Source organism: Scardinius erythrophthalmus (genome assembly GCF_964197995.2).
Source record: "Scardinius erythrophthalmus genome assembly, chromosome: 13".
Classification (NCBI taxonomy): Eukaryota; Metazoa; Chordata; class Actinopteri; order Cypriniformes; family Leuciscidae; genus Scardinius; species Scardinius erythrophthalmus.
Window position 1 is genome coordinate 37,581,734 of NC_138233.1, and position 72,089 is coordinate 37,653,822.

The following is a 72,089-nucleotide window of genomic DNA, read 5'->3' on the forward strand; positions in this document are numbered from 1 at the left end:
TCCTCTTCCTCTACCTAGGCCTCTTCCTCTATCTCCTTCTCCTCTTGCTCTATCTCCTTCTTCTCCTCTTCCTCTACCTAGGCCTCTTCCTCTACCTCCTTCTTCTCCTCTTCCTCTACCTCCTTCTTCTCCTCTTCCTCTATCTCCTTCTTCTCCTCTTCCTCTACCTAGGCCTCTTCCTCTATCTCCTTCTTCTCCTCTTCCTCTACCTCCTTCTTCTCCTCTTCCTCTATCTCCTTCTTCTCCTCTTCCTCTACCTAGGCCTCTTCCTCTATCTCCTTCTTCTCCTCTTCCTCTATCTCCTTCTTCTCCTCTTCCTCTACCTAGGCCTCTTCCTCTACCTCCTTCTTCTCCTCTTCCTCTACCTAGGCCTCTTCCTCTATCTCCTTCTTCTCCTCTTCCTCTACCTTCTTCTTCTCCTCTTCCTCTACCTAGGCCTCTTCCTCTATCTCCTTCTTCTCCTCTTCCTCTATCTCCTTCTTCTCCTCTTCCTCTACCTAGGCCTCTTCCTCTACCTCCTTCTTCTCCTCTTCCTCTACCTAGGCCTCTTCCTCTATCTCCTTCTTCTCCTCTTCCTCTACCTTCTTCTCCTCTTTCCTCTACGTAGGCCTCTTCCTCTATCTCCTTCTCCTCTTCCTCTATCTCCTTCTCCTCTTCCTCTATCTCCTTCTTCTCCTCTTCCTCTACCTAGGCCTCTTCCTCTACCTCCTTCTTCTCCTCTTCCTCTACCTCCTTCTTCTCCTCTTCCTCTATCTCCTTCTTCTCCTCTTCCTCTACCTAGGCCTCTTCCTCTATCTCCTTCTTCTCCTCTTCCTCTATCTCCTTCTTCTCCTCTTCCTCTACCTAGGCCTCTTCCTCTATCTCCTTCTCCTCTTCCTCTATCTCCTTCTTCTCCTCTTCCTCTACCTGGGCCTCTTCCTCTATCTCCTTCTTCTCCTCTTCCTCTATCTCCTTCTTCTCCTCTTCCTCTATCTCCTTCTTCTCCTCTTCCTCTACCTCCTTCTTCTCCTCTTCCTCTATCTCCTTCTTCTCCTCTTCCTCTATCTCCTTCTTCTCCTCTTCCTCTACCTAGGCCTCTTCCTCTACCTCCTTCTTCTCCTCTTCCTCTATCTCCTTCTTCTCCTCTTCCTCTACCTAGGCCTCTTCCTCTATCTCCTTCTCCTCTTCCTCTATCTCCTTCTTCTCCTCTTCCTCTACCTTGGCCTCTTCCTCTATCTCCTTCTTCTCCTCTTCCTCTATCTCCTTCTTCTCCTCTTCCTCTATCTCCTTCTTCTCTTCTTCCTCTATCTCCTTCTTGACCTCTTCCTCTACCTGGGCCTCTTCCTCTACCTCCTTCTCCTCTTCCTCTACCTAGGCCTCTTCCTCTATATCCTTCTTCTCCTCTTCCTCTATCTCCTTCTTCTCCTCTTCCTCTACCTGGGCCTCTTCCTCTACCTCCTTCTCCTCTTCCTCTACCTCCTTCATCTCCTCTTCCTCTATCTCCTTCTTGACCTCTTCCTCTACCTAGGCCTCTTTCTCTATCTCCTTCTTCTCCTCTTCCTCTATCTCCTTCTTCTCCTCTTCCTCTACCTGGGCCTCTTCCTCTACCTCCTTCTCCTCTTCCTCTACCTAGGCCTCTTCCTCTATATCCTTCTTCTCCTCTTCCTCTATCTCCTTCTTCTCCTCTTCCTCTACCTGGGCCTCTTCCTCTACCTCCTTCTCCTCTTCCTCTACCTCCTTCATCTCCTCTTTGAGCTCCCCCTCTCATTCTCACTCTTCTTCTTTTTCTTCTAGCTCCTTCCATCTTTGTTGAAGACAGGTGAACTCACCTGCTGCCTTTTATAGCACACCTGAGTGCTGCGTTTTCAAATTAGCACATGTGTGCTTCCACACCTGGTGGTTGTGTTTATCCAATTCGTTCATTAGTGTGGTCATTGGCAATCCGGGGCTTTGTAATGACAAGGAAGTAACCTCACAATCCTTAACTGTGTCTAATTTGTGAAAATGTGTGTAGAGTTTTACAAATCACTGTGTGTAATGTTTTGCAAAAAGGGTGAAGCAGACATTGTGTGTAATGTTGTGCAAAAAGGGTGAAGCAGACATTGTGTGTAATGTTGTGCAAATCTGTGGAGGTGTTTTGCTCCTTGGAGTAGAATTTTGCAAATTCTGTGTGTAAACAATCGTAAAAAAACTGTAAATGCACGATTGGATCGATCACAGTTATTCGCCGTAAAGAGTGCAGAAACTTTTTGTTAACGTTCTGGCTTTTTGTAACCATGTTTGTTCATGTGTTTTATGAAATTGCACTATCCCCTCTAAACCAATAAAACAAAACAAACCAATTAACAGTTTTTCACCATAGCATTTTTACAGTCTTTTACCGTTAAAATCACGATAATTTTTTACAGTTTATAGTTCACTAGTCGGTCATTAATACAGAGTCTGTTTTATAAATCAAGTTTTACATGCTTAGATAACGGTGGAATTAACTTGAGACGGGGTAATTAATTGTGTCCGTGGGTGTGGTGTAAGCCATGACTGCTCTGGGAAAAGGTGAATTTAACAGGTGTGTGTACAGCAATAATCCCCTCATTACGTTTAATGAAATCCCACATGGAGTCGGAATATGTGTCCGCACATGAATAATCAGATAATCATAATCATGACCGTGACGCATGCGGATCAATCGCATCTGCGCTGTTGCAACACACACATCAGTGTGAAAACTGCAGTCCTGTCAAAATATCTCACTGGCCTAAACCCTAACGCTCAAGATAATTCATTGGTTTGAGTTGGACAAACTTAAATTAAACGAATTAGTTCAGTCAAATGAACTTTTATGAGTATTTAGCACTTTCTTTGTCTTTCAAGTCCACAGAACTGATATATTCTGAGTAAACTGAACTGTTTCATTGTTTTGAGTTTTATTACATTGATTATTTTAATTTAGACGAACTTAAGTTTACCTGAAACGCCTGGGATTTCTATTTCCCAGCATGCTTTGCCCATGACACTCAAAAGGGAGAGGAAATGCTAAAATTAAGTGTCTTTTTTTTTTGTGTGTGTGTGTGCAAGATTAATGTTAAGCGGGAGATTTAGTAGTGATTCATGTTTTGTTATGCCAATTTAGAAGAATTTCTGTTGGTTTTAGGAGAGTTGCCATCATGGTGACAAGTGGTGAGCTTGGTTTGAGAGCAAGTTTGTCAAAAGCTTTATAATCATACTCTCACAAAAAGTGCTATACCACTCTACCGTTAACATGTTAGCAAATTAACAATTTAGCATTTATTGAACTAGCTTGTTATTGCGAGGCTAAGTTTATAGAAATGGTCACATTAAGGTTACATGAAAATTTTAAGTTAAATGTATGAATTAGTGTACTCAAACATTTCAAGTTAAGAACAAGTAAAATGCCTACTTAAACTTTGATTTTTCTTAACTTAAAGATAATTTTTTTTGAGTTTTGCCAACTTATTCGGGTTTACAGTGTATACTGAAATGCTACCGCATTCATTTATATTTTTTTGCTTCCCTATCTGAGAGAAACAAGAACACACTTGCTGTGGCTATACTCTGATCGGGATCTCACAAGGCGTCAGAGCACTGCTTTATCATGTGGGAAATGCGGGATACAATGCCCTCACAATGCAGAGGAGAATAGCAACTCTCTCTTTATCAGCTTCCAGCTCCCGGGCTTCTGGCCAAGAACGGCTCTTTCAAACACCAGCGCATGAAAAAAGCCCATAAACCAACTTTGCTAGACTCACTTCTCACGTCTCTGCCTATATTTACATCTCCAGTGATGGTTTTATGAGCTGTTTCTCGTGAGTGTTGTGTCTCTTCCTCGGTGCATTTCACCTGTTTAACTGTAAGGCCGTTTGCGCTGGTTCTTTGTCTAGTGTTTGCATGAATGCTGACACCTGGGTTTCATTAAAACTCTGTGATCAAACGCAGGTGTGTCTCTGGTCTTCAAACACTTCTGAGAAAACACACTATATGCTCTCGCTATATTACAAACAGCTTCCCCAAGGAATCAGAGCTGTACCGGGTATTGGCTTTTGTTGTAAACTTTCCATAGCTCTTGCCCATTTGCAGTTAGCGTTTCACGAGGTCTGTACTCTTATGTCAGCGACTTAAACATCAGTAACAGACAATAGCTTACATTCTTAGTGTGTGTTTTGTGTTTTGCTGTTGGGCTGTTTGGCAAAGAGGCACAGAATGAAATGGGATCCTGTTTTCATGTCACGACACAGAGGACTGGTTTGTACAGTATAGCGTCAGACATCTCGCAGTCTGATTGGAAAGATGCCGTTCGCTTTTCTTGCTAAGATACGGAATATCTGCGGATCTCATTTCATTTGTTTCTGTATTTTTCTATATAAAAATGTTGATGCAATATAAAGTGTTTGCTCTGGCTCTTGTTGTAAAGTCCCCCTGTAGTCAATAATTGTATCCCTTAAGACATCTCCAACTTCATCACCAAAATGATATATTTAAAAGTTTTTTCGTTGAAAAAAATGTCTTCATGCCTTAGAATATCTTGAATGTAACTCGACACCCTTGCCTCATTTAGTATGTGCGGTACTATGAATATGCAAATGAGCCCCGCCTCCACTCCCTCAGCCCAGAGATCCACTGGTTGACGATCACACGTTGATCTGATTGGTCACAAGGTAGTTTATCAGGGTTATTGTTTGCGGCTGACCTTATTGCATATGCATTTATAGGAGTTTCCCTTTCAGACGTAATATTTATGGGAGGAGAGAATTTAAATGAATCACGCAAGATGATTTACTAAGGTTAGTTCGTCAAATTACTGGTATTTTGCACCATTATTTACCGCCCAAAAAAGCATGTCCTTAAGCATGTCCCATTCGTTGACAAGCATATACACAGTGGATATTCAGCTTAATCATGATTCTGGAATTTTGGTCAAGAACAGGATATTTTCACTGTGTATAAACCATACAATATGCTTATGTGTAAATATGCGCTACTTTCAAGACATAAAAAGATAATAAAATAAAGAACAGCAGTAACAGCAATCATTCTCCCAACTCAGAAACGATCAAAATGAACTCTTGAGTTTCCCAGCCGTAAATAGCCTACATCTTGAGAGGCATCACGTAATTACCATAGTTTTCTATTTTAAATAAAGAAATTTGAAGATTCGTGAAAAAGATTCCACAGAAATATGAAGCATTAGAACTGTTTTCAACACTGATAATAATGATAAATGTTTCTTGAGCATCAAATCATCATATTAGAGTGATTTCTGAAGGATCATGTGACACTGAAGACTGGAGTAATGATGCTTTGATCACAGAAATAAATTACACTTTACTGTATATATTCACATAGCTGCAAGAATATTTCACAATATTGTTTTTACTGTATTCTCAGTCACATAAATTCAGCCTTGGTGAACATACGAGATCAAACTGACTCCAAACTTTGAACAGTGAATGTCCATTTAGTTGTTAGTATTTATAAGCTATTTTTGATCAGATGTAAATTCTGGCCAATCACAGAGCAGCACATTATTTCAGTGGGCCGTGATCTTGTTGCATGCGAGCGCATCTATTATTGTGTCTTGTAAAAACCTAACTGTGTTTGGTCACTTTACACAGATCTTTCCCACTTTGCTGATAGTTAAACATCTCACTCAGTAGTAAATGAATAATCTGTCTTTTATCTCTCTCTTATCATCTCTTTGAAAGCTATGGGTGTCAGTGAACTAATATTTATGTAACCATCCCAGTACATCAAGCAAGATTAACATGTCAGATTAAGCCTTTTAGACACATTCTTAGTGCAAATCCATTACCCAAACATCCTTCTGCCAATATCTGTGTTCGTTACTCCACATTTTCTACAGGAAAACATCATATTTTTAGTGGAAGCAGTGCATGTACACAGTAAAAAACAATTTTTTTAACCCAACTGTTGTGTTACACATATTGGGTCAATATGTTGGGTTATTTTTCCAAAAATGTTGGGTAATTTCTAGTAATAACCCAGCTGTTGGATTAAATACACATGTTTTATGTAAACTTGTGTATGTTGAATTTACGTACACACCTATGTATATTCACATTAAATGATAGGCTCGCCAAGTTATATATAGTTGTATATTTGTTGAGACATATTTATTGACAGATAAACAATCTGTGTTTGAAAACAAAGTGTATTTTATTTATTAAAAGAAATACATGAATATAAATAATGAATTAATAGTTCACTTAACTGTTGGGTTACTTTAAACCCAACTTGCTTTTAACCCAATACAAGTGAGTAGGAATTCTTTGTATTGCATCTGAGCTGTACATTAATGCGCTGGTATGTTTAGCATTTCTGAATTGTGGATAAAAACAGAGCAACATTTGCAGACACAGACCCTCCTCTGGCACAGCGGTTCGGGGTGTATGAGCTCAGGAGCGCTGCTGTGATGAGCTGGGTAGATGTGAGGTGACGGGACTCAACACTCGCTCTGTCACCTGATAGCCTCTCGTTTCCATGTTTCTCCTGGTTTGGGGGATTGTGTGTTTCTCAGGTGCAGTTTCCCATGAGCAGTTCTCCGCTCACTTCATCTTGAGTTCTCATCACCAGAGCTGATCAAAGCACAGGAGATTACAGCCGCCGGATCCACAGGAGATCACAGGCGCTGCTCGTATCAGTGTTTCAGTGTATGAGAACTGATGCGCCGGCTGCTCTGCCCACTGTGTCTCAGAGGAGGGAGCTTTTAACCAAGCATGAAGCTGACCTGAGATCAGCTCTGTTACACTGAAAAATGACGGCTTTTGTTTCTCTCATAATGGTTTCTATGTGAACATCTATCTATCTATCTATCTATCTATCTATCTATCTATCTATCTATCTATCTATCTATCTATCTATCTATCTATCTATCTATCTATCCATCCATCCATCCATCCATCCATCCATCCATCCATCCATCCATCCATCCATCCATCCATCCATCAGCTTATTTGAACCCACTGCATTGAGTTACAGTTTTTCTCAGTCGCTTTGGTGCATTTCTCATAACACTATTTACATTTGCACAACAGTTAATGCAGTTCTCAAAACAATTAGTACAAACTGCAAAACCTAGTTGATAACCTGCGAAAGCGTGTCACTTGCTCAAAATGGATAGCTCATTCCTCAAAAGCAAGTATTCATGTCAATGAAAGTGTCAGTGTCATCAAGATGAAAAGTCCTGACACCATCGTTTATGAACAAGATAGTCAAATGGCTTAGTCATGTTTTCATTATGACAGTTTACTCTGTGAATGTTTTCCAATGATAAAAGTCAGATCTTGGTGACACTACCTGAAAATGCTCAATACAGCACTAAATACTATTTGCACAGCCATTTGAAAAAATACAGTAAAATTACACATTACTGTATGTATGAGGTAACTGAGTACAAGACACTGAATATGTATGTTTCACATTTTTACTGCATATGCTCTTTGCAATTCTAATTTGTTCACAGCATTGTGCAAAAGAAAAAATACACCATTATTTTCAACAAACATAAACCCCCTTTGGGTAGAGCTGTGCACAACTGTACACAATATTGCAGTTGGCCTATATACTGTATTGGAACTGAACATACAACATACATAGGACTGTAATCATTCATGCACATCCAGACGTTCCTCTCTGTCTGGTCACATAATTTCATCTACATCCCAGCGAATATCATCTCTTGCTCAATTGCAAATTGTTCAATTTAGGAGACTTTTTCAGGATTTTTTTTTTATTTTTATTTTTTTAAATGACAGATTTTGACAACTAGTTCAACATTTTTGTATGTAATGACTCAAGCAATGAAATGAGGACTATTAGTTTTATATGGAATGACTATTCAGCATTCACAAGTATAGTTAATTTTGACTGACATGACATAAGCAAATGATAATGTTATAAAACAGCAGAGAGTTGTATGAAAGCATTTGATGCATGTCCAAAAGCATTTGCAATTTGTTGGAAGGAATGAGAAACTGCTACTATGATGTGCACAAATGACTAAATGTTGTGGAGGTTGAACTAACTGTTGTGCAAATGTAAATAGTGATGTGAGAAATGCACCAAAGCGACTGAGAAAAACTGTAAAAGCCAGTTGGGTTAAAAGTTACCCAACAGTTAAGTTAACTATTTATTTTTGCTTATGACATTATTTTAATAAATACAATACACTTTGTTTTCAAATACAGATTGTTTATTTGTATAAACAACAAATATGTCTCAATAAATATATTTTTAAATTACAAACTAAATTTCGGGGAGTGTAGAAAGAAATGTAAATATACATAATTGTGTACATGTATTCAAAATACACAAGTGTACATACAACATGCATATGTAACGCAACAGCCGGGTTATTGCTAGAAATTACCCAGAAAATACAAGAAATAAAAAAAAAAACTAATTTTTTTACTGTCTATCTGTCCATCTGTCTGTCTGTCTGTCTTAATTTAAAGATTCTAATTTCAAGACTGTAGATTTTAATTTAGAAATTATATAACTTATATAACTATCTTGTTGCCTATATATCACAGCAGATTCTTTTTTGGTAGCGAAATTAGAATCCTACTACGGAGAAGGCTGAGCTAATGAATATTAATTAAGTCACGTTGACATTTCTTAACAGTCCTGGAGCGTCTAGCAATGTCATTTAATCAATTTTTGTAACAATGTAATTGTAGAAATATCCACTACTGCACTTCAGCTAGGCGAGATGCGCGTTGCCTACTTAATATTCATGAGCTAATCCTTGCCCGTAGTAGGATTGGTGGAATCCAGCGGGGGGAACCAATGAGCGCATCGGGTGTTTCTGCGCATGCGCGTGCTAGAGAGCGCACCGAGAGTTTGAGTTTTTCCTCCAGTCTACTGAGTTTGTTAATGGGACTCCCGGCGTTTATTAGTGTTGGGAACTGTTTTATGTTCATAGACACTCGCGAGAATTCCTCACATTGGACTGGAAATAATTTTATTGCTATTTTATGTTGTCCTAAATTGGATTACATCCGTAATGATACGAAGTAAACCGTAAGTGGTGTTTTATTTGTGTTTCTGTCTTTCTTTGACCTCTTCGAACTGAACTCAAGTCTTGAGTTTATTCTGTTTAATTTCATTATCCGAACAGTATTTCTCATAGTAGCAGTGTCCTTTGTCATTTTAATTTGCAGAGCGATTTAATTTAAAGTAGACTGACACTAAGTGAACGTTTTCTTCCCATGTTTGAGAAAGATGTGTGTGTTGTGCTTATATCTGCTGGTGTTTGAAGAATACGATATTCCCAGGGTTTTATAACATGAGAAGAGTTCAAACAATGTTCGTAGGCTACGGTGAAGACTTTGATGAACTGCAGAAACAACTTTCCAAGCCTTTCATAAATGAACTCAACAGGCTTTAATCTTCGTGAACTGGTGTAGATGTGCTGCATTATGTGGACTTGCCGTTTAAATCATTTGCTGGTTTTCCTCCAAGTGTTTTGAGTAACAGAGCTGACAGTGGAGCGGCTCAGGTGGTGTTTTCTGGCCAGGAAAATACTGTTTAATTACAGTTCTAGTCCATTTCTATTTCGGTTTCACTCACAATATCAAGTTACTGATGTATGTATACCGATTTATATGAGTCTTTAGTGGGGCTTTTGGAGGTGATCGATGATGATGATGATGATGATGATGACTGTCGCTTGTGAAAGTTCTTAAAGGTATAGATCACCCAAAAATGAAATTTCGTCATTAATAATTACTCGCCCTCATGTCCTTCCTACGCACTCGCGTCGCTTCATAAAGCTGAGGTTAAACCAAGCCAAGGATTACTTTAATGAAGTCTTTACTGCTTTACTGTGGTTTGAAAGTGGTAGTTGCGTAGACTGTCAATGGAGGGACAGAAAGCTCTCAGATTTCATTAAAAATGTCTTAATTTGTTTTCTGAAGATGACAGAAGAATTACTGGTTTGGAATGACACGAGAATGAATAAATAATGACAGAATTTTCATTTTGTGTGAACTAACCCTCTAAATATACATCTACTGATTGCCTTGTCAGTTGATAAACAAAACATTTAATCAGTTAGCAGAAGCTTTTATCCAAAGCTACTTACAAATAAGGAGAGCAATAGCAGCAGTTAAACTAACAATAGGTTAGGACATCAGTATGTAAGCGGTGTGACCCTTCCCAGTTCAGTGTAACGCAGTACATGTAATATTTTTATGAACAGAAAAGAAAAGAAAGTGTAAGTATTAATGAATCAAGTGTTGCTGAAAGTCTTCAGCCGTTTCTTGAAAATGTCAGCAGCTCGGATACATATCCAGCATAATTTAGGCTAACTACTTAAATACTATTTAAAGCATCCTAGGATTTACCCCATGACCATGAAGTTGGTTGAGGGAATGAACAGTGTCTGATTTTGGGTCATGCTTTAGGAATGTACATTCTGTCATCATTTTGATTTGTATTAGTGTGGAAAATGGTGCAGATCTAGTACATGGATTACAGCATTCTCATGTTTTTGGCAGCACAGCCGCTTATTTGCCCTGCTAGGAGTCCTGAATCTGTGTCAGCTTCACTTTTTTTTTCAAATCTGTTATTGTCCTGTGGCCTCATTGGCATTAATGAACTGGACCGCAGGAAGGAACAGCACGTAGGGTGTGTGTAGACACATGTGGCAGGAGTTTCTCTGAAAACACGAAACGCTCGAGCGCTCTCTCCTTGAGCTGGGACCTCAACACCTCGGGCCCGTTTAAAAGAGTAACCTCAGGTTAAACACGTCCCTGGCAGCAGCACAAGTCCTGCGGAGAAGCACACACTCATTACACACACCCTCGTGTTAATTGGGGGACAAGAGCTGCCAGGTGCCCGACCCCATAGGCTCACTTCGGGTCATGGCTGTAAACAACCTCATTGTGCGTTGATGACCGGAGCTGGTGTGCTTAAAGCACGCAAGTGAGGACGAACTGCATGATGTCATCTTATTACCGCGGTGCTGTTTGATGATAGCACTGGATCTTGAAGCCTTTGTAATAAAATCATCACTGCCCGGCCAAAAAAAAACAAGTGTCTGTTTTGATTTAGAGGGGACATATCATGAAAATCTGACTTTTTCTGTGTTAAAGTGCTGTAATCGGGTCCCCTGTGCTTCTACCAACACTGAAAACATGAAAAGTGAAACCCAGTAACTTTGTTTTGTTGAGCCTTTCTCTGCGAGCGTGTCAAAAAATAAGCCGATCAGATTTCGCTCCCCTTCTGACGTAGAGGATCTTATTATAATTAGGGCTGTCAAAAGATTAATCGCGATTAATCGCATCCAAAATAAAAGTTTGTGTTTACATAATATATGTGTGTGTACTGTGTATAATTAAATTTGTATATATAAATACACACACATGCTTGTATATATTTAAGAAAAATTTGTGTGTGTATTTATATATACAAAATAATTATACACAGTACACACACATATATTATGTAAACACAAACTTTTATTTTGGATGCGATTAATCTTTTGACAGCCCTAATTATAATATTACCGTCAGTAATCTGCATTCACACCGGCCGACATTTGGTTCCGCAAGCGACGACAGAGACCAGTTCTAGCGCATTATAAACACCTCAGGAACTGTGGACACTTGTGTACAAGTTAAACGCGACGCTACATGCAAGTCGACGAGATGAATCAACGTAACTCCACAACAACTACATAAATGATGTATCCACTAACCATTCAGAAACGTCCAGGTGCGTCTAAAAGTTGAACTCTTCCTGAGTCTCTCCGTAAGCCTGCACTCGCTACTGGTTATTTCTGGGATTTTGGATGAGTATCTAAAGGCTCCGCCCACTTCTGAACAGGGGCGGAGCAGCAGCTCATTTGCATTTAAAGGGACACACACAAAAACTGTGTTTTTGCAAAATGGGTCAAATTTGACGAGCTATAATAAATGATCTGGGGGATATTTTGAGCTGAAATTTCACAGACACATTCTTGGGACACCAGAGATTTATATTTCATCTTGTGAAAAGGGACATCTTATGTCACCTTTAAATAGGCTAATACTTAAGAGTCTATGATTGGATCATTATTGCAGTGATTATTATGTTTCTAGCATGTTATATGTTTGGCAACATTTCTTCTAACCGTAATTTATGGGTGGGTAGCTTTTCATTTCTTAAACAACCATTTAGGAAGACACATCATGGCCATATTCCAGGATGACAATGTCAAGATTCATCAGGCTCAGATTGTGAAAGAATGGTTGGGAGGAACATGAATCATTTCCACACATGAATCCTGAGCTTAGATTCATTGAGAGTCTTTGGGATGTGCTGGAGGAGACTTTATAGAGTGCTGGACTCTTGCACTGACAATACTAGATCTTGACCAAAGTTGATGCATCTCTTAAAGAATTTGTGATGTTGATTTCCATCAAGAGGTGCATCAGTTTTTGGTTCCTGGAATATGAACATGATGTGTCTTCCTACATGGGCTACACACCCCATCAATTAGGGTTAGAAGGACTGTTGCCAAACATATAACATGCAAGAAACATAATAATCACTGCGATATTGATCCAATTAAAAGCCGCGTTTTCATTATTGAAAGTGCGCAAATTTAAATTGTGAATTATAAATACGCCCGATGGAAGTAATTTAGCAAAAACTCCCATTTATCGCAAAAACGTTTTTACATATATATTTTACGTATACAAAATATTGTAAAAGTTTTATAGAAATAATGTAATAGAAATGCGGCTATAGGCTCTAGCTAGCGACTTTTTTTTTTTTAAGTAAATGAACTTTCTACTCATTCATCAAAGAATCCTTAAATGCATCACATAAAAAATCTGAAGCAGCAAAACTGCTTCCAACATTGATAGTGAAATGTTTCTTGAGCATCAAATCATCATATTAGAATGATTTCTGAAGGATCTGACTGGAGTTATGATGCTGAAAAGTCAGCATCATTTCGTTTTGATATTTTTAGCACTAATCTGTGTGCCGTGCTTTAGCTGTTAGAGAGTTTGCAGTGTGAAAGAAGTTGTTGTTTCAGTCTGTGGATCTTCTGTCCCCCTGCAGATACACTCGAGCGAGCGGATGTCATCTCTCTCCTGCTGTGCTATTTTGATTCTCTGAAGATTAAAGTCTTTAACTTTTCACGGCACATACTTTGATGACACCCAGGAGCCGGAAGTGAGACTCATGGCCACCGTCCCGATCCCCCCTCCTCCTCCTCCTCCTCCTCTTCCTCCTCTTCCTCCTCCTCTTCCTCCTCTGACCCGCACAGACTCTGGCCGCAAACACCGGCTTCGCAATCTCAACTGGGAGCGGATCCCTAAGGAGCGCGTGGAGGGCCGTGAGAGTGTGTGGAGCGGCTCCCTGGACGAGGACGCTGACCTCTCCATCGACCTCAGCTCTCTGGACGAGCTCTTCGGGCAGAAAGAGGGCGTAAAGTCGGACCGGGCCGCTGGCTTTCGGCGCAGTCTGCTGAGGAGCAGGTCTCCACTAGAGATGAGTGCGGACAAAGTAAGAGCACGTTTTTTTCATTATCCGCCATGCATGCTTCTTGCAAAACTATACTTTTAAACTCACTTAATAATGTTGGGTTAAAAATAACCCAAAGGGTAACCCAGCTATGGGGTGGTGTAGCACCTTCCAAACTGTGGGTTATTTTAACCCAACGCATTGAGTTAAAAGTAACCCAACAGTTAAGTTAACTTTTTTTTATGGCATTATGTTATAAATAAATAAACTACACTGTTTTCACATACAGATTGTTTATTTGTATAAAAGAATATGTCTCAACAAATATATTTTTAAATTACAAACTAAATATTGGGGAGTGTAGAATTGAATGTCAATATACAGAATTGTGCACAAAAATGTAAAATACAATAGTGTACATACAACATAGGTAACCCAACAGTTAACCCAACAGCCGGAAATGACCCAACGATTTTAGAAATGACCCAACGATTTTAGAAATGACCCAACATTTTTTAAAAATAACCCAACATAGTGACCCAATATGTGTAACCCAACGGTTGGGTTAAAAAAATAATTTTACAATATACAATATTTATAATTTAAAAAATAATAATAACCCAGCATTTTTTACTGTGTAGGGTCATGACCAGGGTTTGACATTAACACATCAGTGGTGTGTAACGCAGTCACTCTTACTAGCTACTTTAGCTGGTTGAATTTTATATAGGCCTAATTTTTCAGTTGTAGTCTTGTAAAAACACATCTGAAATAATAAACTAAGTGTAATGTAGTGCTGTCAAAAATATAAATTTTTCGCTACATATCGATACTGGAATATCTGAAACGCTAATTTTCCACAGAATATATATACAGGATACCAGCATCTCTTTCTCTCTCATGATCTCTCTGACACACAAACCCGCCTCTCCTCACTCACTCCAGTCATTTGCTCCGGATGAATATTGTTGCTGTTACAGGGCTTGAATTTCAGCGTGAGATTGTGTGTATTGAGCATAATTTTACTCATTCCCTCAGATTTTGTGCTCAAACCCAAAGTTCACACACATAAAGCCGCCTCTCAGGACCAAATTGAGCTATTTTTCACTGTTTATTGCCCTTAAACTGTCAAATACACTCAAATAATGTCAAAATGCCGGTCTTGGCGAGTATTCACGTTAACACAGTCAGTTTTAAGTGTTTTAAGTGAATGTAAACAGTTGAGAAAGAAAACACATGTGTAACAGTATAATGGATCCGTGCGTCAGGTCTTAAAGTGACAGCAGCCTAATATTCCTGCCGCCAAATTATGAGATAATATTACAAATATCTATATGGGAGTTTTGCTCCATGGTATCAATGCCAAAATTGTGGCCAGTGGAAATGCTGAGTGGTTCATAACTTTAGAAAACCACTATCCACAGTGACTGATGAGCAAAAAAGTGAATGTCAAGCCCTGGTCATGTCTCATGACCGTCAGGAAACATTCAGAAACCGCTTTTAAAGGATGTTTAAAACTATCGTAACCAGTATTTGATTGCACACAGCACTTGCTCTGCAGTAAATTACTGAGTTTTTCTGATGGTACTTGTGTATCCTTTTGTGGTATGCCTGCGGTAATTATGAGTGAAACTTCATGTCATCATTGTGAATCAGAAATTCTTGAGGAATAAAGGTAAATTGCACTTTTAAAGTCATTAAAAGATTCAATTGATGCACAGAAAAGAAAAGAAAAATTGCACTATTACATACCTCGGGTCGCTAGCAACCCTAGACACTTTTTCCCAAAAAATAATTAAAATACAGGCTTTCTTTGATAATTTTTTTTCTTGTTTGTTTATAATGAATAAATTTAGGAGTACTAGGAAGGTTGATGTCTAACTTTAAAAAATGAATGAGTGCGAGGGTAGTGAACGACGTCAAGGGTCATAAAATACCTGTGGTGTGTGTTTAAGTATTAACTTCACTGATCTTAACTTGACAGAAATGCAATGTTTATGGCTCAAGATGCTGAAAAACAGGGAGATTCATCGGCCAAAGACCCCCTTATGCATGTCTTCATAGAATTACACATGTGCAGTAATTGACTTAATTTATTGTTGAGGGCAATGGACTCTTACTTTTTTGATGAGTTTTTGAGCTGATTACCTGTGTTTGTATTTGCAGGTTACACTGCTTGACTCGAAACGCAGCATGAATGTTGGGATATTTCTGCGGCAGTTGAAAATGTAAGTTTTGGTTTAATTTTATATATTACTCTGGCTTATTAAGGCAAGAAGGTGAATAATAGGGTAAAAAATAACTAATAGATATCCCCATACTTCACCAGTTCATTGATTTCATTAATAATTGCACAAAAAAAAAATTGTATTACAAGTTTTCTGAAATGTCATGTTTAAATATGCAAATGAGGACTTAAATATGCACTAATTTGCATTAATTTCTAGAACAAAAATCTGAACATTGGATAAAGACGTTCAAAATTCTTGATTTTTTTATATATATATATATATATTAGAGTCAAAGGTTTTTACTGAGGGGATTTTGTATATCTCTTTTTATCACTCCATAAATCAGAAGATACTGTCAACAGCCATAAATAAATACATTTCCACCCTTTTTTTTAAGAAATAAAATGTTGTACAAAATCAGGAAAATTATATACAGGTATGAACAAACCCCTCTATGAAAAGCTTTAGACTATAGATCAATATAAAACTGTAAAGTCTGGTGTATGTAAGTGTTACTGAAGTGGAGATGTCTGGCTCGATGTAGGATGAAAAACTCATTTTGAGAAAACGGCCTTTAAAGACACATGCTGTAATTGAATCTACAGACGGAAACAGATAAAGTGCTCTAAAAGATACAGTTAAAAGTGTATTTTGGATGTGTTCTTTCAACTAGTCTGATAAAAACACTCTATGAAAAGCCAAAAAGCCTGAAATCTCAAAATTGACAGATGCGTGAAAAAACACTGTAGTGTCTCGCCTTAAGTCTTCATTTCTACAGATTATTTAGTGTTCATATGCATTGGTATTAAATTGGCCGCCCTGCCCTCTAGATATTTGTACTGGCCGTTTTTGTTACAGTCCCATTTGTTAGGAACAGGAAGTGAAGGTGTCCTGGAGGAAGTGCTTTAACACTCTAGACGGGCAGGATCTGCAGCGGTGTTTATTCAGAGTCAATGATTGCCCTCAGACGGGGGATAGATGTGTGAATGAAAAGGGGGGCAGATTACAAGTGTCCAATCAGAACAGCTGGTTTTGATGGTCAGTGAAGGAGGTCAAAGGTCACACCTGCTTTGTGCCCGGATGAGCCGTGATGAGGAATGAAAGCTGATCTCTGCAGCAACTTCTCAAAATATGCTCTGAGATTAAATATATTTCAATTCAGGTGTTTCCAAAGAAATGTGATCCATTGTAGTGATGCAGAGTGAAAGCAGTTCATAATCATTATTCATCCTTTTCAATGCCAGTGTTTAATGAGAAAAGGTTGGCGTTTTCATGTCAGCACTCGCTCTCTGAGTAAATACATGGGAGTTCCCGGCCATCTGAGTTTGAAAACCTCTTCCACGGGACTGATCTCTGTCAGAACATGTGGGGGAATTACGGAGAAGTGCTCACGCAGACAAACACATTTCCCTGTGTGTGTGTAACCTCACATAAGTGCACACTTTTAAAGTGTATGAGTATGAATTATACTCCGCTGTGGCCAAAGCTGGTCTTTGTTCTGCAATACCTTTTCATTATTTCATTTTGAACGCCACGAAGAAACCACGAGAGCCTTCAATACTCTCTGACATTAACAATTACATGTCATAAAAAAACAAAACATAAACTAGTCGGGTCTTGTAAACCTTTTTTGAGACGAGCAAAAGAACCAGCTGTGGGTTTGACACACATCCACATGTCCAAGAGAAACTGGATTGACGAGTAAATATAACCTCATTTAGGTCAACAGGACCAGACGTTGCACTGGCGAAATCTTAAAATGCATTGATTTAAGATTGCATAAAATCCAGAGCCCTTGACCTTTAGTCCTGATGCCACTAAAACCCTATTCCGACGGTAATTGTTTCTTATGTGGATGTCCGTAATACTACGTTTGCATGGCACCTCAGTGATGACGCGCTGCTCATGTGGTCAGTCGCATGAATGCCCGCTGTAAAGGAAATGTCAAATGCTTGGAATAATATGAATAAATTCAATAATAGCAAAATAATGTTCTATTTATTATTTATTTAAATCTCATTTTTAAAAATGGGAAGGACACGCCTATATGTGTATTTGAAATGGTTCTTATATTCTTGCATTTTATCTCAAAAGGATGTCATTTAAAAAATAAAATAAAAGTTAATGCAGACTCTTATTTACATACGGTAATAATTAAGCATTGTTTGTATTTTTAATGTTGTGTATAATAGCCTACATACAGTAGGTTAAATTGAGTCATATATTGCTGCTGCCGGCCCATTTCAAATGTTTATGCGTCTTTTTCTCTTTCTCCTTTCTGTTCGCTGCAGTGGAGCGGTGATGAATGTTGTTCTTGTAAATATTTTCCAGCATTACGGTAATAAAAGTGTACATCTTTAAAATGCATGCAAATTACAGTGAAGCGCAACAGTTATCGTACGTACGCTGCTCAGCGGTGATCAAAAAGGGGTTAAACAGTGAATTTTGAAGTTGATCTCTTCTTGTAAACTCAGATGTGGATTCGGACGGCAATTAAATCCCCTTTGTAAATCCACCTTGGTGTTCGTCAGAAAACCGTAGGTAATTTGGACGGGGTTTTTTCCGCGGGTGGTGGTAGAAAAACACTGGCATTCTGGATTCGGACGGCAATAAAATCACAGACTAACTCCTGAAAATGATGAAAATACCTTACAACCCCATAAGAAACAGTTACCGCCCGGATAGGGCTTAAGACTCCTCAGTGTACTACAGATTGACAGAGAAAGTGATGTGATTGGCCGTTGTCTCCTGTTTCCTCAGTGCTGTGGAGGAGATCGTGGAGGACGTGAGACGAGGAGCCGGAGAGCGTTACGGAGCGGAGAAACTGGCTGAGCTCTGCAAACTTCTGCCTGATGATGAGGAGGTATCGTCTCTCTGACACACCTCACGTCTGTCCGTCCACATGCTAGAGAGATTTACATGTGATGCTGCTTGTTACGCCACATGATCTCCAATCACAACTCTTTCTGTTGGACTGAGTGTTGAATATTAAGTCCCTGCGTTTCCTTTTGTCCAGGAGGCCCGGTTGAAGAAGTTCAGCGGTGACCGTAGTTTACTGGCAGAGCCGGATCTCTTCGTTCTCTTACTGGTGGAGTTACCCAGGTAAGAGTTCAGGACTTCGGGACCATACCATTTAAAAAATGTGACGATACCAGCATTTCCCTCTAGCATTTTGAGCGCTGTTTTTCACACGCTCAACATATATGTCTCTGATTTGCCATTGCGTTTAAGCGCTCAACATGTATGTCTTTGATTGGCTATTCACGAGTTCACACTTACAGATAAGTCAGATAGAATAGATGCGTATTTGGCGTGCTGTCCGAGGAGAGGGCTCCGGGCTCGGTATTCGGCCCGAACCCAGAGTACTCCCCCCGTATTCCTGGCTGTGAAAGAACAAGCCAAGAGTGAGGAGTCGGGGTGGTGGAGGGATGCTGAAAACTGTCAAGGAAGTTAGATGAGTTGACAGAGTGAATATATATATGCTTCCTCTCATGCTGATAGGGTAGACATGGTAATTGTTTGATGAGTTGATTGATTACTTGATTATTTGAACGTGCTCCTCCCGAACTTTGTTAATAAAACATAATTTGTGTTCACGAGCTCAACATGTATGTCTTTGATTGGCCATTGTGTTCATGTGCTCAACATATGTCTCTGATTGGCCATTGCATTCAAGAGCTCAACATGTATGTCTCTGATTGGCCATTGTGTTCACGTGCTCAACATGTACGTCTCTGATTGGCCATTGCGTTCAAGCGCTCAACATGTATGTCTCTGATTGGCCATTGTGTTCCCCCTGCTCAACATATGTCTCTGATTGGCCATTGTGTTCACACGCTCAACATAAGTCTCTGATTGGCCATTGCGTTCAAGCACTCAACATGTATGTCTCTGATTGGCCATTGTGTTCACGTGCTCAACATATGTCTCTGATTGGCCATTGCGTTCAAGCGCTCGACATGTATGTCTCTGATTGGCCATTGTGTTCCCCCTGCTCAACATAAGTCTCTGATTGGCCATTGCATTCAAGAGCTCAACATGTATGTCTCTGATTGGCCATTGCGTTCAAGCGCTCAACATGTACGTCTCTGATTGGCCATTGTGTTCCCCCTGCTCAACATATGTCTCTGATTGGCCATTGTGTTCACACGCTCAACATAAGTCTCTGATTGGCCATTGCGTTCAAGCGCTCAACATGTATGTCTCTGATTGGCCATTGTGTTCACGTGCTCCACGTATGTCTCTGATTGGCCATTGCGTTCAAGCGCTCAACATGTATGTCTCTGATTGGCCATTGTGTTCCCCCTGCTCAACATAAGTCTCTAATTGGCCATTGCGTTCAAGCGCTCAACATGTATGTCTCTGATTGGCCATTGCGTTCCCCCTGCTCAACATGTATGTCTCTGATTGGCCATTGTGTTCACGCGCTCAAAATATGTCTCTGATTGGCCATTGTGTTCATGCGCTCAACATATGTCTCTGATTGGCCATTGTGTTCATGCGCTCAACATATGTCTCTGATTGGCCATTGCGTTCCCCCTGCTCAACATGTATGTCTCTGATTGGCCATTGTGTTCATGCGCTCAACATATGTCTCTGATTGGCCATTGTGTTCCCCCTGCTCAACATGTATGTCTCTGATTGGCCATTGTGTTCACATGCTCCACATATGTCTCTGATTGGCCATTGCGTTCAAGCGCTCAACATATATGTCTCTGATTGGGCATTGTGTTCACGTGCTCAACATGTATGTCTCTGATTGGCCATTGTGCTCCCCCTGCTCAACATGTGTGTCTCTGATTGGCCATTGCGTTCAAGCGCTCAACATATGTCTCTGATTGGCCATTGCGTTCAAGCGCTCAACATATATGTCTCTGATTGGGCATTGTGTTCACGTGCTCAACATGTATGTCTCTGATTGGCCATTGTGCTCCCCCTGCTCAACGTGTGTCTCTGATTGGCCATTGCGTTCAAGCGCTCAACATATGTCTCTGATTGGCCATTGCGTTCAAGCGCTCAACATATATGTCTCTGATTGGGCATTGTGTTCACGTGCTCAACATGTATGTCTCTGATTGGCCATTGTGCTCCCCCTGCTCAACATGTGTGTCTCTGATTGGCCATTGCGTTCAAGCGCTCAACATATTTGTCTCTGATTGGCCATTGTGTTCACGTGCTCAACATATACGTCTGTAATTGGCCATTGCGTTCAAGCGCTCAACATGTACGTCTCTGATTGGCCATTGTGTTCACGCACTCAACATATACGTCTGTAATTGGCCATTGCGTTCAAGCGCTCAACATGTATGTCTCTGATTGGCCATTGTGTTCACGTGCTCAACATGTATGTCTCTGATTGGCCATTGTGTTCCCCCTGCTCAACATGTATGTCTCTGATTGGCCATTGTGTTCACGTGCTCCACATATGTCTCTGATTGGCCATTGCGTTCAAGCGCTCAACATATATGTCTCTGATTGGGCATTGTGTTCACGTGCTCAACATGTATGTCTCTGATTGGCCATTGTGCTCCCCCTGCTCAACATGTGTGTCTCTGATTGGCCATTGCGTTCAAGCGCTCAACATATTTGTCTCTGATTGGCCAGTGTGTTCACGCACTCAACATAAGTCTCTGATTGGCCATTGCGTTCAAGCGCTCAACATATACGTCTCTGATTGGCCATTGCGTTCAAGCGCTCAACATATACGTCTGTAATTGGCCATTGCGTTCAAGGGCTCAACATGTACGTCTCTGATTGGCCATTCCGTTCACGCGCTCAACATGTACGTCTCTGATTGGCCATTGTGTTCACGCGCTCAACATAAGTCTCTGATTGGCCATTGTGTTCACGCGCTCAACATGTACGTCTCTGATTGGCCATTGTGTTCCCCCTGCTCAACATGTATGTCTCTGATTGGCCATTGCGTTCAAGAGCTCAAAATATACGTCTCTGATTGGCCATTGTGTTCACGCACTCAACATGTATGTCTCTGATTGGCCATTGTGTTCAGACGCTCAACATAAGTCTCTGATTGGCCATTGCGTTCAAGCGCTCAACATGTATGTCTCTGATTGGCCATTGTGTTCCCCCTGCTCAACATAAGTCTCTGATTGGCCATTGCGTTCAAGCGCTCAACATGTATGTCTCTGATTGGCCATTGTGTTCAAGCGCTCAACATATTTGTCTCTGATTGGCCAGTGTGTTCACGCACTCAACATAAGTCTCTGATTGGCCATTGCGTTCAAGCGCTCAACATATACGTCTCTGATTGGCCATTGCGTTCAAGCGCTCAACATATACGTCTGTAATTGGCCATTGCGTTCAAGTGCTCAACATGTACGTCTCTGATTGGCCATTCCGTTCAAGCGCTCAACATATTTGTCTCTGATTGGCCAGTGTGTTCACGCACTCAACATAAGTCTCTGATTGGCCATTGCGTTCAAGCGCTCAACATATTTGTCTCTGATTGGCCAGTGTGTTCACGCACTCAACATAAGTCTCTGATTGGCCATTGCGTTCAAGCGCTCAACATATACGTCTCTGATTGGCCATTGCGTTCAAGCGCTCAACATGTACGTCTCTGATTGGCCATTCCGTTCAAGCGCTCAACATATTTGTCTCTGATTGGCCAGTGTGTTCACGCACTCAACATAAGTCTCTGATTGGCCATTGCGTTCAAGCGCTCAACATATTTGTCTCTGATTGGCCAGTGTGTTCACGCACTCAACATAAGTCTCTGATTGGCCATTGCGTTCAAGCGCTCAACATATACGTCTGTAATTGGCCATTGCGTTCAAGTGCTCAACATGTACGTCTCTGATTGGCCATTCCGTTCACGCGCTCAACATGTACGTCTCTGATTGGCCATTGTGTTCACGCGCTCAACATAAGTCTCTGATTGGCCATTGTGTTCACGCGCTCAACATGTACGTCTCTGATTGGCCATTGTGTTCCCCCTGCTCAACATGTATGTCTCTGATTGGCCATTGCGTTCAAGAGCTCAAAATATACGTCTCTGATTGGCCATTGTGTTCACGCACTCAACATGTATGTCTCTGATTGGCCATTGTGTTCAGACGCTCAACATAAGTCTCTGATTGGCCATTGCGTTCAAGCGCTCAACATGTATGTCTCTGATTGGCCATTGTGTTCCCCCTGCTCAACATAAGTCTCTGATTGGCCATTGCGTTCAAGCGCTCAACATGTATGTCTCTGATTGGCCATTGTGTTCACGTGCTCCACATATGTCTCTGATTGGCCATTGCGTTCAAGCGCTCAACATATATGTCTCTGATTGGCCATTGTGTTCACGTGCTCAACATGTATGTCTCTGATTGGCCATTGTGGTCACACGCTCAACATATGTCTCTGATTGGCCATTGTGTTCACGTGCTCAACATATGTCTCTGATTGGCCATTGTGTTCCCCCTGCTCAACATGTATTTCTCTGATTGGCCATTGTGTTCATGCGCTCAACATATGTCTCTGATTGGCCATTGCGTTCAAGCGCTCAACATATATGTCTCTGATTGGCCATTGTGTTCACGTGCTCAACATGTATGTCTCTGATTGGCCATTGTGTTCAGACGCTCAACATATGTCTCTGATTGGCCATTGTGTTCACGTGCTCAACATATGTCTCTGATTGGCCATTGTGTTCCCCCTGCTCAACATGTATTTCTCTGATTGGCCATTGTGTTCATGCGCTCAACATATGTCTCTGATTGGCCATTGTGTTCCCCCTGCTCAACATGTGTGTCTCTGATTGGCCATTGCGTTCAAGCGCTCAACATATTTGTCTCTGATTGGCCATTGTGTTCACGCACTCAACATAAGTCTCTGATTGGCCATTGCGTTCAAGCGCTCAACATATACGTCTCTGATTGGCCATTGCGTTCAAGCGCTCAACATATACGTCTGTAATTGGCCATTGCGTTCAAGTGCTCAACATGTACGTCTCTGATTGGCCATTCCGTTCACGCGCTCAACATGTACGTCTCTGATTGGCCATTGTGTTCACGCGCTCAACATAAGTCTCTGATTGGCCATTCCGTTCCCCCTGCTCAACATGTATGTCTCTGATTGGCCATTGTGTTCACACGCTCAACATAAGTCTCTGATTGGCCATTGTGTTCCCCCTGCTCAACATGTATGTCTCTGATTGGCCATTGCGTTCAAGAGCTCAAAATATACGTCTCTGATTGGCCATTGTGTTCACGCACTCAACAAATTTGTCTCTGATTGGCTACAATGATCATTGGCTACAATGATCAACATTACACAGATACACACGGTAGCGTTTGAAGGCGTCTATCAGCGGATCCGTCCATTCTTAAATGCTTCTGGTTGGCCATTGTGTTCACATCTATCAGCGGATCCGTCCATCAGTGGATATATTAGGGATCCGCTGATAGATGTGAACACAATGGCCAATCAGAGATTCTGGTATCGTCACATTTTTTTAAATTTCAGTGCCGACTTGGGACTCTGTACTTTTGACAACACTAGTATAAACACATCATGTGTCTTTCACTGAGCGCTGATTAATCCTCCTCCTCCTCATCATCACTAGCTTCCGCATGCGCCTGGACGTCCTGATCCTCCAGCAGGAGTTTGACCCCGCGGTGACCTCTCTCTGTGTGGCGGCCAGATGTCTGCGGGAGGCGGCTCGAGGTAAACTCTCACACAACTGCCTCTCGCTGGGTTGGGTTGGAGCGGTCGCAGCTCTAAAAAGCTTCATCTCGGGTCACAGTATCAGAGACCGTGTGCTTGAGTTCTGTGGCGATGTTTAGCCCTTGTGCATCCGTATGGGCATTTCTGTCTTTTCAGTGTATTTTTTTATTATTTTTTATCATTTTGCCTGTGTTAATGCCAACTGCATGTATTTTGGCACAGGTGTGTATTTTTATAATAATTTCACTATTTCACCCCCATTTCCTTTAAAAAATCTATTATGCACTGGTAACACACACTAGTTCCTCTCAGCACCTTTTGGACAAAAATGTCCACATTGAAACCCATTAAAACTGCTAGTTTTGATCCCGGGGCTGTTTAACTATAAATTGACGCAATCTTTGTTAATAGGCCTTCATTCTGTTGGCTTCAAAATTAAAAATGTAACTATTTTTTACCAGATGGCGACATTTTCTCAGGTTTGGCCTATAAAGCAAAAACTCACTTTATTCCTGTGTTCTGCTTTTGCATATCATAGAGCCAGTTGGATAAATTATGCAGCTATAAGTGTGTGTGTGTGTGTGTGTGTGTGTGTGTGTGTGTGTGTGTTGGTATGTATGTAAGAGTGTGGTTATGTGTGTAGTAAAAAAAAACATGTGTGTTTGTAATATTTGAGAGAGAGAGAAACTCCACTGCAAATCCCAAGTCCATCCACTGCGTACCAGTGGGTTTTGCTGGATCTAATGGGGAAATCTGGTTCTGCGCCCACAAACACTCTCACTGAAAGCTCATTTCTTGAGATATTAATCTCAAATTTGGAACACGACTTGTTTAGATTTATGGCTTTCATTTTCTAGCAGTTTTAGAGTTCAACATGTTTCATATATACTTTTATATAAAATAATGTTCATTAATCATTTTCATAAACGTAAACCTACATCATTTTTTTTTTTTGGTTTTACTTTTTACTGTTTTTTTATTTCAACAATAATCTGCCAAGAGTCTTCTTTAAAATGAGACCAAACCTAAGTCTGTGCTCCTAAGCTTCACATTTTTATGACAGTTTTTTGACACTTTCTAATGCACGAGGGTTAATGGGCGTGTCTTTGATTGATTGATGATGTCTGCACATCAGCTCTTGATGCTCCTGTGTGTGTGTGCAGAGCTGCTGAGCTGCCCCGAGCTGCACTATATCCTGCGGCTGGTGCTCAAGGCGGGAAACTACATGAACGCCGTGAGTCTTTGGTCAACACGCTGTTCTTGATAAGCCGTGTCCTCGTGTGAAGCCAGACTGAGGTCTCTTGTGCTTTCAGGGTGGTTACGCTGGAAATGCTGCTGGATTCAGGATTTCCTCTCTGCTCAAACTGGCCGACACCAAAGCCAACAAACCAGGCATGAACCTCCTCCATTTCGTTGCCATGGTGAGTGTCGTGATGATGTCACAAGGGCCTGACTTTCATTAGGCCTCTTCACATGAAAGGAAACCGCATGATGATGTCATTATGATAGAATGAAATCCGTCGGATAAAAGTCTAAGTACGGTTCAGCATGAGTGACTTTCTTCTTCTCCTTTACTACAGGAGGCAGTGAAGAAGGATAAAGACTTGCTGATGTTTCCCAGCCGCTTGAGTCACGTGGGTCCCGCTTCAAGGTCAGGAGACAAACACCTTCTGAGAGCTTTTACGCTCTCTTAGATCAGTCCAGAACAGGGGTGTTCAATTAAAGTTCAAAAGGGGCCGGTCTCTGTTTCCTTCCCAGCGTAGGTCCGGACAATACTTTTTAGAAACAGTTATTCATGTCCATCAAGGCAGCCCGTAGGATACTTGGTAAAAATTATTATTTTTTCAATTCTAAACACTCAAAATTGTCATCAAAGATGGAGTCCTGGGCCCAGAGAGCCACAAAACGTATATTTCTCCCCCCTTGATATGAATATAAAAAGTTTAGATCAGATGTTTTAATAGGCTATTTTTATTTTAAATGCATAAACATTTGTGTACGGCACACAGAAGGCCTTGGCACTGAGGAAACCTGCGGGGGTGCAGGGTAAACCTCTTAAGAAAAGTTTGACCCATTTTTATATTTTGTTTAAAGCAATAACTACTTAAAAACAAACAATGTACATAATCTAATAATCAAAACTCTCAAGTTAAGTAGTAATTTCAAAGTTTTTTGTCTTGTCTTGCCATCTCTTAATAATTTTTTCATTATGAAATGCTCTTCATATGCGCTGATTAATAATGCTAAATGTATGAAAAAAACATCTAAAAATGCCACACATTAACTTGTTTCAAACCTGGTTTAGCTAAACAGTCAGAGTCATCTGTATGACAGATACAGTTAATTGTGTTTTAGTTTTTGTGTTTCTGCTCGTGTTGTTAAAATAACACGTCGTCTGCAGCTCTTGACGTTTTTTGCAAGAGAGAGAGAGTGGAAAGGGCTTGAGTGAAGCACTTTTAGTTCTAGATAAAAATATTATAGATTTAGCTCTGAAATATCATTACCATAAACAACCCTGAGTGATTGTGGTGTGAAGTGCTCGTTGTTTTGATGCACTGCTCACTTTAATCTGTAGAAACGGTAAAATGGCGCAATTATGTCCCGTGGTCCGGCATTTAAATAACACGGGTCTAGAAGAATATCAGTGGATGGCTGTCATGAAGCCTGTCTGGGTCATATTTCACCCCAAAATCAAAAAGTAAATTTTACATTTAATGAAGAAAATATCATCCTTCCCTCACATCCTGTAACAAATCCTTTTTGTCCAGAAAGCTTATTTTATTTCATTTTGATAAAAATAAAAAATCAGTTTTTTTAATGCATTTTTTGGGGGAGATTCTTTTGTTATTTATTTATTTTATCTACCTTTGAATTACTAGATTTAATCAATAAATAACCAATAAATAGTAATTTAAGCACATTCCTCACATTCTTTTAACTTAAATTCAAAATAACTCAATAATATAAACAATTTCATGCATAAACCTTTTAATTCAGCTCAAAATATCTTACACTGGATGTCTTTGCCGACCTCTTGTGGAAAATAATAATATAAGTTGAGATTTCATGACTCTTGCCACTAGATGGCCTTATATGGAGCAAATGAGCTGTTCCGCTGGGTCCTAAAGTCAGTTTCTCTTCAGTGTGCATTCAGATACACGTGTAGACATTATAAAATAATTTTTTGGTAAAATTTTAGCATTTTTAGTTTGAATTTTGAGCATTTTTAGGTTTTTCTATGTGTACTGAATCATTCCTCACATCCCATTCATTCCTAAGGGGGTCAAATTGACCCGTGAGGGAAGGATTTGTTACTTTTTAAAATTTCAACCTCGAATCCATTAAAAAAAATTGTGTGTGTGTATTCATGGTTCAAGTGCGCCAAAAGTCTGGGGTATTGGACTCCTCTGATGAACACTCAATTTGTAACAAAAAAATTTAAAAGAAATTTCCACGTCAAAGTGAAATAGGCTTTGTTTGTGGTGACATAATTTTCATCAGCTTCACACAGAAGTAAGTTGTGCACGTATTCCTCTGTGGATAATATTAGAGAGTGAACGATCATGTATTTTTGTGTTCAGGTTGTCAGAAGAGTCTGTGCTGGAGGATCTGTCTCGACTGCAAAGCCGAGTCTCAGCGCTCAGAGTCAGAGCTCAGGCTGATGCCGAGATCCAGATGCAGACCAGAGCCTTTCTAGAGGTGTGTGTGTGTGTGTACAGGTCACGTTCACAGATGCTGATGCTCCTGTTCAGCCTGTAAATCCCTCACTTCTTCCTTCAGGTTGCGGAGGTGAGGCTGGCCGAAGCTCAGGAGGAGCTGGAGCGCTTGCAGGAGAGCAGCAAGTCTCTGGTGGAGTTCTTCTGTGAAGATGACAAGACCTTCAGACTGGAGGAGGCCTGTCAGATCTTCCACGGCTTCTGCCATCGCTTCCAGAGAGCCGTGCGGGTGAGCGAGACTGTCTCTTTAAATCAATGATCTCAAACTCAATTCCTGGAGGGCCACAGCTCTGCACATTTTTGCTCCAACCCTAATCAAACACACCTGATCCAGCTAATCAAGGTCTTCAGGATTACTAGAAACTTCCTTGCAGGTGTGAGTTGGAGCTGGTTGGAGCTAAACTGTGCAGAGCTGTGGCCCTCCAGGAATTGAGTTTGAGACCACTGCTTTAAATAGAAACTACTAAAATGAAGTTTAAAGTCCCCCTGAAGTCAATAATTCTTCAACTCATCTTTGATCACCAAAATGGCATATTTAAACGTTTTAACAATTCTTCATGCCTTAAAATATCTTGAATGTAACTCGACACCCTTGCCTCATTTAGTATTGCGGTTCTATGAATATGCAAATGAGCCCCGCCTCCACTCACTCACTCAGCTCAGAGATCCACTGGTTGACGATCACACGTTGATCTGATTGGTTACAAGGTAGTTTGTGACGTCAGAAACACCAGCGATTTCAAAGCGTGTGTTTGAGACTGTCTTTGGTTCACTGCAGTTTTAAGGAGGAAATACTCAGCAATGGTGTCGACTTATGAATTTACACATGGTTTGTCTTAAAGCATATTGAAAACACCACATAGACACATAAACAACATTAAACGCTGGATTTTCACCTCAGGGGGACTTTACAAGTACTTGCCTGAACATAGAGCTGCAGAAATCTGAATCTGAAAGTGTTATTACAAACACACTCAAAGTTTAACTTGACATTTTCATGTAAATGTGATTGATTGCAACCACTTAACTGATGTTTAATTGGCCAGATTGTTTGGTAATATTATTGATAATCAATATTTATATATTTGCCAACAGGAAAACTATGGAAGCTTGTTTCCACCAATGAATAAAAAATAAAATATGTAATTCTGACTTTTTCTCTCGCAATTGTGATATAAAAAGTCAATTGCAATATGTAAACTCACAATTGTGCGAATAAAATAATTGTGAGATAAAAAGTCGCAATTACCATTTTTATTTTTTATTCTGTGGTGGAAAGAAGCTTTCATAGAAAAAAAGAAAAAAAGCTTTCCAATCAGAAGAACCATCATTTCAACTATGCAGTTATTCAGATGTTTAATGTATTGTATTTAAAACATATTAAAAAGCTAGTTACAGATGATGGCAATAAAAGGCATGTTAATAGGCAAAAAAAAATAAAGATTAAAAGGCCAAATAAAGGCATGCATTTAACTTGATAAAATTGAATGCATGTTATTAATATCCATCAACAGTATGTGGTTATGTACACTATATTTACTTGTATAAATAAAAATATATGCATGTATAGCGCTCTATAAATGTAACTAATTATTATTAATAACTTGCATGTAACACACATTTTTTTTTATACAATTAAAATCTTCCATGAACATTTTAAGTGACACACATCTGTGAATCCGCTCATTGAAATGGTCGTTTCAAACCTGACTTTCTCGCAATTTAAAAGTCATAATTATGAGATAAAAAAGTCGCAGTGACCATTGCAACATTATCAGCCATGCAGTCATTCAAATGTTAAATTTTAAGTTTAAAATATTAAATATATGAATTATTAAATATAAGTATTTTAAAACATATTTAAAAGTTAGTACAGATAATGGCAATAAAGGGCATGTTAATAGGCAAAAAAAATAAAGATTAAAAGGCCAAATAAAGGCATGCATTTAACCTGATAAAATGTAATATATTTTACTAATATCCATCAACAGTATGTGGTTATATGCACGATATTTACTTACATTTTTATGCATGTAAAATCTTCCATGAACATTAAGTGACACACATCTGTGAATCAGCTCATTGAAATGTGGGTTTGAAACTGAAGTGTACACATGTGACTTGTGTCCTAACAGGAGAACACAGAGAGGGCGTTGCAGGAGCAGCGGCGCGTGGCCCGCGAGCGTGAGAATGTGGGAAAGCGTCGTTCCCTGGCTCTGTGTACGGGCCTGGAAGAGGAGCGCGAGTCCGACGACCTGGATCACGCTCTGCAGAGGAGCTTGAGTTACACGGGCAGCCGGCGAAGCCTGCGCAGACTCTCACAGTACTTCCTCCGCTCCAGCGAGAGAAACATCACATCTGACGTCCAACAGCAGACGAGCTCATCCCTGAGAGACCCGGAGCTCGTCGCACACTCACTGCATCAGAAGGAGGAAACCCGGTGTTCAAGCTCAGAGTCTACGTGTGGCCTTCAGCAGGACTCAACAGACACTGTGAGAAGCCATTCTCGGGTGAATACGAGGACAGTCCCCAGTGATAACGCTTTTGTTGCTTTGGGAAAAACAAGTATCACGTCACATCAGCAGGGGGCAGTGAATGTCCTCCCGCTCGCAGGAATATCCCCTAACAAAGTGCTGAAAGTTGAGAAACGGGTTCAAGACGCCTCTGAAAGGCTGACGCAGATTGCGACTGATGCTGAGAAGGATCCTGAGAAGAAGGATTGTGTGAATGGCAAAGCATCTCAATCTCAAAGAGGAGCAACACTAGACACAGACACCAAAACTGACACTCGGTTGGGAAAGACGTGGACTGACGCGTCTGACGCTAGTCCTGTTGCGCGGGAGGCAAGTAGCGCAGAACGAGAGCACGTTTACCCTCGTGTCGGAGAAACGCTGGAGTGCCACACGCTAGTCAAGGGCCTTCGCTCATACGAGAGCCTTTCTCCAACCGTGACACGACCAGCCACAAATAATCACTGCTCAAAGTGGAGGAAAGAGCGGGAAGCTGAGGAGCGAGATTTGGCTAGCTCACCCCATGCTAAGGATGATGGCCGTCTAAAAACTCCCGCTCGAGGACCGACTAAAAGACTGATGGTTCCCAGAGGAGTGCCTTCTAACTATAGCGGGATCCCAAGAGTGCACAGCAAGACTCCCGCTGATAGTTTATCAGCTAGTCAGGTATCACGTCCCGCATCGCTAATGAAACGCTTCACCGGAGGCCAAAATGAGCTCAAACGTAATAGCAGTGCGAGGCAGAAAGTGAACGCGGCGTCTGATACGGGGAAACTAAAAGGTAACGTCGTTGAAAAGTCAAAGCAGGACGAAGACAAGCAGTTTGTGAGGGGCTCGCCACTTCGCGTGTCCAAACGGCTAGCGCCCAACTCTGAATCCGCGGCTAACCGCACCATGCACAGTCCCACCGCGGCTACGACCGCGAAGACCATCCGCACGGCCATCATAAGTGCAGCCAAAGCCAAGACCAACACCAGAATACCAGGCCCTAAAATCCCCAGAGCGGCCGCCCAACCCATGTGGAGATGACATCTGATTATCTGTGCATTTATGAGATGTCGTAACATGCACGAGTAGGGTTGGGTATCGTTTGAATTATAACGATTACTATTTCGATCCTGCTTATCGTTTCCTAATTTCTAATCCAATAAGGGGAAAAAAAAACTTGCACTCTAAAAAATCCTGGGTTGTTTCAACCCATGTTTGGGTCAAATATGGACAAACCCAACCATTGGGTTTAAAAATGTAATTAAAAAATGTAAACCAAATGTTGGGTTTGTCCACGTTTGACCCAAACATGCATTTTTTTAGAGTGTAAATATCATTCACATTTAGTCAAAACATTTAAACATCTGCTGTCACTTTAAGAGTTGCCCAATGGTCAGAAAGGAATCGATAGGAAGAATCGAAATTTTAACTTTATTACAAGTATCTGATTCCTATGGAAGCTTGTTTCCGCCACAGAATAAAACATTTTAAAAGATAATTGCGACTTTTTATCTCACAATTGCGAGTTTACATCTCACAATTCTGACTTTATTTCTCAGAATTGCGAGATATAAAGTCAGAATTGCGAGATATAAAATCAGAATTGCGAGATATAAAGTCAGAATTGTGAGATATAAAATCAGAATTGTGAGATATAGTCAGAATTGCGAGATATAAAATCAGAATTGCGATATATAGTCAGAATTGTGAGATATAAAGTCAGAATTGCGAGATATACAGTCAGAATTGCGATATATAGTCAGAATTGTGAGATATAAAATCAGAATTGCGAGATATAAAGTCAGAATTGCGAGATATAAAGTCAGAATTGCGATATATAGTCAGAATTGCGAGATATAAAGTCAGAATTGCGAGATATAAAGTCAGAATTGCGATATATAGTCAGAATTGCAAGAAAAAAGTCAGAATTCTGACTTAATGACGCAATTGCGACTTTATTTCACGCAATTCTGACTTTATATCTCGCAATTCTGACTTTATATCTCGCAATTCTGATTTTATATCTCACAATTCTGACTTTATATCACGCAATTCTGTGAAATAAAGTCAGAATTGCGAGATGTGAACTCGCAATTGTGAGATAAAAAGTCGCAATTATCTTTTAAAATGTTTTATTCTGTGGCGGAAACAAGAATCCATAGATTGCTGACCTCAAGTATTCGATTCCAGAATTGTTGATTCCCAACCCTATGCATGAGGAACTAAAGGTGTGTGAACGGTCAACTGTTGTCTCCTTTGGAAATAAAGGAGCCATTCATCGGGTCTGGCCAGAACGGACCGTCAGGCGCTGTAATGGACCCAAGCTGAGTGACCAATCCTCTCAGAGCTCAGGTCACCTTGAGTTTCGCCTCGCGTTTCAGGACTTTGCTGGAAACAGCACACATCAGACCGGCTCCTGACACAACCGGCTCTCAGTATGGGTTTTGTTTCCTACGTTAGACTGTCGAAGCGAACAGAGCTTCCCAGGTCAAACAGACCTCAGTAAACGAACCGGCTGATTTTTAACTGGCCCTTTGATTCAGGTCAAATTGACTTGTGTACTTCAGTAACAGGTACAAAAATAATGACGCAAAACTAATATGTAATAATACAAGATCCCAAAGCAAATGTGTTGAGTTTCCATTTGTACATGTTGAGCTTCTTCCTCAACGTTTGATGCACTTTACAGATGAGAGAGATTTAATGCGGGCAGGTCTCTGTGGTAATCTGCTGTACATGTGTGTTTTCTCTATGTGAAATGTTAAATTAACAGAGTCAAAAACACCTTTGTAATATTTGTATTTGTAAATAAGACTTTGAAATAAAGAATGAATAGATTGTTACTCTGTTCATAGACATGCTTCTCCTAGTTCTAGTCTACTGCTGTTATCCTTTTAAAAATCTTCCAAATAGTTATAATTTATTGGTAATTTAACGCTGGTTAATATAATAAAGGTTAAAGTCCCCCTGTAGTCAATAATGTATCCCTTAAAACTCATCTTTGATCAACAAAATAACATATTTTAAAGTTTTTTTCCTTAAAATAAAATTCTTCATGCCTTAGAATATCTTGAATGTAACTCGACACCCTTGCCTCATTTAGTATGCGTGGTTCTATGAATATGCAAATGAGCCCCGCCTCCACTCACTCACTCAGCTCAGAGATCCACTGGTTGACGATCACACGTTGATCTGATTGGTTACAAGGTAGTTTGTGACGTCAGAAACACCAGCGATTTCAAAGCGTGTTTTTGAGACTGTCTTTGATTCACTGCAGTTTTAAGGAGGAAATACTCAGCAATGCTGTCGACTTATGAATTTACACATGGTTTGTCTTAAAGCATATTAAAAACACCACATAGACACATAAACAACATTAAAAGCTGGATTTTTACCACAGGGGGACTTTAAGCACAAACAAGGGTAGATTTGAAGTATTTCCATTGAGATGCGGTGCTGTTGAGCTTGACCTTTACCCTTCATGTCCTGGTCAAAAAGTCCCGTAGTGCTTACGGAAGGCCAGTATTCAAATAGTCCTTTATTAAATGAACAGTCAATGTCTTTTGCACCAAGTCTGAGTTTGCATCTGAAATCGCAAACTTCCTTACTAAAAATCATCCCAATTCACATACTTAAGCATTATTATATGCCATTTTGTAGAAAGTATAGTGCAAGTAGTGTGTTCACACTCTGAATTACAACAAGAAAAAGTGCACAATGCTGGAGGACAACCTTTAAACCACTATCAGACTGACAGCCAAGATCAGATTTTTTTTGCATATCCAAATAATATCCAGATGGGTTTTTGAAAGTCTGGACAGCAATAAATACATAAATAAAACATGAAAATGCAAATTGAAATACAATTTTTACACTTGCGTCTCAGTCTGGATGTTCTGGCTGCTCAAATCAGATTTCTTTTGCATCACTCTTAACGCGACACAGCGATTATATCAAAACTGTTGGCTAAAAGTACCCAGATGACCTACTACTTCTGGCAATTGTGCCAATGGCCAAAACCTGGAAAAGGCTTCGCTTTCGCTTTTCCGAACTCATTCTTCTCCCTTTTCCCATTGCACATCCGCTCAGAGAGGCACTTATTTAAAATATTAATGAAGAAAATATTCAAAAAGTGGAAATAAAGTGCCTAAAAGGTATTTCATAATGAGGATAAAGTGTTTATATGTGTAGGGAAGAGCTTTAAGGACCCGCAATGTCATGACAAGGCAGCATCCATTTATGATTTTAATAAATATAATCATAAACACTGAATATTTTGTTATTATTGAACACTGTTTTATAATGTACTACAATACACTGAGGAGCAAATCTTCCAATATTTGCACTATATAATCAAACCAAAAATTATTCAGACACCAGATATAATTTTTGATATTATTTTACTAGTGTGTGCCGGACACTATAGTTCATTTCTGTAAGTGAGGAGAGCAAAATAAAGTAAACTGTGACATATTATACCCAAAAATTCTTCATACAGTGAATACCAGTGACATTTATAAATATTTGGACCAAAAATGATTTGGACTCTTTGAGCTGATCATGTTTTGCTGAAGTGTGTTTTCTGTAATAATTAATGCTCTTTTTACACACAGACTGAACACAATGAAGCATTGCTTGGTCACTGGTTGAGCTAAACTGGTATTATCTAATTGTGTAGTTAAATTTATCACCGTTTTCTAAACTTTAGCGAATAAACTGATAATGTGAGAAATGTTGAAAGTGTCTGAATACATTTTGGTTTGACTATATATAAGTAAATTGCATCTAACAACTCTTTGCACTATTGCTGCCTTAATAAAAAGCTGCTTTTGTGAAGTTTGATGGTGTTGGTAATAATGTGCCAGCTATATGTTTGCTTCTCTACTCACTCTATCAATGACTTGTGGCAAATCTTTGGGTCAGGATGGGCGACAGAAGCGCAGGCTCCCGAAACCTCCTCTTATTCTGCGGTCCTCATTAACAGCTCATTGTTTGGTGGCCCTCGGTTGCACTCCCGAAGCCCCTGCACCCTCATCCCAGTCTCCCAGTCACTCCCAACTGGTGACCGTTGCTATGGTGATGCTTCAGGCCCGCTCAGGAATCCCCAGCCGAACAGTGGGATTCGGGATGGGGGAAGACGTCTCAGTGGGAAAGATCCTTATATAGGGCAGAATGACGCCAGGACTCTTGGGAAAGGCAATAAACTGTCATTCAGGCCGTCGCTGTCGTCAATGACATCATCACACTGTGGGAAATGTAATGACACTTTAAAGTCACGGCTTGAATACAATAGGACATCTAGAGGCATTAGACAAACTCACACACAGTATTTATTTATTTTTTGTCCAATATGTTTTGACTTAAAAAAGGCTGGTTTTCACTGATGTGGAAGGTATAGTCAGATGCACTGCATTGTGGGATACAGTATTACATCCTGTACTGTGCTCTATACTGCACATTCTAATAATTAGTCATCTAGCTATTTTTGTCCAACATCAAATTAGCATAATTTGCTCCGTATAGGCCTATAACATTTCTGTAGAGATAGTGTTCTGAATTTTTTTGTATCTTTCTTTTTTTTACACACAAACATCCATTCATCTCTACCTCAATTATTCATTCACTCTCAAATTTGAGATAGATAGATAGATAGATAGATAGATAGATAGATAGATAGATAGATAGATAGATAGATAGATAGATAGATAGATAGATAGATAGATAGATAGATTAATTGGTTACACTATTTAAGGTGTCATTGTTACAGTGTAATTATATATTATAGTAATGAGTAATATTAATTAATTACATGCACTTACTTAAGGGTTAGGGTATGATTAGGATTAGGGTTTGATTGAGGGTTAGTTGCATGTAGTTATGCATAATGTACTGTTATTATTACTATGGTAAGTAAATGTAACATGTAACAAGGACACTGTAAAATAAAGTGTTACCGATTAATTGACTTTTTTAAAAAACAATGGTTAAACAGGCTTAAATGTGATCTTATCATCTTGTAAAACTTTGCTACCTAAACATGTTGTATAATAATTTTCTGAAATAGTTTAAATTTATAAAATTAGAAACACCTGCGATTTCAAACCGTGTCTTTGATTTTTTCACTTAAGTTTTAAGGAGGAAATACTCAGCAATGCTGTCGCCTGATGAGTTTACACATGGTTTGTCTTAAAAGCATATTAAAAACACCGCATAGACACATAAACAACATTAAAAGCTGGATTTTCATCACAGGGGGACTATAATAAACAATACATACAGCTAGACAACACTTTGAGTGAATATCTATGGCTACTGTGCAGCTTCATCTTCTCAACATAGGAGTACCAACCCAAATCTAAAGGTACAGCGCCATCCACTGTCTGAACATGAACAATACAAATAGTCTCGACTGTAATTTCAGTGTTGATGCAGGGACTGTGTGCGCAGACACGGATTTGTGTCTGGAGATATATTTGTACACCTGAACTACTGAATGTACTTCACCAACGGACTGTTCTTCGCCTATTTCAATACATAATGGTATCTATACAGTAATCTGGATGTTGGTAAAGCCATCGCTACAGTCGAGAGCGCGGGGGAAAAACTGGAGTTTGCGAATCGATTCAAATGAATCAGTTCATGAGACTGAGCGAATCACACGTCACCAGGTGACATCACGCTCGCTCGCTCTTCTTCGCTGGTATGGAGGAGCGCTATAAATAGCGGCGCGCTCTTCTGTTCGCTCCCTCACTCCGCGATGTCTCAGTGGAAGAGAGTCAGAGCAAACGAAGATGAGAAAGCCAGAAGGCTACAAGAAGGTAAAACAACGATTTTTTTTGCGTACAGTTTGTAGAGTTATATAAGTGTGCGGACAGTTTTACAGTTTAATCTATGACGTCTGAAAATGCTAAAGTGAGCGCGCGCGGGGTTCAGGAGCACGTGGTTGGTCGTTTCCTCGACTTTGATTGGCCGTGTGTAATTCAACATCTTTAAAACAGTGTTTTAGAAGTCGCAGTTCTCCCGTGGAGCTGGTAGATGAAACTCCCGTGTGAAACCAGCACCACTGAAGATGTGTTGATCATGTATGTTGGTCTTTTGTTATTTTAGGAGGCTGAGTGTGTTGTGCGGTGACGCCTGATGAAGATGAAGCGGCTCTAATGTAAGTGTGTGTGTGTGTGTGTGGACCCAGCGGTAGTCAGCTGACAGGCCGGCCCGTGCCTGAGCCAGTGTTACTCTGCTGGGAGAGAAAGGCTCTGCCGTCTGTTGCTGGTGCAGGTCTGGCTGTTTTAGTGAGTCCTGCGGGTCAGCACTGGTGGACCGGGCCCTCTGAGAGTGGACTGAGCTCATCATGTGACCCAGCCCTAGTCTGAGGGCCCACACTCCTCACACACGTGTGTGTGCTTCTCACCGGCTCGATCCTGAGAGTCTAACTAATGCTGTTGTTACAGGTCACAGGAGACCCCAGAGTACCGTCTTCCAGATGGCCAGCTGTGTTGAGCGGTAAGTGTTGAGTTGTGGCCATTTAAAGTCAGCATGAGATTAAGGTGACCCCTTTCCCTAATGCACAAAATATGGCGTTCATATTAGGGAAGTAAATCGGGTTGTGAATGTCAGCCTTTTCCCCTTCTCTGCAGGAAGAGATGGATGAACGCGGAGTTGAAAGGTCATGGAGATCGTCCTAGTGCAGGTAACCTTTAATCCGCTCCTCAGAGTTATGATCCAAGCTGATACCATCATGGCAGACGCACTCCTCTGCTGTGGTGTCTTTACTCTTGGAAGAACATCTGCAGGGTTGGCACTGATTTTTGTTGAGATGGTCTACAGAAATCTGACAAAGAAGCCTGCTACACTTCTCTTAACTTGCTATTAGTGTTGTGGTGTGTGTTTGACTGTGCTTTCTTTCGTTGTAGGAGAGGTGTGTGTGAAGATCTGAAGGATTAAGATCTGTTCCTGATTTAAAAGTGTTTGCTGTTAACACAAGTTTACTTCAGATTATCAGAGATAATCACTGTATTGTGTTTTCAGTATATGAAGTGTTAAATAAACTGAACGGATGATCTTTGTACTATTTATATTTGTAAATAAGATGAATTTGAAATAAAGACTGAAGTGATTGTTACTCTGTGTAAGTGTTTATCTTGTAATCTTGTAAAACGGGGGAGATTACTTTCATTCTTATATATTTATAGTACTTCACATTAATTCACATTGTAATGTAGTCCGACGGCCTGGTTTCACAGACGGCTTAGATTAAGACAGGGTTAAGCCTAAATTCGATTAGGATTTTTAAGAAGCTTTTATAAATGTTTCTTAGAATAAAAACTTTACTGTTGTGCATCTTGACAGAAAATGGTGGCTCTGACATTAAGATGCATCAGAGCGATAAGGTATTTGGCAAGAATATGTAGTTACATTTGTCTTAAAATAGCCTTCACTGACACAGATGACGTAATCTGGCATTCATTTCACTGAAAATCACTGTTACGTTGTTCGACTTGTTTAAAATTAGAGTTTTTAGTAAGAATGTTCAAATGTTGTTCTGAAGTAGTTTTTCTTGTGTGGTTTGGTGGGTAGAGCAGTTCTGAATTGCTATATATGTAGTGTTGACTCATGTCATTTGGTTACCTGGTGTCTATTTGGAGTCTCCAAATGGCCTTAAAAAAAAAGACTTAAAATAAAAGCTTACAGAAACTACATTATCATCCTCAAATCTGAATCAAAACATGGTCAGACATTCAGTTTTATATTTATGTTAGTTTCAGGACTTTGACATCAAAGTCTCATAAATTTTACCCTTAGGGAAGTTCATTCAAAGAAATCGTTTGTCACGTTCATGTATATTTTATGTACACTTTCTATGTGAAGCGTCATTCTGATTAACGCCACCAGATAAGTGAGATGAGTTTTTAGATCCAAACTGTGAAAATATAGCTTTAAAAAAGGTTTCTTTTTTCCTCTCTCTTAGCTCCTGTCTGATGAAGGGCACGAGGTACTGTTTAATTTTATGTTGTATGCTAAACTTGGAGAGACTAAAGTGTTTATTGTATTGATCTCCTCTGAAGCCGTTAGTGGGTCGTTAGCATATATGCTGTGCAGAAATCAGTGATGACCATTTCATTTGCTTATATGTTATGTAGAGAGTGTGTGTGATTCATTGTTACTGTCACATGCAGAACACAGTGTATTACTGCCTCCTTTCTCTTGATTTGCACTTCTGTTTGCACTTGTTTACAGCAAATTAGGGCCTTTATTTGGTCATTTTATATATTTTAGGTTTTTCTCTCTAAATTGAGATTGTCAGCTGTACCAAAAATAATTTAAAGCTTGATTTATTGTCACACTATTTATGGTGTAGTCAATTAGATTGCAAATGTGTATTCATTAGTTTGTACATTTGTTATGGACATTTATGTAGAATTTGCAGTGAGAAGTCTAATGTTTATTTGTTTGTTTCCTTTTATTCAGCTCTTACGGTGTTTTGGGAATAAAATTCTTCATAAACATCAGTTCCTGAGAGTAAACTGCATCTGCTCAGCCGGGAATGCTCATAGACCATAGGGTTTAAGAGCTGCAGACATTTTTATTTGAGTATATATGTCGTTTTCAGAAAATGTGGCGCAACTTTTATATTTACCACCGGTTACATTAGGACTCACGTCCACATCACTGATCCAACTGTAAATGAGCAGACAGACACACAGCAATAGAAAAGCATTCACAGTTAGTTGACATGTAGTGCAAAGTTACTTATAGTTAGTAGAATGTCTAAAGTGAACTATCGAAATAAAGTATAACCGCGATTTGTAATCAGCCGGATCAAGTATTTCTATACTAAGCATGTATATTTCATTAACACTTTTGTGGATTATTTCAACAACAAAAAAGATCTAACCTATATAACTGAAATAATTATTCATTCACAACAAAAACTTACATTTTTGTATGTTTAAATTATAATTAAATTATACATTTTAAATTAATTAACTGGTTCAGTAACTAGAAATATAATTATACTTTATTAATATGTGAAAATTGTAGAAAATTCAATACATGAATACCTGAAAACACAATTATTACGCAATAATTTATCCAATTGACTCTAATATGCAGAAGCAGAAAACAGGAAAAAAGCAAGAACAAAAGTCTATTAACAAAGACTGCATAATTTTATAGTTAAATATTTTATAGATAAAAAGAAATTGGCTGTTTTAATGGGTTTCAAATAGGACATTTTTGTCCTTAAGGTCCTGAGTGTAAATATTTTGTGTACCCAGTGATTTATGAAAGGAAATAAGAAAATTCAAATAAAAATACACACTTGTGCGAAAAAATTGATGCAGTTTGCACATTAACACAGGGATAAAATATTTAAAAACCTGAAAGAGACAAACATGTCCTTAAGAAAACGCAAGGGTTAATTTGGATCTAAACGTTACATTGAAGTGTGATTGATCAATGAGACCCTTTGATTACAGTGTTATTATTGAAGCATCATTTGCAAAACTGTATTAATCTAGAAGCAGAATCAGATTTAACTGTGATTTTCTGCTGTAATAAACAGTTTAACTGGTAAGATCCTCAGAGGAGAAGTTTTGCAGCCATTACGAAAGAATGGAAAGACAGTCTCAGTGAAGGATGTCCTGAATCTGCACAGACAGTCTTTAGTTACAGGATCAGAGAATGACACTGTTCCTCTGTCATAGTCCAGCTGAACTCTCACACGCTGAAGCTTCTGTTTAACAGTGAAGTAAGTGCCGGGTTGCTCTGGGGATTGTGAGATGTATTTGCTGTTCCAGTACCGCACACACCAGACATTAGAGTTAAAGAAATCCAGTCCCTTCCTTTGGTTTGATGCTGTTGTTATTCCAAGAATCCAGCTTGTATTGTCTCCAACCTCCACATCCCAGCAGTGTGTTCCTGAGTTAAAGCCCTCAGATCCCAGGACACAGGGATACCTGTCAAACCTCTCTGGATTATCAGGAAGTGTTTTATCTCCATCACTGACCGACACACTGGTCAGATCAGCAGAGAGTGTGAGACGAGGATGTGCTGTGTTTGGATCCAGAGTCAACGGAGCTGCAGAGAGAATAACATCAGATTACAGGATGAAATATGATGTATTAGAAATGTAAATGTAGAACATTTTTCAATTGTTGAAGGAGATCATAAATCACACAATCATAACTGTAGCCCAGTGGTAAACTTGGGTATTATAGAGTAATGGAAACAGGGTAGGTTATGATTAATCTCTCTTACTCAAAAACGAGTCCCATGACTATTAAAAAAGTAAAGGTGTATTTACTAAATAATAGGAGGCACTGATTTATAAAAAAGAAATATCAATTCATTTTACATTATTAGAAGATCAATATTTGTGATTTTATTTCATGACAGTAATTAAAACTAAAGTTTAAAGTTTATATTAATTAGCTAAATAATATTACCAGAGGTTTTATGCAGTTAGCCTTTTATTACTTTTTTCTTACTGTTTTTATGTGACTCATTTTATTGGTCAATTGGGTAGTCACCATAGACTGTAAAAAAATATGGACGTAGTGTCCGTGACGTCACCCGTAGGTTTCTGAAGAGCATTTTTGAAGCCTAAAGTGGGCGGAGCCGGCCGTCGCCATCTTGGCCTTGCGTCACTCCCGGATAACAGAAAATAGGCAAACAGGCGGGGGGGCGTGAGTGGAGCTGAGGAGCCTGGCCTGGCTATCTGAAATCACCTCGACGTGATCGAGTTAGCTGATGATGTAAAGCCAATAGGCTCTATGCACGAACGCTGCTGACATATTTCCGGTAGGATCTCAGCCGGCGTCTTTACTTCCGCATAGCGCGTTCTATAGGACAATTCACTTTAATAAAATTCATTTTCTCAGAAACGGAGACAACGATTTTAGAAACTGATTCGCTAGTCGAATTTCGCGTGATATGAGAGAATACTCACCCTTAAAGTTGACGATGTAGCTCGAAATTTTTAATTTAAAGAACTTCTCTTTCTTACTCATATTTGTGACAGCTAACTGCCTCACAATATTGTTAACATCATTCACGTTAACCGCTGGAAGTTTTTGTAAACAGCGAGTGTAATTTGCCATTATCTCCACCTAATGCAAAAACGGCTTCTGACGCAGCACCGGATGTAACTGGGCGGGCTGAGACAAAACGCGGAAGCGATCGTGCATAGAGCGTATTAAACGTTCCTATTTTTGCCCTTCGAAACATTATAATAGTTAAAAGACATGGCTACAAGTGAGACTGTGTATTACTTCGAGAGTGTTTGTGTGTGACAGTGATTTATGTGCATACATGTCCGTCACTCTTTCATGGTCTGTCAGCGCGGCATTGCTCAAGTTCGTAGAGATTATTCAGTCCATTTTAAATTCTGATGTTGGCCGTCTCTCAAACGGGTTAAACCGTTAAACCATAGATATATTGCCTTTGAAGTGCAAGTAAATGCGCTAGAAAATCCGCGCTCATTCACGGACGGAGAAAGCGCCGACGCCCGCATGATTTCATCTGACGGTACATAAGCATATTATAATCTATATCTGTTCCGTGAGAGCAGAACGAACGAGCATTTATTGACGTTTTAAATTTGAAAACCCCAAAAAGCAACGAAATTGTCAGACATCCATTAGTGCATGTTCACAGAGGAAAACAACTGAAATACAGCGCTGGTTGTTCTCTCGAACGATAACGACGAAACCCATAGACGTGGGCTTTGTACCCAAGTATTAAATTGTATGAAATAATCCCGAAAAAAAGCACAAACACAGCAGAGATGGCAAGTTCAGCAGCAACATTGCTGAGGTGAAGTGACGGCTAGTAACAGCAGACAAACGGCTAGCACTGACAGCGGCAATCCATCTGTCACTCAAGTGGCTTGGCCACACCCTTAAATTTAAATATTAATCAACTAAACGGACGAGTTAAATAATTCACCCCCCTCACAGTTGTTATGAAGGGCAAAATTAGCTGTATAGACCAAAGCCACATAGAGATCCAGGCTGTAAACATATTTTTTTCTGCTGTAAAGTTGGTCATTTTAACATGAGGGAGATGCAGATTTGACTCACTTCTGCAGCCAGGCCAACTAAGCGGCCAGTCAATGAATTGCAGTTTAACTCACTTCCGTGTTGGTTTCAAGAGAGAGACGGGGAGGTTGCCGCTTGGTAGTCACGCTGTAAAGTCGATAGTGGTTGGCTGCAGAGCCATAGAGAGAAAGAGTTGCGACACTCTTTGATGTCGCCGCTATGGCTGTCACGTGGTTCATGTAAGCCCCAATAGTATTCGCTGGCTGTCATGCTCTTCTATGGGACAGACAGCAGCGATTGCATTATTGAACGGTAAATATAAAATAAAACACACACCCAAGAACTTTTTCAGCTGTTATTGCATTATTGCATTTTGTTAATATCAGTTTTGCATTTGGAGACAAGTTTTAGGCTATATTTTTGGAGGGAAAAGCTCAGTGTTCATGTTCGCATGGGTAGTAGCACTGGCTTTAGCGGCTCTAACTTAACTTTTCCATATCATTCATCTGATGATGGACGTCTCATGATATTTATTTTACCACAACTGGGCTGTATTAGGCTATTGATTCCCGTGATTTTGCTTATAAATTTTGATTCAGCCATTAGCCTACCTTCGTGATCACGCAAAGAGGTCTGCCGTGGCGGTCCGTTCAGAGTTCGCTTAAATATTTTTATTAAACAATGACAGACAACAAAAATGTGTGCTTGTGTGAGTGTGTGTGAACAAGAAAAACAAAAAACAGGGGCAGGTGATCCATGAAACAGACAGGACTGGTGATCCCATAACAATCCTAGAGGTCCAGCATTGTTCTCAGAAGCCGCTTCACTCAAGACAATAAAACATAATGAAAAGATAGTATATCCCAAAAAAATGAATTAAATAAAAGTTGCTATAAAGGTGGTAGTGATTCATTACCGAACTCTTACTGTCACAGCTGACGAAGTCGCACTAGCTAGCAGGCAGTGCTTGAAAATTGGTTGAAACAACCAACATAAAATATAAATAATTACGCTGTGCATATACAAATAAAGACCAGTATAAGCATCGCAAAGGGCCTCTGATACAACATAGACAGTTGACAATTCAAAAGAGGTTGATATTTCAGCAACTTAACTCTGGAACAACTCGACGCGCAGCAATGTAAGTGAATGGGGTCCAACGCCCAAATGACAGTGTTTGGAACTATTCCGATCTTCAAATCCCGGAAGTAGGCGGTTAAAAGCGCCGCCATTATTTACAACGGAGGTCTATGGGAGTGTCGCAACTCTTTCTCTCTATAGAGCATCACAGTCCCGCCCACAGCCCGAGAGCGCTTCCGTGCCGGAAGTAAATTTCCCATTCATTTCTCCCATTGACGTTTTCGAAAATCCGTATCTAAAGAGTTTTAGAGCATGTCTGAGGATAACCAGCTACGGCTGAACTCATAGGCATACAACATATCATTTCGAGTGAAAAAACGGCGAGAAAATCCAAAAAAAGTCAAAGGTACAAGACTGTGTACATATTTTCATTTCCGAGCAAAGGAACTACTCATCCCATAAACCACCGCGCCTCACTGAAGTCGACTGAAGCCACAACTGCGAAAGAGCCTTTAGAGCGACTTTAAAATCTGACGACAGCCACGCAAACTTTTTCTTGTGCCGTTTATAGCAGTTCTTTCAGTAGTAATCATGTAAATAGACTGGAAAGCATGGCTGGCGGCCCTCGGCTCACGGGTGCAGATCTGGCGGTCCGCGTCGTGCTCATCAGTTTCAGCGGCCCACGGGCAGGTTGCTGACAAATGCCTCAACAATTTCCCATTTGTGGTCCATGCTCATTTTATTCATGAAGTTATAGTTCATCCTTAATTTTAATAACATTTAATGTATTTTATTAATAACAACAAGTGAAAATTAAAAAGTGAAGGTCAGCAAACCAGAAAGTGCATCATATTCAATTTATTAACTTGCCATGAATTATTACACAAATGTTCAGTAAATGCATGAAGAGCTCTCTATGGCTCTGGGTATGCCTAAGCTAAATATTGTTTTGACAGTGCATGGCATCATAAAATGCTTGATATGACTCATACCATATATGAAGACTCCTCGGTTCAAATGTCACATCAGTGATACCGTGCAAAAAACGCAACAGTTTTTTTTTCTATTTATCTTGAGTCTTCACAAACTTTCACGGGGTTTACACGAGCTCCACCAATCAGATGCATCACTGTGGGATTGTGGGATTGTTTAGGATTGTGGGTAATGAAGTACTTCTCCAAGACATCGCGAATAAAAGGCATTTATCTCAAAACAAGGTTAGTGCCCCATGAACTTTTGGCGGTTATATGAGCATATACAATCACTTAGTACTGCCGTAGCTGGTTTTAAGTCTACCATGTATGGTTACGTTTTTATGGCTTATACCCCAACTGTCAATGGAGAAATTGTATTGAATTTTTACTTCCGGCACCGGCTGTGGGCGGGACTGTGATGCTCTATGGCTCTGGTTGGCTGCAGGTATGTAAAACGTGTATATACACGTGACCCCGGGGAGAGACATGTGGAGAAAGTGCTGGAAGTTTTTTTTTTTCCTCTTCTCGTTGGACCGGGGAGGAGCACAGGACGCGGGCGCGTTTGAAAAAAATATAACGCTAGAAAGAGTGAGTAAAGCCGATGAAACTGAACTGGGTGTTCAGATAAGAGGATCGTGGACTCGGGGTGTTGTTGAGCGAGCGACTGAGTGAGAAACGAGGCCGGAGACCCGTCTGAAGGAGCGGGAGAGAAGGAGCGGAAGCGTGATCGGAGGTAGCCGAGATACAGTTCACAGTGTAAACGTCATAGTTTGGTGCTATTTCGCTTCAAACGCTCGCTTTATACGCGCGTCCTATTCGCTTTGGATTCAAAATGTTCAAGCGTCGAACTAGACACGAAACTCGCGAATTTGACGCTCTATTCGCGTTTGGTGTGAGCGAATAATGAACAGGCTGCGATGTCAAGATTGCATTGCTGGAATGTGTGTGTGTGTGTGTCAGAAAGCGGGCGCGATCGAACAGTGGAAACATAAAAACATACTCCATTTTGTTCATACAGTACATAATTAAAACTGCAAAGTGTTTAGCCTACTTATATTTGTGTGAAACACAACATTGTGCTTTTGTCAAACTGTAAACTCTTGTCAAACTGTAACCTACAACTGTCACCAGTGGCGGCTTGCTGGGGCGCCGCCCCCATCAACATTTCAGAAATTAACATGTGTAAAAACATTATATTAAGATTAAATAAAAATAAATAAATAATAGTTTACTCATGTGCCGGCTGGTAGTAAGAGCCTTAGAATTTAATAAAAGCTGTCTTTAATCGATTAACTATTTACTATGTTTTTCAATACGTTTTATGGGCGAGGGACGCCGGACACATGGGTGTCTATGTGAGTACACAAATTCTCGGGCAGCATGAGACCTGAAGCTGGTCTCTGATTGGTTTCTTAAAGATTCTCCTCGGGGCGCAAGTCGTTGCGTCCCTGGCCAATCATAATTGGATACATGTTATTTTAAACAATCTGATTGGTTCTTGTCGTCACCTGTCATTCAACTGTACGCTGGCTGAGTTCTCCTTGCTTGCTACTAGGCTGATCACTTATTATTACGCAATGGCAGCAGTTCATCCAAATTCTGTTATTTATTTACAAAAAAACCCTTTCTCAAGACTTTCGCTTGAAGAAAAAAAAAAAGATTAAGGATCTCGGACCGGAACAACCAGATTTACACATCCAGCAGCAGGCAAGTGACAGAGGACGAAGCATGGTAACGTTAAGTGTGTGCGCCATGGTGATGCGGGATTGACTGACAGCAGATGAGCTCTGACACGGTGGGCATCGCAGTACAACAGCCACGTTACAACAACAAACACATGCTAACTTACGAGACGTTGAAGAGAGACATGAATATGATGGCAGACATCCCAAACATATGTTTTAATGTGCAGTTTTTTTACATATAACGTTAGACGTCGTCTTTTTGTCTGGTAATTTACTAATAATCTTCACTAAATTAGCTAAACACTAAGTTAGCATGAGTTTTATTTATTTAATATTTATTTAACAGGGACAAATACATAGAACATTGCTTTATAAAGAATACAAAGTAGATGCCATGCAATTCATAAAGCTTGTCTGCTGAAGGAAGCATGAAGTGCTCTAATGTCCTGGAAGTCTAGAGTCAATGCAGCCGTCTACCAGGACATTTAGAGCACGTCATGCTTCCTTCAGCAGAAAAGCTTCATGAAGATGCTTTATGAAGATGAAGATGATTTTCAGCAGGAATTTCACCTGCCCACACTGCCAAAATAACCAAAACCTGGTTCAATGACCATGGGATTACTGAGTAACTACTACAGTGTGATTTCATGTAATATTCTAATTTTCTGACATTTAGATTTTGTGGGTTTCATAAGCTGTAAGCCATAATCATCAAAATTATAACAAATCAAGGCTTAAAATATCTCACTTTGCAAGCAATCAGCCTTTTTTTTATATAAAATTAGTTTCACATTTAAGTTGAATTCCTAAAATAATTGAACTTTTCCATGATATTCTAATTTTTGGAAAGGGTCTGTATATAAAGGAGAGCAACATTATGTTAAAGTAGGAAACATGCTTTTTGTTACTACTTTGTTGGTCTGAAATGTAAATAAAAAGAGATCAAAATAACTTTTTTGTTTCTGCTTTGTATTTGCCCCCTCCCCTCCCCTCCCCTCCCCTCCCCCTCCTCAAAAAATAAATAAAAAATGCACCCCCCCCAAAAATAATTATCACCAGCCGCCACTGACTGTCACCCAACCAAAATCACACACACACACACACACACACACACACACACACACACACACACACACACACACACACACACACACACACACACACACACACACACACACACGCTGTTTTAAAGCCAAAATGACAAGAAAAAACATAAAAACGAATGAAAACTGATAACCGCAATGCATCGCAATGGACGAGGAAGCAGAGAATATCCGAGTGTATTGGGTTAGCTATGCGTACTGTGATTGGCTCATCGCGTTTGGGGGCGTGGCTTAGCTATTGGTCAATTAGCATACATGCGCAGGGAAAATAAATGTAGAAATGTGGAAATACAGAAATAAATAAATGTAGAAATGTGGAAATAAATAAATGTAGAAATGTGGAAATAAATAAATAAATAAATGTTGAAATGTGGAAATACAGAAATAAATAAATGTAGAAATGTGGAAATAAATAAATGTAGAAATGTGGAAATAAATAAATGTAGAAATGTGGAAATACAGAAATAAATGTAGAAATAAATAAATGTAGAAATAAATACATATATAAATATATAAATAAATATATAAATACATAAATATATAAATAAATGTATAAATACATAAATACATATAGAAATGCATAAATAAATAAATAAATACATGTAAAAATACAGAAATAGCCATTTATATTACCCAAATGTATTTATTTTCACTATTATTTCTGCATTTATTTATTTATTTATTTATTTATTTTTCGCTCTGTCATTTTTAGTCCTTCATAACGGTGGGCTTATGTTGGCGGACCTGTTGGTGAATAGCGCTGCACGTGAGCATCCGGACCGAATTTCCACGCTCTCAATGTGTTGCAGGTGTTTGTTCAGCGCACTCAATGTTTTGCAAGACCAACACAGGCCTGCAACGTGTTTTTTCTTCGTTCAAATCGTTACCGTGAGTAAACTGGAACGTTTGTGAATGTGTGTGTGAGTGGGCCCACCACTGCATTTGCTAAGACTTGTTTCAGGACACTTGGCGGGTTTTTTTTTGTGTGTGTGTTTATTGTAAAGTTCTCTGTGTATTCTCGATTGTTAGGAAAGAGCTAAGGGAGGGGGACTTTTAGACCATTTATTCTGGTGTAACAAGTGTGATTGAAACTATTGGGGTTTCAGGCTAAATTTAAAGGGGCTATTATTTAAGTGTTTGGGGAATCTTTTGGTTATTTATTTTTGTATATTCGTTGATATTTTGTTTTGGGGAAAGCTTGTATATTCTATTTGCCAAATTCTTTTATTTAAATAAATCAGGGTATTAATCCTTTTTTTTTTTTTTGCTAAACTAAAGCTATCTCTGGGACTCATTACTTTAAATATTTTATTGTCAAAAGGTTTTACAACTTATTAGAAACTTATTAGGTTCACCTTCATGGTATCCACCTGAACTACACCGAACCCAAGCACCCCCCATTCTCACGTAAGAAACTCACAGAGTGGTTGTACGGGTGCTATCATAACAATGGTCTCTCAGTTACTGTCAGAATGGATTGAGGCTTCAGGTTTAATATCAGTATTCAATAAACACTATTGTATCCTAATACATAAACATAAACCATGAGGAATAGACTTTTAATTCTGAGTTTGCTGTATGATCTGATGATTTTCTGTAATACAGTTCAGATTTACATAGAAATTCAAGTGATTATTAAATATATGTCTATCAAATGTTAATGTTGTGTGTGTTTATATCTGAACTATCTTCTGCACTGGTGTCAAATCTGCTGAGACTCACTGTGTTGGACAGTTTCCAGCATCTTCTTCCAGACTCTGAACGGCAGGTTACCCAGATAACGCGACACATGAATCAAAGCTCCAGAACTCATCCGTGGATCCGGCTGTGAGATCTGGACTCTGAGGAACATTCAGGAGTCAGAACTGCAGTGAATTTGAGTTCAGATCCACTGAGAGAAGAGATACGAGCAGCTCACTTACCTTTCCATTGAGGCCTTAATGTTCTGGAAAATATAGAGTTTGAAAACATTTTAATATCTTATCAAACACTCTCAGTGTCAATGAGTCTCTCTATACAAGTTGTTTTATGCACAAAGAATGAAGCCAGATTGATTTGTCACCTTTAGAAACGAGACGTCATTGTCTTTCATCATCTCCTCCATGTCTCTGATTGTGTGTGAAAGAGCTGAGATGTGTGTGTTCATCTCCTCCAGCTTCTCCTTCATCCTCTGCTTCTTCTGCTCCTCTTCCTCTCTCAGTGCAGTGATTGTAGCTTCTTCTTCGTCTCTGAGGAACTGATGAAGCTTCTCAAACTCTTCTTTAATCTGACGCTCTGTGTGCTCAGCTTGAGACTGAAATCAAATCACATTCACTTCAATCATCTCAATCAACACAAATCTCGGATACCCGACATATAACGGATCCAGAAGCAGAAGCTGCTCGTCATTTACAGAAATAATCAACTGGAATTCATTATATTAAATATATTAATTTATAACAGTATAAAGTGATCCTCCAGCTGTAATGAAAATGACTCTTGATTCTGTTTCCTCACATTGATGTGTTGAGCTGTTTTCTCAAACTCTCCTTTCTTCTTTTCATTCTGTTGAAGTTTCTGTTGTAAGGACTTCAGTGCTGTATTGAGCTCCTCCTAGAATTGAACAAAAATACATTAAACACCAGATTACAGTGAAGAGAAGGAAATACAGTGATATGATCATACAATTCTGTGCAAAAGTATTGACCCCCACCCTGATTTCTTCAGTTTTGTGTAAATCTCATACTAAATTGATTCAGAAATTAAAACTTACCATAAAACAAAGGCAACCTGAGTGAACACAAAGTACAGTTTGTAAATGACAATGTTATTTACTGAAGCAAAAAATTTATCCAATACTAACTGGGTCTGCGTGATAATGTATTTGGCCCCATAGTTACTAATTCCTCAAGTCTCTGAAACTGTATTTATAATGTTGTTCAGCTGGACTAAACACAGCCAGTCCTGATCACTGCAGCCCTGTTCAATCAAATAAACACTTAAATAGGACTTTTTTAACAGCATGAAGTTGCTTAAAAGGTCTTAAACAGTAACACACTATTGACAAAGGTGAAAGAAACTAATGATGAAGACGGTGATTGAAACACATCCGTCTGTGATTGATTACAAAGCTATTTCAAAGGCTCTTGGACTCAAAGAACCACAGCGAGAGCCATTATATCCAAATGGAGAAAACTCGGCACAGTAGCAAACCTTCCCAGAAGTGGCTCAAAGTCACCAAAGGGCCAAGAACAACATCGTAGGAACTGAATTTTCTTATTTTCTATCAGAAAACGCTAAACCACAATATCATATCTTTAGTCTGCAAACTGAAGCTCAAGCAACAAGACAATGATTCAAAGAATAGTGAGTAAATCCACCTCTGAACGGCTCAAAAAAGCACAATTACAGTTTTGGAGTGGCTTTGTCAAAGGCCTGACTTGAAATCAATTGAGATGATGTGGCAGGACCTTAAACAGTGCTTGAAAAACCCTCCAGTGAGGCTGAACTAAAGTTGTCCGCTCAATTGTGCTCTTTTTTTGCAAAATAATGATATCTATAAAAAAGGCTCCACTATTTAGTATGAGACACAAAAACAAGAAATCAGGATGGGCGAATACTTTCACAGCACAGTAAATGACATAAAGTTGAGTAAAATGACATTGAAATAGTAATTCATGAATGTGATTATATCTATGTTTATGACTAATTATTGTTCTTTACATGTGAAACAAGAAACATTAGTCTTACCTTGTAAGATGAAAGCACTTCACTGATGGGTCTGAATGTGTGATTGGTGTGTTTCTCTGAGTCTCTGCACACTAAACACACAGGCTGTTTGTCCTCCAGACAGAAGAGTTTGAGTTTCTCACTGTGTAAACTGCAGATCTCCTCAGATCCTGATGAACGTTTCTCATTTCTCTCCTTCAGGAACGACTCACACAAGTTTTTTAACGCCAGATTAACTGGAGGAACTTCTTTTGAGGATCTTCTTCTGCAGACAGGACACTCCTGAGTTTCCTTAGTTTTCCAGAACTGTTGTAGACACTCTTTACAGAAACTGTGACTACAGGACAGAAGAACAGGAACATTGAAGACTTCATGACACACAGGACAAATATAATCATCTTCAGCTGCTGAAGCCATTTTCTCCGTTTGAGTCTCGCAAACTAAACTCTACTTTCAGTTTCTGAACAACGGTTTTCAAAAATGAATCACAATGAGAATCAAAGATCTGCTGTCTGTTCAGAAATGAACATCACAAAAATCCTTCTGTAAAGTTTTTCTCTTTGTTCTCCATTGATTGCTTATTCTTTATTGCTTTTGTTGAGACAAAGTCGGTGTGACAGAAAGGAGAAATAACAAGTCAGTCTCTTCCTGGTTAGTGTTGTAAGAGGGAGGAGTTTATGATCACTGCAAAAAATGCTTGTCTTCCTTAGTATTTTTGTCTGGTTTCCAGTCCAAATATCTAAAAATATTTAAATCAAGATGCATTTACTAGATAAGTAAAATTAGATAAGATATTATGTCTTGATTTCTGGGGAAATAAATCAAAATTAAGTGAGTTTTTGCTTAAAATAAGCTAAATTATCTGTCCATGGGGTAAGAAAAATAATCTTAATTCAAACAGAAACAAGATTATTTTTCTTACCACATGGACAGATAATTTTGCTTGTTTTAAGCAAAAACTCACTTTTTTACTCAGTAGTTGGCCATTGTGCTGTACAACAAAATAAATATCTAAGAAAAAAAAAAGAGTGCAAAGATCAAAGACTAATCATAAAATTCGACATTAATTTTCTGTCATGCTCAAATCTTTGTCAGTGTAATGGGCAGGAATAAAGATCTGAGTGACTTTGACAAGGGCCAGATTGTTATGGCAGGGTGACTGGCTCAGAGTATCTCTGAAACTCAAGGCTTGTGTGTCGCTGCCGGTCAGCAGTGGTGAGGATTTACCAACAGTGTCCGAGGAGGGACGAAAACACACCGGCGACAAGGTGTTGGACACCCAAGACTCATCGATGGATGAGGGCAATGAAGCCTATCCCGTCTGGTCCGAGCCAACAGAAGGTCTAGTGTGGCATAAGTCACACACAACTAATGATGTTATGGGAAGAAGAAGTTTTATTTATATAGCGCATGTCCACAGCTCAAGGTCGCTTTACATGGGAGGAATGTGTCACAACACACAGTGCATCACATTCTGCTGTGTATGGGGCCAAAGACCAATCAGAGTGCCTATGATGACCCCTGTCCACCTTCAACAGAGTCTACAATGTGTATGAACATAATTCATGTGCCTGGGAAGCAGTGTCACGGAGTGACAACTAGGAACCATAATTAACTGAACGAGTTCCCTTGGGGAAACAGTTCCGGCGGGACACCAGGACGGTTCCGGTGGCCTGTCATGGCTGCCTGTGTTGATGAGCGACAGCTGCAGTGAATTATGAAGTGGCTATTTCAACGTTCGGCGTGCAGCGTTCAGGGCGCAGTGCGGGAAAGCGGAAGGGCAGAGCGGAGGCAGCGGGCAGCTGGCGAGCTCAGCCTCGGCCGAAGCCGAAGCGGAGGAGAGTGGCATTATGAAAAGGTGCTCTGTTGTGCGGCGGTCTGGTGTTCAGTGTGCACGGCGGCTTGAGAAGAGAGAAGCGGCAGTTTGAAGAGGAGAGGTGCTTGATCAATACTGAGGTACGAGAAGACGAGAGGCAGAGGCGGCAGTTTGGAGGCGCGAGTGTGCTTTGAATTACGGATCTGCCGGCCCGACAAGTTGAGGTGAAGGTACCCTTTTCACTTTTAAGTGGTGTGTCATTGCAGTGTCTGACGATTGAAGTGAGCACGTGTGAAGATTTAAAGTGGTTTGATACATGCACGAGTATTTGAAAGCTTGATGTTACCAGCACTCTGAAAGCTCAGTCGTAGATCGTCCAACCCGGTGGGGGACCAAGGATTAATGTGAACCCAGAGAAACTGCTATCCGCCGCTGCATTCTGCCATTGCTGCCCTGTGGTAAGAAGACTCAGTTGTAACTGCTGGATTCTGTACGCACTATTGTTCTATGAACAGAGAGAGAGATCCTGATATCTGCCGTTGCATTCTACCATTGCTGTTCTGTGGTAAGAAGACTCAGTTGTAACTGCTGGATTCTGTACGCACTATTGTTCTATGAACAGAGAGAGAGATCCTGATATCCGCCGTTGCATGCTGCCATTGCTGTTCTGTGGTAAGAAGACTCAGTTGTTAACTGCTGGATTCTGTACGCACTATTGTTGTTCTATGAACAGCGAGAGAGATCCTGATATCCGCCGTTGCATTCTGCCATTGCCACCCTGTGGTAAGAAGACTCAGTTGTAACTGTTGGATTCTGTATTCACTACCGTTGTTCTGTGAACAAAGAGAAATTGCTAACTGCCACTGCTGCCTGCCATCACTGTTCTGTGTGCATACTGCCATTGCTGTATTGTGGAAAGGGAGAGCCCATCGTCTGCCGCCACCCACCTGCTGCCCTCCCGTGCTCTGCTCGTTACCCACTATTCGCTGCTCCCTACCGAAAGGAGGTCCTGGTCTCCCGCTCCATCCCTGTGTCCTGTGAAAGAGAGGCGACACTCAGTGATCTGATGCTGTCCTGTGAGAAGAGAAACCCTACCGCTTGCTGATCCTTACCTGTGGCCTCCTGTGCCCTGCCCGCTACTTACCACTTCCTGTGTTCCACCGAAGAGGGTCCTGGTCTCCCGTCCCATCCCCGTCGTCCTGTGCAAGAGAGGTGACACTCAGTATCTGATGTTGTCCTGTGAGAAGAGAACCCTCCCCCCCCCCCCCGTCCGCTGGCTCTTACCTGTGTTCCTCCAGGGCCCTGCCTAACACTCCGGTTGGTTTGCTGCCTACCGTCTATCGGTCCTGGCCTCTGGACCACATCTGCCTCCTGCCCTTCCCCTCACTCTCCCCTCCTTTTATTGTGGTTCTGGAGAAGAGCTGCCCAGTCCTCACTGCTGCTTAAAGGGAGGCCTCTGCCCCGCATCCCTCCCCTCCCTTTTGTATTACTCCGAGCAAGTAGGAAAGTAGTCGTGGCCGATTGGAGCCTTTCCCCATAAGAGCCCTATTAGATGAGTGGCCTGTACGAAGAGATCGGTGGCAGAGACATTTCTTCCAAGTGTTTTTATACCTAATAAAAAGAATCAAGCTTTTATATCACGTCGTTGTCTGTCTCTTGGTGTTCTTGGTGTAGCTCCTCCAGAGTGGTGGTTGTCCTCGGCCCTAGACGGCGGTGACAGCAGCTGATCACAGAAGATGTGATGTCAAGAGCTCCTGTTAAGCGGACTGATAACTTTAGTGATGGCATATGGCCCAATGAACGGGGAGCCAATTTCCGAGTGGGCGCCTGAAGGGGTAAATTGCGTGTGGAGAGCCAAACTCTCTGTCCTCACACATACCTGGGAGCTTTAGACCGGCGATGGTTGGCGATACGACGGGTGCGTTCCCTGGTCCGGCAAAGAGCTGACCTCACCCTCCTCCAAGTGCGACGACAGCGCAGTATAAAGGCCTGGACCGAGGGAACGGCGGCATCAGGTTCCTGAGAGGGAAACAGAGGCGGGTGGTAGCCCAGATAACAAGAAAATGGGGACAGACCAGTTGACGACGACGGCAGATTATTATGAGCGTACTCCGCCCATGTCAATTGCTCGCACCAGGAGGTGGGGTTATAAGCCGCCAAACAGCGGAGCATCGACTGAGGTCCTGATTACTGGCAGTGGCACCAATCTGTTGGCAGAATTCCCTCCAAAAGTTAGAGAGGTCCCCTGTCCGAAACCACATTAGAAGGAAGCCAGTGAATCCTAAAGATGTAGTCCACGACTGCCCGCACAGTTTCTTTAGCCGACGGAAGCTTAGAGAGAGGTATGAAATGAACCGCCTTAGAAAAACGGTCAACGACAGTAAGAATCACTGTATTGCCGTTGGAGGGAGGGAAGCCCCGTGACGAAGCAGACCATCAACATCTCCTCCTTGAATAAATCAAACTGTTCACAGCAATCAGCCCCCGCCTCCCAGACTGCTGCTCCCCAATCCTGGGCTCGGCTCGTAAGAAGGGACACCACATACGCAACTTTGGCACGGTCGGCGGTATACGTGACAGGCTGAAGGGAAAACACCACCTCAGTAGGCCTCAGTATGTTGATACGAGGCTCGGAGGTGTGTCGTGACCCAGACGATGATGGCTGGTCTTGGTACAGGTGGTGTAGCTGACCAGTCAAATCAGACACCTGGGGAACGAGTGTATCCACGGCATACTTGGTGGCAGCTAATTCCTCGGCATGTCTGCCCAGCTTCACTCCCTGCAGTTCAACAGTTGAGCGGATGGTTGTCTCGTTTGCTGGGTCCATCATGGTTGGTTTATTCTGTCACAGTGTGAAAAGGACCCAAAAGCAAAAGCTGGTTGCAAATGTTTATTGAGGATCAGAACAGAACAATGAAACTGAAAAGGACCAGGCTGCAACCAGGCAGGGTGAAAGGCACAGGTAGTTGCTGTCAGGAAGTTCACACAGGAGATGATGAGCACTGACTCCACTTTGCGGATACAGCAGCACAGACTAGCACGCTTGGCACAGGATAACAGGTGATATCTCTCGTCTGATACACACACACAGGACGGAACAGGACTAGATTAGGCAGAGGTAAATCACAATGATGAGGCGTCTGTAAAGGGCATGAATGAACAAACAATAAACCAACAAAGAGGGGAGAAGAACAGAAGATCTAAATAGCAAGAAAATTAGGGCAAATGGGAAACAGGTGTGGGAAGATGAGTGAGGTTGTGAACGCAGAATGAGATTAAGTGAGTGAGGCATTTATAAAGCGCTTTTCATATATACTACTGTACACCCAAAGCGCTTTACATTACAATCATGTCAGAGGAATCTCTCCTCATCCACCACCAGTGTGAGCATCCACTGGGATGATGAGACGGCAGCCACAGCACAATGGCACCAGTGCACTCACCACATACCAGCTATAGTGGATAGGAGAGAGAGTGATAGAGCCAATTCAGTGGATGGGGATTATTAGGAGGCCATGACTGGCAAGGGCCATTGGAGGGAATGTAGCCAGGACACCAGGGTTACACCCCTACTCTTTACAAGAAGTGCCATGGGATTTTTAATGACCATAGAGAGTCAGGACCTCGGTTTAATGTCTCATCCGAAGGACGGTGCTTGTTTCAGTATAGTGTCCCCATCACTATACTGGGGCATTATGACCCACACAGACCACAGGGTGAACAGCGCCCCCTACTGGCCTCACTAACACCTCTTCCAGCAGCAAGCTGGTTTTCCCAGGAGTCTCCCATCCAGGTACTATCCAGGCTCAACCCTACTTAGCTTCAGTGGGCCACCAGTCTTGGGCTACAGGTGATATGGCTGCTGGCATTGTGTTCAGCTGTGGGAGAGCGCACATGAAGGAGAGGGAGAAGAGAAACAAGCTGAGGAATCAAACTTGACTCCTGAAAGTGCAGAGCTTGCCAGCCACAGAAACAAGGCTGGAACAAATAGTGGAAGAACAAAAAGCTGACTCAGTGTGTGAGAAAATCCGTCAGTACTGCCAGTCTGGGTGGCCAGAGAAAAGTCACCAGCAGAAAGAGCTGTAGCCATATTGGCAAGAACAAGTGCAATTATCCATAGTGGGAGACCTCCTTTTAAGAAGACAAAGGATTGTCTTACCCAGATCCATGTGGCAAGAGATACTGAAAATGTTTCATGCCGTTGGAGAAAATGCGGGGATCTGTGGTGTCGTCAGTCCTGAGATCTAATCTGATTGGCACAGAGAATGGAGTGATTCGGAGCCTGAACAAACTGAGGGATGTTTTTATGTGAGCCGAGTGTCACACCCACCTAAGAGGATGGACTTGTAGAGAGAAAAAGAAAAAAGACAAAAAGGAAAAAAAAGATTGATACTTAGGTATACTTCACAAAATTACCTTGAAGTATACTTCTTTTTCGTAAGGGTACTGTTGTTCACAAGTGTTTATGCTTTTGGTCAGCAGTAATGCTTTCTATATCATTACATTTTGTGTTTGCAGTTAAACCTGCCGGCACTCTCAGAGGTTGAGGAGGTGCAGATTAATGACATTCTGCAAGAGGTCCCAAGTCTTAGTAAGCATATTGAACTGAAAGCCTAAATAATTTCAGCCTTTTTAATTTAATATTATTAATAATATAATAATATAATTACAGTATAATATGTATTAAACATATGTATTATATGTATAAATGTACAATAACATTTACTCATATAATTTCTAATTTAAAATGTCACTGTATAGGCAACTGTCAAAAGTATGTAATGCCCATTTCCATCCTGCATATGAAGAGTCAAAGCCATATAAGAATTTGCTAATTTGCTTTATTAAAATGCATTATTGCAACTAGCTTTTTCCTTATTATTATGATTATTAGATTTTTTATACATATATTTATTTAGATCAACATCTTCAGAGACTAAAAAACCTGCTAACTTCTATCACTGTCTCTGCATCAGTGGAAGTAGAAGAGACACCCATCATGTCTGAATGGACCTAAAGACAGGTGATCTCTGAATAGAAATTCAGGGCTGCAATGCTAGAGATCTTGAATTGCACGTTGGCTGCAGAGACATTAACCCAGCTTTGCTGTCAACAATGCAAAACTGTTGATGCTGTTGTCCGGTGCCTAGACTGTGGTCCCTCTGGAGGTCAGTTTTCCTGTTCAACATGTGACACTGAGATCCACAGAAGTCTTTTTCTCCATGATAGAGAAGCTATGTTTGATGGTTTTTTAAAACCTGATCTAACAACATCCTTAGTGGTGGTTGATGAAAGTGGCCAATATCAACTCAGTGAATATGGTACAGTATGTTCAGATAATGTAGTAGGTGTCCTCTGCAGTTTCCTTTAACTGATTTCTTTCTTTTTTTTTACTTTGTTGAGTAAATGTGTAGACATTACTGATATTACTTTCTGAAATTTGATTTACTGCAGTGTGTACGCTTCCGATTCCTCCACCGAAGCAAATCTGCTCCTGCGGTCCAAACCAAGACTTCACAGTTATCCCAGGAACGCAGACTGTCTTGGTGACTATCAATGGTATGTGTTGTCATTTCCTTCTACCTTTTTATATCCGACCAGATGAAGTCAAGCATAATAATGACTCACTATTATACTTTTGTCCTGTTCTGTACAAATACTGGTCAAATAGTAAACACATGTTTGTTTTAAGGTCCATAAAACCTGTGCCTGCCTTCATATGCTGTCCACTGTGTTCTTCTAAATGGACTCCTGGGATTAGTGACTTGCTTGAATATAGACACTGGCCAGCAACCACCCGCTGCCATGCTGTTCAAGTTTGAAGTGTTCACATCATTTGAGCAGATGAAATTAGCTAGCCCAGCTTTATCCCAACAAGCATGTCTCAAAATTCTTGAACATCGATCTCTTGCTCTGGTCAGGTAAGGGCTGTTTTCATTTCCAAAGGTTTTTAATTCCAGACTTCAAAATATTTTATTAACCAAAATAATATTATCCTCCTTTCCAGACGGGTAGTATTTGCGTTGATCCCTTCCATAGAGTCTTTCGGGAGTTTGCCTTCTGCAATTTTAAGAAAAAAGATCTGTGCCTGATGGCGCCCTATAAATGCCCAGCATGCACAGCAGACTGCAGATGGTAATAGAAAACATTACCGGTTCAAGAAGTCCAAAGGGTCAGTGGAACTGTTTTGTTTTTGTTTTACAATTTAGATATAGGGTGACAGAGTGGTGCAGTGGTGTATTTGTGTAGCCCTGCAATAGAGTGGCAGATACGTCCATGCTGCACCTCACCTCTCACCCAGTGCATGATGGGATAGGCTCTAGACCCCCATGGCCCTCTAAAGGAAAAGCAAGTATAGCTATTGGTTGGATGGACTGATAGTTATTTATAAAGAAACTATGCTGCACCTTATTGCTGTAACATGTAACAATCATTTTGTGGTATCTGAACATATTTCTTTGACATAAAAATGTTGGCTCTAGGCATTATATAATTATACTTTTTTTTTTATTCATGGAAAGTAACAAAATGTTCAAATGTGTGATTGCTTCACATTCAAACGTAAATGCTTTTATAATTAAAAAAGTGTTTGAAAGATATAGCACTGTTTTAAACCAGCTTGTGATATTACAGTTCTATGACAACAATCTGGTAAGTTGTTCAGGAAGTTTGTCTCCCTTCTGTGGCCTGAAGACATGAACAACAATAAAGATGTTATTTATTTTTGTACTTTAAAACGTTTGTTTTTAACTTCTCACACAAGTCAATGCCAAATTACAGCATTCATTTCCACAGGACAAATAAAAGCTGATACTCTAAACACAGTGATCCAGATCAAATGTGATTCACACAGACTAAAATGTGTGGCACCTTTATGGTTAATTGTCATATTAATTTAGGTGAATACAATGTTTAATTATGATTATGTAATTGTGTTGGTGATGAATTCCTCTTATTTAACAGGACAGACGAACCATCTCTTTTTGATGGACTGTTCATCGCACAAGATGCCAAAGTATCTGCCTTTGTTGACCAAATAAGAAGCCAGATGTTTAGTGTAATGATTTATTCAACTCTATAACCCTTCTTTTTTTCTTTTTCTTTTTTTACTTTTCCTGGGATTACATGTAACATATTGTTTCTACTTTCAGAGGACAGGTCATAATGTCTATTGACTGGCAACATTTCCAGCAGGGAGAGAAATATCACAGAAGTATATGTAAGAATAGCTGTGTGCAGACATGAATCTCGCTGCAAGGCTTGAATCACTAGTGTGGTGAAATATATGCCAACCCAATGTTCCTGCAGAAGGAGCTGGCACAAGCTGCAAATGCAACACTCTTTTGTATGGGCATTGCTTGCAGGTAGATAGCCATTGCCAAATGATAACTGCAGTTTTTACTGATGTTTTACCTTTATTAATCTATGCATAGGAATAACACCATGACTAGCTGAAAATCACACATTTAATATATTATGGACTTAGAAAGTTAATATGGCTACCGTGTTATCAGTACTACTGATTCCACAGATTACCAGACATATGTGTCATGATTCTGCCTTCTTGTCTTTGATTTTTTCTTGTCTTGCGGCAGAATCATGACAGGCCCATGTTTCATGTGCAGCACATGGCCATTTGTTTGGCCATGTGCTTGCGTTGTCTCGTCCCCTAGCCCCGCCCCCTTGTTATCCTCGTTTTGTCATTATTGCTTTACCCATTATCACCTGTGTTCCTGATTATTTGTTCCCTATTTAATCCCCTCATGTCTGCTGTCTTGTGTCGGTTCATTGTCGATCAATTTCATACTTTGTGAGATCACTTTGTGAGTATTCCTGTCCAGTGAAGTTCTGATCCTGTATTTGCTGTTAATTTGTAGTCTAGTTACGTCAAGTCTATGTCATAGTCTAGTTAGTATTCATAGTCCTGTCTTGTCCTGTTTTGCCCCCTCGTGGGCTTTGTTTTCCCCGTTATTTGTATAAAATAAACCTTGTGTGTCCTGCAATCTGTCTGCGATTGGGTTCATCCTTCAACCACATGACAGAATGAACCGACCTACATTGAACCCAGCAGACTGTGTGTCTCTTCTCAAGTGGCAGTCGGAGCTCCGGGAACAATGGTGGTTGTCCTCTCCACCTTCTGCCAAGCTTCCTGTGATCCCAGAGGGTCGCGTCCTGGCCGTTGTTGCCCTTGGTGATAAGGCTGGTTCCACTTCTTCTCCTGAGGCCTCTTCTGTTCCCATTGTTCTCCATGGTAAACGAGGGAGACGAGTTTCCTGGGATTCCCCGTCTGAGTCTTCCTCGACCGAGTCAGCGCTGCCCGAGAACGCCATCCCTGCTCCTGTTACGGTTCCAGCTGAACATCTCCAACTGGTCGCTAGCCCAGCTACAGATTCGGCTTCGCGTTCAAGGAGAAAGAAGAGGAGAAAGGGAGCCTCTCGCTCTTCATCTCTAGCTGTCCCAGGCGCTGTTCCAGAGCCCGCTCCTGCAAGTGCCGTTCCCGAGTCTGCAGTCGTGAGTGCTGCAGAGAGAGAAGCGGCCGATTCAGCTGCTGAAGCTGTCTTGCGGTCGGTTTCTGCTCATCAGAAGATGCCTGTCCTCGTCGCTGCCGAGACAATGTCTGAATACCTTAAATGTCTTGTCCAGATTCTTGAAGTCCCCGTCAAGTCAGTCAAGTCTTGTCCTGAGTCCACTGATTCTAAGTGCACCGTGAGCGCCGTACCCCAGTCGGCTGCCGTGAGCGCCGTACCCCAGTCGGCTGCCGTGAGCGCCGTACCCCAGTCGGCTGCCGTGAGCGCCGTACCCCAGTCGGCTGCCGTGAGCGCCGTACCCCAGTCGGCTGCCGTGAGCGCCGTACCCCAGTCGGCTGCCGTGAGCGCCGTACCCCAGTCGGCTGCCGTGAGCGCCGTACCCCAGTCGGCTGCCGTGAGCGCCGTACCCCAGTCGGCTGCCGTGAGCGCCGTACCCCAGTCGGCTGCCGACGACGATCTCCCCGATTCTGTGATGGGGAGCATTAATTCTGAGCCGTCTTCGGGGAGCTCTGTTTTCGTTTCTGTTCCATCGTCACCCGCAGCATCCCCTGTCTTGTCTCCTGTTGTGTCGCCTCCTGTGTCCCCCGTCAAGATTCCTGTCCCGCTGCTTTCTGTTTCTGTTCCTCTGTCAGATAGCACCCCTGTGAGTTCCCAGCCTCGGACTGTTTCCCCCAAGTCATCCCCTCGTGTGTCCCCATCCATGTCTGCCCGGACCCCTCGCCGTCAGCCCTCGTCCTGTCCACCTAAGACCCCTAGTCCACCCATCCACCCTGGACTGCCCCCTAAGGACTTTGTGTTTCCCCCCCAGTCCTCCCATCCACCCTGGACTGCCCCCCATGAACTCTGTGTTGTCTCCACCTCCTCTGCCTTGTTTGTTGTTTTTGATTTTTCACCCCAATCCTGTCATTGTTTATTCATGTTTGCCGTTGTTGTTTGTCATGTTTTGTTGGTTTGTGTCCTTGTCTCAGTCTGTCATGTCACGTGTTTAGTGTTCCCATAGGGAGCGTCTGGAAGCCGCTCCTTAGGGGAGGGGTTCTGTCATGATTCTGCCTTGTCTTTGATTTTCTCTTGTCTTGCGGCAGAATCATGACAGGCCCATGTTTCATGTGCAGCACATGGCCATTTGTTTGGCCATGTGCTTGCGTTGTCTCGTCCCCTAGCCCCGCCCCCTTATCCTCGTTTTGTCATTATTGCTTTACCCATTATCACCTGTGTTCCTGATTATTTGTTCCCTATTTAATCCCCTCATGTCTGCTGTCTTGTGTCGGTTCATTGTCGATCAATTTCATACTTTGTGAGATCACTTTGAGTATTCCTGTCCAGTGAAGTTCTGATCCTGTATTTGCTGTTAATTTGTAGTCTAGTTACGTCTATGTCATAGTCTAGTTAGTATTCATAGTCCTGTCTTGTCCTGTTTTGCCCCCTCGTGGGCTTTGTTTTCCCCGTTATTTGTATAAAATAAACCTTGTGTGTCCTGCAATCTGTCTGCGATTGGGTTCATCCTTCAACCATATGACTACATACTGTAGTGATCTTTGATTGGTTACAGGAATTGTACAAGTCACTTAGATCCTGGTTTGTCTCCTTATCAGTTTAGCAAATTTTCCCATTACAGGCACTGGCCTTATTTGGAAAAGATGGCAGAAACGTTATCCGAGCTCCAACCAATTACCATGATGAAGCCTTTTCTATCTGTAATGCGTGCCAAGGCTCACACTGGCAAATGTGAGGTACAGTGTGCGAGTTAAGTTTACGTCACAGTTTTTTAGAAACATATCCTTGCAGCATCAGACACAATTTAGCTTGATTTTTATCTCTGTCTAATATGCACGTTTCAGAAAAGGTTTAGTGCACATTAGTGAAATACTTGAATGCAGTGGTTATCAAACCTGTCCTGAGGACCCCAGCACTGCATTGTGTACAGTATGTCTCCCTTATCTGACACACCATATTCAGGTCTTGCTGTCTCTACTAATGAGCTGTGAGTTAAACCAAGTGTGTCATATAACTGAGATATACAAAATGTGTAGTGCTGGCGGTCCTCAAGGACAAGTTTAAAACCACTTATTTAGTGTGTGTGTTGGGTGAATATATATGTAGGAGCCTTTTATTTGACTTATTTAAAGGATAATTGTGTTAATCTGTGTTTTCTCGAGGTGCACCCTCTGCAGGACAGGAGAAGCGTAAGGCCTCGGCCTGGCTTATAGGAGTGTTCTGCTGGAGCACATGCTCTTTAGACCTTGCCTTCTGTTTGTTTGCCAGCAAAAGTTTGCATTACCTTTTCTCAGTTTATTTTCTGTAATCAAGTTTATAATAAACAAGAAAAGCATGTGCAACTTGGTGGACAATGGATTTTTAAGACAAAGGAAGCGTCTAACCCCTCAGCAGACCCAAGAAGTGACTAACAGGATATCTGATTAAGGATAGTCACTACAATACACACACACACACACACACACACACACACACACACACACACACACGCTTATGAGCTTTTAAAGCATAGTTAACATTACTATCAGTGATCATACTGTTAACAGTACTGATCGTTGTGGTTTAACAGCTGGGCTGTTTGTAGGATATGCTTCCTAAACTCTTCCAAAAGCTCTGACTGCAGTTGTGAAAGCTTTTCTTTCTTTATTACCTCAGAACATTTTATATTTTGACTACAGACTAATGAATAAGATCTGAATGATAAAGTTCTTGATCTTATTTTTTGGTAGAACAGGTCAAGCTTCCTTTCAAGGGCAGCTCTTACTACAAAGTACATGACCAAGTCAGGTTGGTTGAAAAAGAGTTAATCCTTGTGTTTGACACACAATGCTAGATTGTACAGTTGATTTGTTCTTATCTGTTTAGTTTTTTAAATGCAGAGGAGATGATAACTGTGCTTGCCATGGGACAGAACCATAGGAAGGTGGAGAGTCTCCACAAGACACTTGGAAGAAGGCTACACTGCACATTAACCTCCGGGGTCTGAGGGGTTTTCTGGGCCCTGGAGATGTTTCGACATACATCTGTATTTTATGGTCTTGTAGTTTTTAATACTGACCTTAGACGCATGTTGATGTTGACAAGTATTAATCAAACTTAACATTTTTATATAGTACATAGATGTTCCAAAAATATGTAAGAAGACAAAAGGTATTTGACACTTAAGTAAAAATAAATGTTGATTTCAGAAGTTATTTGTTGTTTACTTAAAAACATGAAAGTGGTTCATCTATTGCCATAGGCGTAATTCTATGGGGGGACAGGGGGACATGTCCCCCCCAATATTCAAAGAAGGACAATTTGTCCCCCCCAATATTTGATCATACTGTATGATTATGCGGGCAATATCGATGTGATTGCAAATACGTCTTTCTTTCCAGCTCCGAAAATATAAAATCCCGGGCGGTCCATTTGCCAAATCCATTCGACTGGCCTTACACTATACATTAACAAAACCTATTTCTCCTGAAATCCATGTCATGTTTTCCCTATACCTTTAGTAGCTCGTGCACCGTCAGTGAGTTAGGAAAAACCAAACAGAAGAAGAGTTAGGAGCGCGAAATCTGACAGAGCAGGGGCACGTTCAAGTTTAAAACGGTGCGCAACGTTTTGCTACGGTTTCCGGGTTGAACGTCATGTTTCCTGGAAACGGCGTGCACCGGTGTGCAACGGGGTTTGAGATACGTTTTCTCTTGTTTGGTGGGTGTGTCAGAACTGCAGTCCAATCAGCAGCAACATGCATATAAAGCATGCGGTATTAAAGTGAACTCGCACAATGGGTTCAAGGAAAGTAATTTACAAATGTGTTCGATGCAGCGCGGTAAACGCAACAACTGAGGATAAGACATGTTTGTCGTAAGATTTATTGTAAAAAATATAGGATATCAACATAATGATGTAGTTGTTTATATTTTTAGCTTCATTGCAAGTGTATGACATTTGGTATAGAAATAAACAATGGTAAGTGTTTTTCCTAAAAATGAGAAAGAAATTACAGGGTACTAAAACAGTATGAACTACAAATAAAGTCAGTATGTGAGGCTAAATAGATGTGTTTTAGTCTGAATTAGGTAAGATGTGTGCTTCCATTTCAGTTTCAGCAATCCCTTCACTCGATTGGGATGTTCTCTTTTGTTCTGGGCGGCAAGTGCAGTAACTGTAACATCGGGCATATTTTGTAGTATTAAACATATTTATACCGACTTCATCAGGCTCCGAAAATTCTTCACAAAGAACACAAAGAATGGCCTTCTCAGCTGCCATAGTTGCAACTCTTGCGTCATCAGAACAGTGTGTTCAACATCACCGTTTTTGTTTAAAAAACGTTGTGCAACGTTTTGTCGGGGCTGAACGCAGCCCAGGTAGACGGTGGGCCGAGGGGAGATTTCGTGTTTTCGGACGATCTGTGGGGAGGGATAACCCAGTTTTTTACATGTAGCCGCTACGCTTTTCAACAAAGCAAATAAAAATTGTTGCCACTCACATACTTTGCCCATTACTATAATATCGGTAACTTTCTCCAGGTTATTTTCCCGGCGAATAGAGCAGGCAGCTACGTGTGGGGTCTGACATTCATGACGTATTTGTTGCCTTCATCCAATAGCGTGCGGGGAAAGTGTCAGTGTTGGTGACGCGTTTGTCAACACATTGGCACGCTCCGCGCCCAGGAAAGATTTAACGTAACTAATTTTACCCATTTATGCTACATATTCAGTAAGTTTGACACAAAATGTGAATGTAGAGGTAACGTTATCCATTCTTACTGTGGCAACGTGCTAGTTTGGAATGGGCATAAATTTAAAGTGTACACCAGGGAGAGCGTTGCCACGTTTACAAAAGGCAAACTTAAACTCGACCCCTCTAAGATACCCGACTACGCCACCCCTGAGGCAAATTTACCGGGGAATCGCCTGATAAAATTAACTTAAAGCACACAGGTTCGGTTGCGGCTGAGATAAGACCAGAGACAGAGGAAATACAAAATGACAATTTTTATTTAGACACCATAAATAATTGTATTAAATATACGAATCAAAATACACACAAACACACAATTCAGCCTCCACTCCAGAGCTGGGGACTACTCGCTCATTCTCTGAAAATGACACAGCAAACACTCGTGCACTCACACTTCAGACCACAAATGTGGAACACTGCAATCGGAAGAAACCACCACCACGCAGAAAGAGAGACTCGTCCACACAGGTACGAATCCTGATCACCCCAACAACTGGAGAGGAAGCAGAATTACACGTTTAAACACACGGTCAAATATACACTCACATACATTCTTATAAAACTAAGTACTCAGTGGATTAAGAGCAATTACACAAAAATCAGATCAAAATAATGACTGCTGGATGGTGAAACCATTTGATGCCTCAAAACGAAAGTAACGTAGGCCGTCGTTTCGAATCTGCGGCACGCCAGGCTACAATCAGTTGATGTTGCAGGTGTCCAGCCTTAAGCAGAACTAAACAAGACCACAGCCGCACGTGAATGCAGTTCGCGGTAGATTACGCATCCATTCCTGCAGTCGAGCCAGCAAAGCACCGTGAGACGAGAGTCTGTAACGTGACCATATGCAGCGCTACTGAACAACAATCAGTGAACAGTCAGCATACTCAAGCCACAAAAGCCCCGACGAGAAACCCACTGCAATGTTTCTGTAAACGGTTTAAACTGTTTGCAATGCACAGTGCCTTTAAACTCCAGTACGTAAAAGCGATCGGGTACCACATGTGTTGTACCGCAGGCTTCCTCAGTCCACACAGACAAACACTCCCGCGACACACCGGAAATGGATGACGTCACCCGTGACAATGAGACACGCCCTCCTACCATCCCTAAGGCCATCTTTATAGGCCACGTAAAATAAGGCACGCCCCAGAGAGAGATTATCATCATTGGCTACAATCTACCCCCCCTTTGTCATCGTCGTCCCGACGGTGAAAAATCTAAAGGGTATTACCACACAAGACCCTAATTACGAGCCTTCTTGCCATGACGGCTACACGAGAGACACTGGCTACAAGCGCTCTTGCCTTGACGGCTACACGAGAGACACTGGTTACACGAGAGACACTGGTTACACGGGAGACACTGGTTACAAGCGCTCTTGCCTTGAAGGCTACACAAGAGACACTGGCTACACGAGAGACACTGGTTACAAGCGCTCTTGCCTTGACGGCTACACGAGAGACACTGGTTACACGAGAGACACTGGTTACAAGCGCTCCTGCCTTGACGGCTACACGAGAGACACTGGTTACACGAGAGACACTGGTTACAAGCGCTCCTGCCTTGACGGCTACACGAGAGACACTGGTTACACGAGAGACACTGGTTACACGAGAGACACTGGTTACAAGCGCTCTTGCCTTGACGGCTACACGAGAGACACTGGCTACACGAGAGACACTGGTTACAAGCGCTCTTGCCTTGACGGCTACACGAGACACTGGTTACACGAGAGACACTGGTTACAAGCGCTCTTGCCTTGACGGCTACACGAGAGACACTGGTTACACGAGAGACACTGGTTACACGAGAGACACTGGTTACAAGCGCTCTTGCCTTGACGGCTACACGAGAGACACTGGCTACACGAGAGACACTGGTTACAAGCGCTCTTGCCTTGACGGTTACACTAGACACTGGTTACACGAGAGACACTGGTTACAAGCGCTCTTGCCTTGACGGCTACACGAGAGACACTGGTTACAAGCGCTCTTGCCTTGACGGCTACACGAGAGACACTTCTCAGCACCACCACCAGAGGGATCATGGAATTTCAAGCCGGTTAGTTGCACAGGGCTGCAGCCAAATGACATGACCGGAGGAGTCCTGGCCCCATGGCTCAAACCTCAACCAAAAACACGTTTCTGTAGTAGTTGACACCATGGACCCAGTGTCAACCAAACAGGACACAACAATCCCTCCAATATTAGCAACCAAGTGTGGACATGAGGAAACCAAACGGGACATGAACTGATAACCATTAAAAACACATGAGCCACGCGTTTCCCTTACCGGACTGTGGCTCCGCAGCCCGGCTGGAATTAGTTTTCCGACGGTTGGGGCCCCGGCACTGGCCTAAATCCACCAGGAGCGGGAGCAAGTGTTTGTGGCAGAGGGCGAGGGGGATGCCGTCCGCCATCACAATTTCGAGCAATATGACCGGGTTGTTGGCACCTTCTACAAATTATGGGATTTGAACGAGGAGAGTGATCGCGCACGTGTACATTCTGATTAGGCCTACATGACACAGCCCGGGTGAGCTGATCAATCTGACATTGCTGCTGACATAGCAGCTCACGCAGTTCAATAAATTCACTCGACTGAACCCCACGATCCAAATCTGACCCCCCCCCGAACACCATATTGGATGCCACTTAACAACAGTACCAACTGACTCCTACCCCTCGCACAACCTAGCATTCCCTCTCGCTCCCAATGAATAGCCTCGCCCCAAATATCCAACAACGCTGCAGTGGGTTTCTGTCGAATCAATTGTTTTAGTTCTCGGCGGAGCGCCCTATCCGACACATATTCACCAAACTGATTACGTACTACAAGATCAGAATTTGGAATAACATGCGGTGCTTGACTTTTCACCTTGTCTAACAAACTCATCAGGCCCAGGGAGAACTCTAATAAGGTTTCTCTCTCATATTGCCTTCGAGAAAAAAAGAGAAGCTTCCTATAGTGCAACATACGAGTCTGCACCATGATTGAGCCAACAACTCGCATTTCCCGTAACTCATCCTCCATGATGAAATGCAAAAAAAAAAAAAGTCACTTACCCAAATGGCATGCCCTATCAAACAGTCACCAATGATCTGAGAGAAAAAAAAAGAAAAGAGAGAAAAAAAAACACCAAGGAAAACAAACACTCACCAATGTCTAAAATCTCCTACCCAGCCGCAACCCTGCCGACTATACGCCAAATGTGGCAACGTGCTAGTTTGGAATGGGCATAAATTTAAAGTGTACACCAGGGAGAGCGTTGCCACGTTTACAAAAGGCAAACTTAAACTCGACCCCTCTAAGATACCCGACTACGCCACCCCGGAGGCAAATTTACCGGGGAATCGCCTGATAAAATTAACTTAAAGCACACAGGTTCGGTTGCAGCTGAGATAAGACCAGAGACAGAGGAAATACAAAATGACAATTTTGTATTAAATATACGAATCAAAATACACACAAACACACAATTCAGCCTCCACTCCAGAGATGGGGACTACTCGCTCATTCTCTGAAAATGACACAGCAAACACTCGTGCACTCACACTTCAGACCACAAATGTGGAACACTGCAATCGGAAGAAACCACCACCACGCAGAAAGAGAGACTCGTCCACACAGGTACGAATCCTGATCACCCCAACAACTGGAGAGGAAGCAGAATTACACGTTTAAACACACGGTCAAATATACACTAACATACATTCTTATAAAACTAAGTACTCAGTGGATTAAGAGCAATTACACGCACAAATGGTTGCCATCCACTAATCAACCAGTTCACTGAAACAGTGGATGCAAGAAAAACAGGTTCACAAATATAAACAAACAAAAGAAAACATTTGGTCAACCAGTTCACAGAGACTTGGTTGACAACAAATAATAAATTCAGAAAAACAAAACAAGAAAGCAAAACAGAATAAGCAAAAAGATAATTCAAATTATATAACATTTGAACCACTCAAAAAAAGGAATCAGATCAAAATAATGACTGCTGGATGGTGAAACCATTTGATGCCTCAAAACGAAAGTAACGTAGGCCGTCGTTTCGAATCTGCGGCACGCCAGGCTACAATCAGTTGATGTTGCAGGTGTCCAGCCTTAAGCAGAACTAAACAAGACCACAGCCGCACGTGAATGCAGTTCGCGGTAGATTACGCATCCATTCCTGCAGTCGAGCCAGCAAAGCACCGTGAGACGAGAGTCTGTAACGTGACCATATGCAGCGCTACTGAACAACAATCAGTGAACAGTCAGCATACTCAAGCCACAAAAGCCCCGACGAGAAACCCACTGCAATGTTTCTGTAAACGGTTTAAACTGTTTGCAATGCACAGTGCCTTTAAACTCCAGTACGTAAAAGCGATCGGGTACCACATGTGTTGTACCGCAGGCTTCCTCAGTCCACACAGACAAACACTCCCGCGACACACCGGAAATGGATGACGTCACCCGTGACAATGAGACGCGCCCTCCTACCATCCCTAAGGCCATCTTTATAGGCCACGTAAAATAAGGCACGCCCCAGAGAGAGATTATCATCATTGGCTACAATCTACCCCCCCTTTGTCATCGTCGTCCCGACGGTGAAAAATCTAAAGGGTATTACCACACAAGACCCTAATTACGAGCCTTCTTGCCATGACGGCTACACGAGAGACACTGGCTACAAGCGCTCTTGCCTTGACGGCTACACGAGAGACACTGGTTACACGAGAGACACTGGTTACACGGGAGACACTGGTTACAAGCGCTCTTGCCTTGACGGCTACACGAGAGACACTGGTTACAAGCGCTCTTGCCTTGACGGCTACACGAGAGACA

The 72,089-nt window shown here is 41.2% G+C and overlaps 2 protein-coding genes and 1 long non-coding RNA gene across 3 annotated transcripts; 2 read left to right on the top strand and 1 right to left on the bottom strand.

Annotated features, from left to right (window-relative positions):
• The first annotated feature begins 8,891 nt into the window (after nt 1–8,891).
• Nucleotides 8,892–31,722, top strand: fhdc2 (FH2 domain containing 2). The gene is made up of 12 exons (XM_081382134.1): nt 8,892–9,036; nt 13,069–13,515; nt 15,640–15,701; nt 18,465–18,567; nt 18,721–18,806; nt 24,277–24,377; nt 25,541–25,611; nt 25,691–25,798; nt 25,958–26,028; nt 27,959–28,076; nt 28,158–28,322; nt 30,229–31,722. Exons 2-12 carry the CDS (start codon nt 13,192–13,194, stop codon nt 31,630–31,632), a joined length of 2,613 nt encoding a protein of 870 aa, XP_081238260.1. The 5' UTR covers nt 8,892–9,036; nt 13,069–13,191; the 3' UTR covers nt 31,633–31,722.
• A 5,293-nt stretch (nt 31,723–37,015) lies between these two features.
• On the top strand, nt 37,016–38,710 carry LOC308701175. Its single transcript, XR_014031406.1, has 5 exons — nt 37,016–37,409; nt 37,699–37,750; nt 38,040–38,091; nt 38,226–38,278; nt 38,502–38,710. It is a non-coding gene; the product is annotated as an uncharacterized lncRNA (long non-coding RNA).
• Nucleotides 38,711–40,590: 1,880 nt separating this feature from the next.
• Nucleotides 40,591–52,849, bottom strand: LOC308701167 (zinc-binding protein A33-like). Its single transcript, XM_081383299.1, has 6 exons — nt 52,200–52,849; nt 50,967–51,062; nt 50,533–50,763; nt 50,393–50,415; nt 50,193–50,311; nt 40,591–41,667 (listed from the first exon to the last, which is right to left on the bottom strand). Exons 1-6 carry the CDS (start codon nt 52,593–52,595, stop codon nt 41,123–41,125), a joined length of 1,410 nt encoding a protein of 469 aa, XP_081239425.1. The 5' UTR covers nt 52,596–52,849; the 3' UTR covers nt 40,591–41,122.
• Nucleotides 52,850–72,089: the final 19,240 nt, after the last annotated feature.

What these genes read in the sequence shown, in the direction of transcription:
- LOC308701167 (XM_081383299.1), bottom strand. Translation starts at nt 52,595, where the DNA reads ATGGCTTCAGCAGCTGAAGATGATTATATTTGTCCTGTGTGTCATGAA. An exon ending in ATTAAGGCCTCAATGGAAAG is followed by an intron (nt 50,312 to 50,392) that starts GTAAGTGAGCTG and finishes AATGTTCCTCAG; the next exon opens with AGTCCAGATCTCACAGCCGG. An exon ending in GCTGGAAACTGTCCAACACA is followed by an intron (nt 41,668 to 50,192) that starts GTGAGTCTCAGC and finishes TTCTCTCTGCAG; the next exon opens with CTCCGTTGACTCTGGATCCA.
- fhdc2 (XM_081382134.1), top strand. Translation starts at nt 13,192, where the DNA reads ATGGCCACCGTCCCGATCCCCCCTCCTCCTCCTCCTCCTCCTCTTCCT. An exon ending in TTTCTGCGGCAGTTGAAAAT is followed by an intron (nt 15,702 to 18,464) that starts GTAAGTTTTGGT and finishes CTGTTTCCTCAG; the next exon opens with TGCTGTGGAGGAGATCGTGG. An exon ending in CACGTGGGTCCCGCTTCAAG is followed by an intron (nt 26,029 to 27,958) that starts GTCAGGAGACAA and finishes TTTTGTGTTCAG; the next exon opens with GTTGTCAGAAGAGTCTGTGC.